We start from the raw sequence: 72,089 nt of genomic DNA, 5'->3' as shown, positions 1-72,089 counted from the left end.
CTGGTGAAGTGCTTCTCCGCCCTCCTGGGACAACAGCAAGAGAGTTAAACCTGCATTAGTATGGCATCGATGGTTGATTTCCCTATGCCAAACTCGTTCCTGACAGAGCAGTAGCTGTCCGGCATGGCGAGCTTCCAAATTGTGATGGTGTCTTGCTTCTGGAGGGAAATAGTGGGTCTCGTGGGTGTCCTATCACTGCAGAGCAGAGGTGAGTCACTCACAGAGCTCCAGGAAGATGTCCTTCCGCATGTACAAGTTCTGGAGCTGCTGCTGGTCATCCCAGCACTCCATGATGATCTGGTTCCACCAGTCAGTACAACTCTCCCGGCGCCAGAAGCTGCAGTGTACAGTATGCAGGGGATGTAGTGTATGAGGAGGAGCACCTGGGCCTGGTTGAGGAGATCCCCTATTCTGGAATGGTCATCATGCTGCTGCATCGTAAGCAGCCTGCATAATCTGCACCAGGAGTTGAAGCAGCAGATCTGAGAGTCAGTGAGTCCGGCTCCGTAGATGTGCTCTGGCATCCACAAGAGCGACCAGAGCACTCAGTGAGAGTTTACTGTCCCTCAAGGAGGTAGGCAATAGAGAAGGGTCTGAGACATGGCTGTAGAGGGGAGCCCCTTTAAGCATGAGCCTCAAGAAGCAGCTACAGGAAGAGACTGCTGTCCCAGTGCTCTGCCTGGAGTGCTTCTGGGGGGCTTTAAATTAATGTGGATATGCTATTCCGATATAGATATGCACTATTTCAATGGGGATGTGTAGTGTGGGTGTGCGATTTCAAAATAGTTATATTGAGAGTTATTTCTAAGTAACTTATTTTGAAATAGCCTGATGGTGTAGAAATAGCCTAATGTCACAGCAGTCACTCCAGTCCTGGAAGAGTCAGGTAACTTATCAGTCACCTTTTAAAATAATGCATGAATGTGGGAAGAATTAGTGATACTTACTGAGCGCTATTGATAGGCAATGATTCTTCTGCATTTTGATCATTTCCTTTTCACACTGTCCAAGATCATAGTTAATTATATATGCCATTTTTTCATGCTTTTTTTTAAACCGATGAAGCGAACTTTGGAAAAATGTACTAGTTCTCGACAGGGTACTGGATTTCATAACTCTCCTTCCTTGTAAGTGGGTCAATAAAGTACTTAGTCACAAGCTTAAAATTAAGCATATGAATAGTCTCATTAAGGTCAATAAGACTTAAGAGTATTATCCAGATCTGAGCCTTAATAAAGATCCTCCCAGTTCTTATTGGTTTATAAATCCATTTATTTGTACACTTAGTACAGTATGTGTAAAAATTCAGTGAAACAATCTGTGAGCAATGGTTTCTGCATTTTAAAAAATAACTTTAGATTCGTTTCTCTTGTCCCTTACTCATTTGAGGCTTTCCATTTAAAAGAAACAAATGGCATTCCCTTGTGCTGACACTAAAAATCGCCGACCCCTTTCTATGAGGTCTTTTCTGTAGTGTCCTAAATACCATAGGAACAATAAAGCATTTAGAGTTTGAGGCAATGCTTACAGCCCCTTTTTCATTAAAAGGCACGAGAGGGCCCTGACAATTATTCCTCATCCTGCCCCCCCCAAATGACCTAGGCCCTTCATTCATAATTTTCTCAATCTTTTTTAAATCACAGCTGCTGTGCACAGACTGAACAATGGTGAAATACTTTCCCATTTTGGATTTCATAAACACTGCTCAAAAAAAAAAAATCCAATGTGCTTTTTTAAAATTTACTTTGGGACATACACAACTTTTTAGGGAGGAGAGGTCTAGGATTAAAAATAAATTAACTGTTAAAATATTTGTTTGAGTACACTAGTACCATGACTTAATTTGTTAATTTTATTAAAAATGAGATGAATGTGCCTTTGGTCCAAACTCAAGGATTTCTCTTATTAATGAAACCTTTAACTTTTTTTGGGGAGATAAGCCCTTTTGGGGAGGGAGATAAGCCCTTCCAAGCCTGCTTCTATCTATGCTCATGTATATCAGTGATGAGACCCATTGAATATCTCATTCTTCTACAATGTGCTCAGCATCTGAATCGCCCACTGACTTCTATGGAAACTAGGACATGTTTCAGTATCAGGCCTTAAAGTAAAACTTTCCTTTATGGAAACAAAACAGTGCCTATGAAAAGGGAAATAACATCTGGCTTTCAAGTTTTAATTTTAGTTTTTCTCCTTCTAAATATAAATACTACAGATTTGAGCTCCCTATTGGCCCCTAAAGGACCTAATTCAAAACTCATAGAAGTCAATGGAAAGACTCAATGCGGTTGGATGAGGCCTTAAATGCTGCTTCAAAGACGAGCTCCTTGACATCAGTGGCTTGCCATTTCATGCAATCAAAATGATCAGTGATAGAAGTTACTTCCTGTCTTGAGTCCACTTGCTGGAAATGGATGTGGGTAAAGGAAAACATATCATCAATGTTTGTAATGTGTGTTCCTTTCTGGTGTTGGGACATGATCATGCCTGAGGTTTCTTTACCTCAGTTTCTTCCACTTTGTTACTTATTTCCCTCCTTGCTTTTGGGTGGTTGGAGGACTGTGCCCTTCAACTATAAATCATCTTAGACTAAAATAAAGGGTCCAAATGCATAATATATGTTTAGTATTTCTGGCACCCTGCCTTCATCTTGTTGATGCAGAAGTGAGTAATGCTAATAGTGACTTGCCTCTCCAGGATAAACAGTTCAATAGTCCTTCCTTCCAGGATCTGCCCTGGTCTTCCCCCTGTAGCTGCAGGAGGTTTTCACCCTCCTTTTTCTGGTAGCCTCAGGTATAAACGAGGAATGTTAGATCCTGTGTCATTAAATACGCATGTAACCACGTGAAATCTTATTGGTTACACAACTATTCAATAGTCCCCGGGGGCGGGGCCAGCAACCAGTGCACAACCAATCCCACTCCCAGGGAGCCCCATGCCACCCTGTGCTACTGCTTCTGTCTCAGAGGCAGCAGAACAGGGTGGCAGATGGGAGCCAGTTTGCAAAGGAAGCCAATTTAAAAAACAGTTCCCCATGCAGACCAGCTGCCTGCCTCCCTGCACTGCTGCCTGATACTGAGGCACCAGCATGGAGTGGCAGCAGACCCTGCCTGTGAGGGGGTCCAAGCTCCCTGTGGACAGAAGCTGGTCCACAGGGAGCTCAGACCCTCTGTGACGGGCTGTTGCCATGGATCAGCCTCTGTCTATGGTGAGCCTGGGCCACTGCAGGCAGAGGTTGCTTTGTGGCTGCCCTCTTTGCCCCTACTGCTGATAGAGGCAGCAGCGCGGGGGGAGAGGAGGCAGCACTGCGGAACTGGTGCTGTGGAGAACTAGCTTTTAAGCCAGCTACCCCCAGACTCTGTATGAGGCAGCAAGGAAGGGGGTAGGCGGGTCTGCGGAGCTGGCATTCCTGGGGAGCCTGCTTGAAAGCCAGCTCACCGTATGTATCGGCTACAGCCTGCTCCCCGCACCCTCCACGCTACTGCCTCTTGGATACAGAGGCAGCAAGGGGTGGGGTGGAGTGCATATAGTCAACAAAATTAACCAATAAACCCAGGCTTATCAATTAATCATGTAATCGACTACACCTTGACATCCCTAGTATAAGCCCTGGAACAGAAAGTGAGCAGTATTCTCATCCCAAGCTACTGTACTTCCTCTCTCCACAACTGCTTTCTCTAATTCTTCCCAGGGTCCTGCTGTATCCTGACTACTTATTGGGAAGGTAGATTATGTACAACCCCATTCCATGTCTTCTCTTCATAGAATCAGAGAACTGGAAGAGACCTCAGAAGGTCATCAAGTCCAGCGCCCTGCTCTAGGCAGGACCAATTCCTCTTACTTAAGGCCTCTCTCCAATATGGAGAAAAGCTGCTCTTTATATTCCCATGTTATATTGCCCAAACCCACAAGCTCACACTCAGCACTGCTGTCTCCTTGTCTCCTGGGGGACAAGGAGTATGTGGCTTCACAGAGAAATGCTGTGCAGTCCAATAATGATTGGTACTTATACAGTAGCATAATTTGTGCAATGGCTAATAGGACCCTACATCTTGGCAGGGATTAGACTAGATGACCTTAGCGGTTCCTTCTAACCGCTGTGGTGCTATGGTTCTATGACCTGAGCCTTCTAACTTGTATATAAATAATGAGTAACTTCATTGAAGACAATGGGCCAGATCCCCAACAGCTGTGGATTGTTATAGCACTATTGGCTTCATAATCTTTAACATACATGTTCTCAGATGCCCCTGTGAAATAGGAAGTGCTATTAGTCCCATTTCACTGGTGGAGAACACTGAGTCCCAGAGTAAGTGATGTATTCAAGGTCACATTAGGAAGTGCAGGGTAGGAGGAAGCCTGAGACAGGAATGGAGCCCAGATCATAGTTCTAGACTTGTACTTTAAACACTAGGCCAGCCATATTCGTGTTGGCAGAGTGACTATTGAGCCATGATGCCTTTACAGCTGCCCTTACACACTACTTTTACAAAACATTATGCACTAGATACTCCCCAAAGGGAGCAGCAGAAGTCAAAGCCACTTCTTTGATTTCTGCTGGAGCTTCTGCAAGGTAGCCAGGGAACACTCCAAAGCACAGCAGCTCCCAGGCTCTGCTCTCCGTCTAGCTCAATGTGCCCCTTCACTGCTCATGAAATCTACTCCCAGCAACGCCAATGTACAAGTATTCCTCAGGCTCTCTGGCGGTGGAAGCAGCTTGGAAACAACAGATAAGCAACTAGTTCTGGACCTCTCTTACCCTTTTTATGTTCCTTTGCATCCTGCTGCTTGGCTTCCAGCTCTAGCTGATCTGACATCCATTTCCACTTAAACTTGAGTGGGATTGGCAGCTAGCAGGGCAGTGGTTAGATCTTTTGCCTAGTTTCAGATGTGGCTGTCATATAAAAGCTAAAATGGCATTTTTCAAACAGCATCTCCAGACAGGCTATTATAAGACTAAGCAAACAACCAAAAAATACCCACCCTTTTTATCTAAGACTTTCAAAAGAGGTTAACAGTTTTATTCCAGATATAAATGTGCTTGATGATATGATATTTTCAGGTATGAACTACCCGTCATCGAAATAACCTGAGTTTATCCATTTTATGACACACTAGAAAGTACCCAACCTTCAAAATAAATTATTTGTTTTAAAGGTTGAACATGTCATACAGTAATAACATCTAGCCAGCAGCTAAGAAAAGTGTAAGAATCAGAGGCAATCAGAGGAAGCTGGGAAAACAGAAGATAATGATAAAGAACTGAAAGACACAAAGTTTAAATTTTTATCAGATACTAGAAGATTTACCTGGCATTGCTCAGGTCTTTAACTCAAATAAGTTTTGTTTTTCTTTATTTAAATCATAGTCCTGAGATGGTGATGGAGATGAGGGGTTCAGTATGCAGGCTGCTCTGGGAAAAGAGGAAAACCGCATCCCTTTCTCACCACAGCATATTGGGGCCAGATGAGAAGCGCCTCTCCATGACTGCTGCAGGCTCCAGTGAGGACAGCTGGGTAAGAGGTACATATTCCACCATCTGAAATATATAGTAGATATCTGTCTCTTTCTCCACGCCTGCTGCCCGAATGGGGTTATAGCTGTCCTGGTCCCCATCTCTTGCTGCTTCTTGTAGTCATTCTACAGCAGTGTTTCTCAAAGTGGGAAAGTTGCTAACAGGCTGCTCTAGTTTGTTTATTTAACTGTTCTGCAGCCACAGAGCCTCATGGCTCCTATTGGCTGAGGTTCGCCATTTGAAGTCCAGGGGAGCGGTGCCACTTCCCGCAGTTCCCCTTGGCTGCAAACTGTGGAGCTGGAGCAGTGTGTTAGCAGCTTTATCAAAGTGGGCCCGGGGCCCACTTTGAGAAACATTCTTCTACAGTATAACTGTCCCTCCTATCAGCCTCCTCCCTTTCCATTTTATGAGAAACAATCAAATTCCAAGGACATATCATTGTCCTGGTGCAACCAAACTCTGACCTTGCTTTAAGTTAGGATCAGAGGAAGCTGCATAACAAATGTGGTGGTCCTAGCTTTTACCATTTACGAGGCGTTCTTGAACAAATGGACTCACAGACAGATAGACACACAGATAGATAGATAAAGTTTCTAAAACATGTAGTAGACACTGGGAAAAGGATACGTCACCTAGACAACGCCTTTTCTTTTGACTAAATCGGTAACAAGTAATTTCACTTAGGTTATATAGTCTTGGTTATCTCAGCAAGGTTGAAATGTTGTGAGATCAGAATGAGGCACACATCATATATTTTAGGCTATGTCTACACAACCACTTATATCGATATGACTTGTATGTTGCTCACAGGTGTGAATAAGTCATCTTCCCCAGAGCGACATAAATTACACTGACCTAAGTGCCAGTGTGGACAGTGCTATGGTGTGGACAGCTACTGCTGCTCATTTGGGGTAGATAAGTTGGTGGGAGAGCTTTCTTCCCTCAACTTAGAGTGACTACACTAAAAGTTTACTGTGGTATCACTTTAACCTGTCTAGTGTAGTCATTGGCTCATGAATGATGCAAAAGACAAAGCCCCAACAGACAACACTGCTTCTTTCTGCTGCTTTTCCATCTCCTTTCCCTTTCCACCGATCCAGATCCCAGCCCCATCCCTGTGTGGTTGGAAAAAGAGAAAGCATTTTCATCTCCATGTCAACTTTGTCATTGTCGACAAATACCTTTGATGTCGACACCCGCGCATCCAGACTATCGCGCTGAGCCGACAAACAGCTGATCAGCTGTTTGTCGGCTCAGCGCGGCAGCCATGTAAATTTAAATGAAGCGGCGATTATTTAAATCGCCGCTTCATTTTACTGTGTCGGGTAGCCTAATCTACATGCCTCTGGTGACAGAGGCATGTAGTCTAGACGTACCCTAACTTATTAGCTCCCATGCCTTCATTTTACTATATATGTTACTAGTTAGCAGATACCAGGGAAAAAAATCTAAATATTACCAGGGACAGCTTTATGAATACATAAGTACCAACTGTTTGAGACCAAAAGTACTTCTCACTCGTCTTCTATTACTTGCTACTGGAAGGGCTAAATGGGGTTTGAACTCACTGCTGTGGCACTTGTTAGTCACACTGGGAATTAGCTCAGTCCTCATCAGGGCAGCTCAGTCCTCACCCCCCTTCAGGACGGTGTCTTGCCCGTCATCGCTCTGCACTCTCTCCACACACAAGCACTGGACCCACATTGCTCCCGGGACCATGGCGTCCTCTTTGGGACACTGCTCAAAGACAGTGCTCCCCACTTCACTCACTCACCCCCCCTTCCAGGTGTATCAGCAGTCCTCAGTCTCACCCTCTCCCACCATGTCCAACTGCACCCCTAGTCAAGCCCCGAACCACAGGGGCAAGCCGCAGTCTATAAAGGCTACTCTTCAGCAAACTGCCTCCTGATTGGCTTCTTACAAGCCTCTAGCTTATTGGTCAGGGCTCTGCACAGGCTCTCTCCAGCCTTCTTTAATCCCTTCCAACCAGAGTGGGGCAGCCACCCCATTACAGAGCTGAATCTGAGTATTATAAACACTCAGTAAGTCTTTTCCCCTGTCCCCAAAGCCAACCATGGATTTTTAAGTGGCCATTATGATTTAACCTTTATTAAAAATTATTAGTCTTCATTGCATAGTTCTTGCTGAATAGAGGAAAATCTGAAGAATAATACATAGCAATGACACCACTGTCCATGCTCATGTAGCCATTAACTACTGAATGGGGAAAAATTAAACCTCACATCCTACCCCTCCATGATTCCTAATAAACTCGCTGGTATAAAGAATTATGGCCTTCTGTCTTTATTCATGTGATTAGTCCCATTGGCCACTCATTTGAATAAGGTTTTCTATCTCTAGCTCTATAATTGTTGGTTTTGTATGTTTTTATGTTCATGTTAATATAGTGATCACACTATATGAACAACAGAATTTTATATTCTGAATTAGTTAACACTCACCATTTAAAAAAAAGTTTATGCTACTAGCCAACTTGAAAAATAGGGCAGTACTATTTTGACACAACTGTCTCATCAAGAAATCTAGGGATAGTAGTCTAGGGGATTTTGAGCCGGTAAGTCAACTCTTGCTTTCCTATTGTGTCAATATGACCATATTTTTCATCATCAAGTAATCAGCCAGTGTCGTCCTCCTCACTCACTGCAGCAAAGATAGTAAGGCCTGCAGTCTTGCAGGAGAGAACTTTAGTGGGCATGACATACTGTGAAGGAACATGATAGCAGGAGTCTGAGCTATGACAATGTTAGGGAAACAGAAACTAGATGTGTGAAGTTTGGGTCAGTATTATGCTGGGGAAACAGCAGTAGGTTTTGAAATAATTTTGTCTAGGACCCTAACCTGAAAGTAGTGTTAATGATGCAAGTGAAAGATGTGCATTTTAATAAGCTGAGAAGGGAGCATCTGAAGTTGAGTGAGGAAGAGGCCTTTTGTCCAGCAGCTTCATACAAAGCAGATACATGGAAGACTTACCAGTTCATATGTTTTTAGATGAAGAATATGAATTCTGCCATTCAGCTGAAGACTCTCTTTTGTGTAATTCAATAACACCCTCCTCAAGGGAGGAGGCAGTAAGTTGGCATGCAAATAATACACTGATTCACTGATGTAAGCAGGGGCTGAACTGCTGCATGCTGTCAGCCAGCTAAAAGGAGGGGTGGGTGTGCCCACTACAGGGCTACGTCTAGACTGGCCCCTTCTCCGGAAGAGGCATGCAAAGCAGGCAAGTCAGAATAGGGAAATCCGCGGGGGATTTAAATATCCCCCACAGGATTTAAATAAACACGGCTGCCGCTTTTTTTCCGGCTTGGGGAAAAGCCGGAAAAGAGCGTCTAGACTGGCACGATCCTCCGGAATAAAGCCCTTTTCCGGAGGATCTCTTATTCCTACTTGCAAATCCCCCGCGGATTTCCCTATTCTGACTTGCCTGCTTTGCATGCCTCTTCCGGAGAAGGGGCCAGTCTAGACGTAGCCCAAGTTGTTTAGCTCTGCAAGGTAATTAAGTGTTAGCTGTTGACATGTAAATACTGCTCAGGAGAGAATCTGAGGTGTGGCTATGTAAATCCCATTCAGCCAGGGCTGATGGAAGGTCAGTGTTGGAATGGAATGTGGAGAATTGTATATAATTTGGGACTGTTGTGGGGTAACTAATCATGCTACCCCTAAATGTGGGAACTGTAAAACATGCCACCAGTGCTTGCAGGAGAGACACCACCATCATAGTAAGAGGCCTCGGAAGAACAAGCCTCCCCCCTTCCAGAGCTGAGTGAACAGAACTGGGGAAAAGGGTTAAAAGGTTTGAGTCAGCCTGCTTCACACCTGCCAGGTGTGAGCTATAAGACTGGCCCAGCCTGCACCTTTCCCCCTTTGTTTTAAGGACAGACCTAAAGCAGACTCCCTGAGGAGGTTTTTCTTTTGCTAGTCCAGTGAAAGCTGGGTTCATTTGCTAGTCCAGCTGGTGGCTAAAGAGTTGAAATCACTGAGGCTACGTCTACACTGGCCTCTTTTCCGGAAGGGGCATGTAAATTTCACCTATCGTAGTAGGGAAATGCGTGGGGGATTTAAATATCCCCTGCGGCATTTAAATAAAAATGTCCGCCGCTTTTTTCCGGCTTTTAAAAAAACTTTGAAGTAGGAATAAGAGCCTCCGGAAAAGGGCACTTTTTCCGGAGGATCGGGGCCAGTGTAGACGCTCTTTTCCGGCTTTTTTAAAAGCCGGAAAAAAGCGGCGGACATTTTTATTTAAATGCCGCGGGGGATATTTAAATCCCCCGCGCATTTCCCTACTACGATAGGTGAAATTTACATGCCCCTTCCGGAAAAGGGGCCAGTGTAGACGTAGCCTGAGAGCTGAAATCACTGGTTTGGCTGAGTGCTAGACCTATTGCAGCCAGGGAAGTGGCGGCAACCAGTGGCGTGGTATGGAGTGGCAGTAGGTGAGGAGCAGCGACCAGCGGCGTGGCGTGGAGCGGCAGCAGGCGAGGGGCGGCCATCAGTGATGTGGAGCGGCGGCAGGCGAGGAGCGGCCATCAGTGGCGTGGCGTGGAGCAGTGGCAGGTGAGGAGCAGCCATCAGCGGCGTGGTGTGGAGCGGTGGCAGGTGCCCAGCGGAGTGTCCAGAGGTGTGGAACGAGACAGCTGGTGGGGCATGGCGGAGTTTCGTATAAGGTGACCCCTATCTATTCCCCCACCCCCATTTCTACCCAGGTTGGGAGGTGAAACCCTGCGGGTGAACTTTGGGACTCTGGGTGGCATGGACCAGGGACAGAGACTTTTGGGGTGTCGGACTGTTTTGGACTTCAGGAGATTCTTGGCTGGGGTGGGGGCTTGGCTCATGTTTGGGTTATGAACTGTTTGTGATGTTTTCCCCAAGTTAATGCCGTATGACTTCTCTCTCTGTTTCATTAAATGTTTCTTTCCTACACTCAGACTCAGTGCTTCCGAGTGGGGAAGCATTGCCTCTCCGAGGGGCCCAGGGGTGCGTGAATTTCCCAGATTACTGGGTGGGGGCTCGAGCCAGTTCTTTGTGAGATGGACCCCAAGATATTGAACCCAGCCCTGGTTACTGCCAGGCCTACCTGGCAGAAGGGTTACACTAAGAACTACTTATTTGTGCAAATGAAGAGCAAAACATGCTGCTGCTTTTTGCTGTGCAAAGACTGACTGGAAATAAATAAATCAGTTTGCTTTTTATATTCAGCGTGTTCAATCTTCCCTTCCTTCCATTTGCTGTGGGGCTCAGTATGTCAGTGGTCTCACAATAGGATAGGGATTCTGGTTCTTCAACTGATCCTGTGAGATACTGAGCATCTTCTGGGATGGGCACTGTGAATTCCCAGAAAGTATAAACTGTCTCCTTCTTGCTGGTCCAGGGAAGAGGCACGTTACAGGATAGTCCTCTGAGTGGGGATTCATTCTACTTTACCTATGTGTTACCTATGTGTTACCTTTAAAATTTTTGTTCATTAAATAGCTGATTTGTGGGGAGGAGGTACTATATTCCCCCCTCCCAACTATTAAAACATAGGGGAAAACTTAAAGTCAGTAGTGATAAAAATAACCACTCAGTCTACTTGTCTTGATTCATGAATAATTTATAGATTTATTTGTGTTAGTGAATAGGCTATCTTACAAAACTGGAAATCTCATAGGCTTAAGGAGAAATGGAAAGATTTGAGGCAAACTGGAGTTTTGAAGCTTCAGGGGGTAGCAGAGTTAGTTTTGAGTCAGGGTTGTGGGGTGCTGTGAAATGGTCTCCATGTGTACAAAGCATATATTTTAAAAAAAACCCAGTGATAGTGAAATCACTTGTTTGGCTAGTAACTAAGGGCACATCTAGACTACTTTTTTTCGAAAGGAGATATGCAAATTTGGCATTAATTTGCATATAATCTTCCGATCACTGTTTCAAAAGTGGGTCTTTCTAAAGTGAAAGTAGTCTGGATACGGGTTTTTTTGAAAAACCCTTTTTTGAAGAACTGTGTAAACCTCCTTTTTTTTTTTTTTAAGAAGAGCAGTTTTTCAAAAGCTTTTTTTTCCCAGAAAATGCGTCCAGACTACTTTCACGTTCGAAAGACCCGTTTTCGAAAAAGTAATTGGAAGAAGAAATGCAAATTAGTGCCAAATTTGCATATCTCCTTTCAGAAAAGAAAGTAGTCTAGAGATGGAATGAAGATTGTGGGACTGCCCTACAGGTAAGGGATTGGGTAGAGGTAGGAAATATGGAGGTCTTAATTGACATGCAACGTTTTCCTTAATCTTTTTTTTATTGATATGTAAGGAGGCAAATGTATTGTTCACCATGGCTACGTCTACATTGGCCCCTTTTCCGGAAGGGGCATGGTAATTTTTGAAATTGCAATAGGGAAATGCGCGGGGGATTTAAATATCCCCCGCGGCATTTAAATAAAAATGTGCCCCGCTTTTTTCCGGCTTTTAGAAAAGCCGGAAAAGAGCGTCTACACTGGCCCCGATCCTCCGGAAAAAAAGCCCTTTTCCGGAGGATCTTATTCCTACTTTTTTTCCGGAGGATCGGGGCCAGTGTAGACGCTCTTTTCCGGCTTTTCTAAAAGCCGGAAAAAAGCGGCGGACATTTTTATTTAAATGCCGCGGGGGATATTTAAATCCCCCGCGCATTTCCCTATTGCGATTTCAAAAATTACCATGCCCCTTCCGGAAAAGGGGCCAATGTAGACGTAGCCCATGTGTTTAATCCAAAACCCACTGAATCATACATAGTCATACAACTGGATGGGATCTCGAGAGTTCAGTTAGTCCAGCCCCCTTCCCTCACAGAAGAACTAAGTATTATCTAGACTAAGTATTATCTGGAGACAAGAAAGCCTCCACGGGCTGGATCCAGCCTGCCAACCTGGTTGATCTTGCCCACAGCCGCCCTGCCGCTCCCCTTCCCCCAGGTCTACTGAGACCTGGGGACAGAGGAGCATGCAAAGTCTCCTCCCCTTGCCAGGGGTATGCGGCACCAGAGAGAACTGCCTTATAGGGCAGAGGCAGGTGGTAAGAGACTTCATGTGCTCTCAGGCTCTCAAGCCCTGATGACTTGGGGTTGGGGGAGTGTGCAAAGTCTCCTCCCATTGCCATGGGCATGTGGCACCTAGAGGGAACTGCCAGCTGTTTTGAACAGCTGGTGGTTCTCTCTAGGCGTCGGGGGTTGGGGCAAAAATTTCACATGCTCCCCCACCCCCAGGCCAATCAGGAAGTGTCCTTGCTCTGCCCGTTCCGCCTGAGGCCCTGCCTCTTCCAGGGTGGCTTAGGGACATTACAAAAAAAATGTTGAAAAATTATTGCTCACCCTAAGCTAGAGGATCCCTGATAAATGTTTCTCTAACCTATTCAAAATTTAACAATTTCCAATCATGGAGATTCCACAATCTCCCTAGGCAATTTATTTGTTCCCTGGGAAGCTTCTCTTTTATTTCAATGACCCTTGCAGCAGACCCCATATTAACAGATAAATAAGTGATAGGAAAAATAATGGAACAAAGAAACACGTGGCACCTTATTTATTAGGTCGACCCCCACTTCTGCTAAAAAGGAGGGAAAATGGACAAAAGTGGGTTGGGAAAAAAACCCCAAAGAAGCAATAAAAGAGCAACTGAAAGTTTAGTAGATTTGCTATTTCATAGTGGGAAATAATAAGTTTTGGTTTGGACTGTTTTCCCATGCCAGGTGTCCTGGAATCCTTTTTAGAAAGTGTAGACAGAGAGGTCATGGAAGTCATAACTGCATAGAAAAAACTGGGAAAGAATAGTAAAGGAGTAATCACCACTTTTAACGGCTGGAAGGTGTGCCCTGAATCTGTCAGCAAGATTTCTGTTTCTATTTTTCAAAAGAAACAGTACAGCAAAACAGATGAAGCCTAACTTCTTTTTTGTCTGGGTCGCCATCATTCCCAAGAGGAAGTGACAAGCTCATTTTTTGTGATTTTTATTGCCATCCTCACCTGAGTTCTGTTTTACTCATTAATTGCAATTCTCACAGCTTTTGTTCCAAACTACTTACATGGTATTATCAACTCTTCAATCTAAACTTTTCTATTGGTAACCTATACTTATCACTGCCCTTTTATAATGCTTGCTTTCATAACCTTCGGATCTGTTTTAGGACCTCACTAACTGTAGTTTATACTGCACCTCCACCATAATTATTTCTTCTGTATAAAATAATTCAATTTTGTTTTTCAAGCTCATGAAGACATTTAATTTATATATAAGTGCCAACACATTCATAGAGGATGCCATAAAATAGAAAATGAGCAGTTAGTTAAGTGTTGTCAAACCTACGGTGTTTTTATATAAAACTTTATAAGGCAAGTGGACTGGGAGAGTAGAAGACTTGGCTAATATTATAAGTAAATTGTTCTTTATTTTTTTAAGTTTAAGTTACAAAAAACACAAAAGAACCCAAATAAAAGAGAAGCCTAATTAATAGCTCTGATGCCAAGAATAATAAACGTAGAAGAATGTACAGAAAGATATTAAGCAGTTAGGAGCAAGCTCATGGGGAGCCTTAAAAGAAATAAAACCATGTTCTGCCTTCAGAGGGCTAGCTCATGACCACATATTATCAGCATGTCTCTCTTTGTAGCTGGCTTGCCTCTTGGTCAAATATTACGAGTTCGGCTCTCATATTAGACTCTTTTCCATGGCTGATGTGGAAGATAGGGGATGCTACTTCATAGAGTGCCATTCTGCAGCTAAGACCAGGTTTTCTATCTGCCTATGGTGTGAATTAAAGATACCATTTCAGTTTCAGTATGAGTAGGACACCAATGTTATGCCCCAATTGACATTCCTTCTCTAGTCCTAATGTCCTAGGTGTGTGTGACTTCTTACTAAGGATAAAATGGCTACTGTTTACCTATACTATCTACATCAAACTCATCCATTGCTTTACAGAAATGCCTTCAGATGGAAGGATTTTTTTTCTACAACTTTTCAATCTCAAACTAAGACCAAAGTAGCAGCTTATCCCATTTTGGCTAATTTATGCCTCTCCCCAAAACTCTTAGCAGGCTTTTCAGGTGTTGTACTGTGATTCTGGAAAACTGGGAACTTAATGAGACTTTTATTCACCCATTGTCTTTAAGATCCTCATGTCAGTTTGGGCCAACACAATGTAATATGACAGCAGTGTGATATAGTATGCTTAGACCTTCTAGTTTTGGCTGAAGGCCTCATGACAGAGCTGCCTACACATTGACAGCAATGAATAAACAATGTTAGTGATAACTTGGTGTTTCACACTCTGGAATTCCTTTGTTCTCTATTTTCTCCTTCTTTTCCACCATATTTACCATTGATTTGGAAGGGAAACACAGCAACTGAACAAGAGCTTCTAGATATTTCAGAGAACTTCATGACTGAACTGTCATCATTAGAAGATTTTTTTGGTTGCACAGTCCAGGAGAAGAAGGCCAAAGGTGGCTTTAAGTCACTTCTTTTTCCCACCTCCAGATTCTGCCCCTAAGGCTGCCTACAGCTTGCAGTGCTGTTGTAACAAAATCCCCTCCTGTCATTTCACAGCAACCCTAAGAGTTAACGCAGACACAGTGACCTTTCATTTTGAATCCTGTCTAACAATAACTCATGGCATCCTGTATTGGTATTCAGATAAAGTCCTCCCATTTTACCTACAGAAACTTCATTTCTAGCAGATTTTAACAAGTACCTTTCTGTGGTAAAGCAAAAATGTAGGCACTTCAGAGCCTATAAACATCTGTTTAAACTTGTTAGGGGTTATCAGCACTTCTGTAACTCAGTCTTCTAGGGTTAAGATGCAAGCTAGATTGTAGTCCGAAGCAAGCATACAAATGTGGGGTAACCAAAATTGTGTGTGTGTGTGCATGTGCTTTTAGTAGCAGAATAAATATTAGTTGGATGTTAAAACATTTGCATGCATGTACTCTATATGTTCATCTAGATCTAGACTGCCATAAAACCAAAGGTGTTTATTTGGCAAAGGTTTATGGTCCTAGACCTGCAAATCAGCATAGCAACAGTATTAGAAATTTAAAACCAGCACTGGGTCAAAGTTTCAGCCAAATTATGCTGTCAGGTGTGCACACAACTCTCACTGAAGATGATGGGAGGAATGGGTGGGTATATGTGTGTACGTCTACACTACAGCATTAATTCAAGTTAACTTAATTCAAAATAGTTAATTCAAAATAGTTAATAGCATTTTGCTATTTCGAAATAACTCATCCACACTGAGTGGACCCTGAACCGAAGTTAAGGCTGGCCGGAACCAGTGCCAGCAGGGCATCAGGTTAGGAGTTAGTATGTGGGGCTGCTGCCTGAGGCTAACTGAGCTCCCTGCTTAAAGGGACCCTACCCCCACCCTGGACGACAGTTCTCAGGGTTCCCCACTTGCTTGTCTACCTCGATGAGGGACAGCAAAGCAGTCCTGTCTTGGAGTGCCCTGAGTGCCCACACTCGGGACACCACAGCACTCGGCCACATGGAGCCAGATCTGCCCCTGGGCATGCTGATGTGTCTCATGGGGTCATTGCCATCAGCCCGGCAGCGCTTGCTTCGGCTGCCATCCGGGGGATCCATCAGGGGGCTGTCAGGATTCAGGAGGCCCTGCAGGAGAGCGTCCACCCCGAAGAGCCCTCAGAGCCACTTCGGTCCTCCCTACCGGCGACTCGTGCCCCGTTCCTCCCTCACATCCTTCCATTTAGCCCTCCCTAGTCCCCCTTCCTAATGTCAAACAAAAGACACATATGTTCAAAAATAGAAACTGGGTTTATTGAACAATACTGGAGGGGATGAACCTCTGGGGAGACTGGGAAAAGGGGGTAGGAGAAGGGAAGAGAGAGGGTGGGAGAGGGGAGGGGGAAACCTGAGAGGAGGAAGCTGGAAGGGGGAAGCAAGGAGTAGAAGGGGGAGGGGAAGCTCAGGGCTCAGGGTTGGGGGTCTTGCCAGACCAACTTGATTTTCATGCTAACCTGCTCCTGGGTTCGCATGTGGCCTTTGGTGGCCAGGCTGGCAGCTATTCTACCATAGACGGCCATGTTCCTCCATCTAGTGTGGAGATCATGGACGTTGGGGGCATCCCCAGCAAACCTGAATAAGGTCCATGATCTCCACCCTGGACCAGGAGGGCACCCACCTTCTTCAGCCCCTGTCAGGCTCCTGGGAGCTGGCAGACTGCTCCTGGAGTGTGATGGAGGGCTGGCTGCCAGTGGCTTGCTGACTCATGTTTTGGGGCCACTGGGTCAGGGGCCTCAGGGGCCACTGCTGGCTCTGGGCTGGCAGGCTTAGAGCTGGCACAGGCACTGTGGCCAGGGTCTACCCCTTTAATGGCTCCAGGGCTGGGGGAGAGGAGAGTAAGTTTTCCTGGTTGTGCCCAGAGTGGCCACCAGGACTCCCTGGGAAGGGCTGGAAGCCCCCTATTTTGAATTAAGTGGCTACACAGAACTTAATTCGAAATAGCTATTTTGAATTTGGCATTACTCCTTGTAGAATGAGGTTTACCAAATTTGAAGTAAGTGCTCCGCTGTTTTGAATTAATTTCGAAATAGTGGTTTGCATGTATAGATGCTATTAAAGTTAATTCGAAATGACGGCTGTGTCTGTACCCTGTGTCTGTACAGAACACCTTAACGCTCATTATAAACACAGTGCAGAATGGCACGACTTACATAATACCAGGGGCCATATTCCCTGATGCTTGGTGTGTTCAGTAGTGGTCATCTCAACTCCAACATGATAGATGAGATGAGAATTCAAAGACAAGCAACTAGAATGATTGGGACATAGAAAAGCTCTCATAGAAAGAATGAAAAGATTGTTTACTTCAGATATGAGTGAATAGGAGAACACATGCTAAAAGTATGCAAAATAATGGATGGCATACTACATAAAAAGTGGATTGGGAACTTCTATTCTCTATCTTGTAATACGCAAAGGAACATTCAAATTCAATAAGGCAGCATAAAGGGAAATTACTTTTTCATACAATGCCTTAGATGGGGGAACTCATTGTCATTCCTTACCATGATAGACGTAAAGAGCTCAGTCTATTTAAGCCTAACAAAGAAAAGGTTAAGAGGTGATTTGATTAGTCTGCAAGTACCTACAAGGAGAACAAATATTTGATAATGGGCTCTTCAATTCAGTAGAGAAAGGTGTAACATGATCCAGGGACCTCAAAACTGAAGCTAGACTAATTCAGGCTGGAAATAGGTATACATTTTTAATAATGAAAGTTATTAAGCCTTGGAACAATTTACTAAGGGTCCTAATGAATTCACCATTACTTGCTATCTATAAGTAATTTTTTTAAAGATCTGCTCTAGGAAATTATTTGGAAGAAGTTCTATGGCCTATATTATGTAGGCGATCAGACTAGATCAGAATGTGCAATAAAATAGTGACGGTTCACCGAGGTTAGCGTCTGATGGGCTGCTGCCGCTATATTTACCTACACCTCTGCAGGTATGGGTGATCGCAGCGCCAATTGGCTGGGAATGGTGATCTGTAGCTAGTGGGAGCTGTGATCCCCTGTACCTGCAGAGGCTTAGGTAAATACATCCATGTGGGGGTAGGCAGGGCCACCAGGTGCTAACTCTGGCAGAGATGATCTCGCCTGTGGGCCAGTATTTGCTCATCCCTGGATGAGATGATCACAATAGATCCTTCTGACCTCAATTTATGATTTTTCCCAATGATTCCTTGAAGCCAAGAACTTAGCGAATTTCAAAGTAGGATTGGACATTTTATGTGATAACTAGAATATCCAGACTTATAATTGTAAACACAAAAAAATAGCTTTTAGCAAGAATAAACCCCCATGCTTCAGACTTAACCTTATCTCTAGTAGGGGACAGGGCAAAACTTCCTTGGGGGGGGCAGTTTCTTACATCTGCCTCCAGTGGGATTTTGTGCCCCCTTTTTGGGGCATTCAATTGTGAGCACTGTTGAAGCCAGGACATCCAACTAGAGAGATGTACCGTGGGTCTGATCCAGTATGACTGCTCTGATGTAAATCAGTGTCAATCCAGTGCACACTCAAGCAGGAAAGACTCAAGTTCCACTGGAGTGAATGGAATGTGAATTCACAGGGGAGTTTTACCTCAAAGGATCATTATAAACATCTAGTTTGACCACCAGTAACACAATGTCAGTTTATACCATTTGAGAATCTCTTCCTTTTTTTAGAACTAGCAAATGTACCCAGCAGTGCTTGGGCTTTTCACTGAAATTTTTTTTTGAAAATAAATGAAAAATGTTCATGATTTATTTAAATCAGTGTTTCTTAAACTGTGTTTAAGAACAGAATTCAAAATGGCCACCCTTAAAGGGGCAGGCGACCTTTTTTTTCTCAATAATTTTCTCCTGACCCTTTTTTCTCGATAACCTTTCCCCCAATCCTTTCCCCCCCAACCTTTTTTTTTCCTCAACAAAAAAATCCTTGGTGTTCCTCATTAAAAATTATTGTTTGGTGTTCTTCGGTCTGAAAAAGTTTAAGAAACACTGATTTAAATGACTGTATTTTTTGAAAATGAAGGCTGGAGTGAGGATTCAGGGGTAAGGAAAGGCAGAGGATTGGAAGGTGTGGGAAGGCTCGAGGCAGGGAATGGTAGCCTCAGACTAGGGGAAGGAGGTGGGGGGCTCAGGTGGATGAAGCTGGAGGTGGAGAAGTCAAGTCAAGGCAGGGTAGGGGTCTCAAGGATACGGGTCTTACTTGGGGCTGCCCATGATGGTGAGGGTGGCGCTGCCTACTGAATTGGAGGCGAGGCTCTGGGGGCTGCCCCTGGCCTCTAGTGGCCCCCTGAGGGCCTGCAGGGTGTGTGTGGGTAGCTGAGGTTCTGCAGTGACCGCACCTCAGCCTGCAGGCTGTCAGGGAGGTGAGGCTCCAGGGGCTGACCTGGCATGCAGTACCTCCCTCCCCCCACACACCAACCTGCAGGCTATCTGGGGAGGAGGCCAAGTTCTGGGGGTAGTCCCCATCTCCAGCTACCTCCCTCCAGTGATTGCCATGGCTGTCTGGGGGGAGGAGGGGCAGGTCCGGGGGCATTCTCTGGCCTCCTGCCCCCCTGCAAAGCTGTCTGGGGTGGAGGCAAGGCTCGGGGGAGGCTGTTCCCTCCTCCATGAGGTCCCCACCATGTTCTACAGGCTGTCTGGGGAGGGGCCAGGCTCCGGCAGCTAGTTGTTCTTTGCATCTCCCCTCCCTCCCCCCCGCCCCGAGCCTGGAGGCTGTCTGGGAGGAGGCAGGCTCTGGGGACTTTCCCTCTGCGGCTGCCCCACCTTCAGAGCCCCCCAAAACAGCCTTCAACTTGTCTGGAGGGGGGACAGGCTCCAGGGGCTGCTCCCCTCTGCATTTGCCCCATCTCCAGTGGTCTGCCTGCAGGCTGTCTGGAGAGAAGCCAGGCTCTGGGAGCTGCTCCCTCATCCAATGGCACACTCCCCACCCCTGTAATCTGCAGGCTCTCCATTTGGGGGGGGCAGACTCTGGGGGGCAGTCCCCCTGTTCCAGTGCCCCCGTGGCCTGCAGGCTCTCCATGTGAGGGGGTGAGAAGCAGGCAGGCTCCAGTTTTGGGACAGGGGAGCTCCTAACTGGTGTGCTGGCAAGCAAGATGGTGGAGCACCAACCCACCTGGCCACTCTCTAGATGCTGCAGCTGTCCCAAGGCGCCATTCTCAGTATCACATCCCTCCTGTCTGATTTAAATGACTGTGCCCCTCCCTTTCACATTCCTCCTTTCTCCGCCCCCTCCCTTTGCCTGTTATCAGAAATAGTCCCATTCCTGACGCTTCCCATTTTTCTGCAACAACCAAAGCCTGACCTCGGTTTAAGTTAGGGTAAGAGGAAGCTGCATACCAAATTTGGTGGTCCTAGCTCTTACGGTTTAGGAGGAGCTCTTGAACAAGTGACTTAGGCTGCGTCTAGACTACAAAGTTCTATTGGAAAAAGATACGGAAATTGTGAACCGTAATTTACATATCTATTTCCGCTTTTCTTCCAAAAGAGGCTTTTTCTGACAATTGGCCCATCTACACTGGGCCAATTGTCAGAGAAAAGAAGCCTCTTTTGGAACATCTCTTCTTCCTCATAGAACGAGATTTACAGACAGGGCTGGACAAAGGGATGGGCTAGCTGGGCAGCTGCCCAGGGCGCCAACCTACGGGGGGCTCCCGTCTCCCAGCGGGCTGCAGCAGCCGCCCGGGGTGGGGGCCATGTTAACCCCCGCAGCACCAGCCAGCAGCACCCTTCCCCCCGCAGCTGCAGGGCCCTACACGGACAGGCACAGCCCGCCCCGTGCGCCATCGGCAGTGGCTGGGATGATTGGGCAGCACATGCGCCGTGCGTCCGCCCACGCACCCCGGGGGCGGGCCCGCACATGCGTCGTATGCCCGGAGGTGGGGCTGCATGTCCCGGGTGCAGGCCCATGAACGCGTTGTGTGCCCGGAGGCGGGGCCGCGTGTTCTGGGGGCAGGCCCGTGCATGTGTCGTGTGCCCGGAGGCGGGGCCATGTGTCCTGGGGGTGGGCCCGCACATGTGCTGTGTGCCCGGAGGGAGGGCCGTGCACCCTGGGGGCAGCGCCGTGCGCCTGGGGCTCGGGGCGCCAAAATGGCTCAGGCCGACCCTGTTTACAGGGATGCCAAAAAAATGCATCTGCTTTTCCAAAAAATTTTTTCATGGTATCCTGGAAAAACTGCAGTCTAGACATACCCTTACAGATGCAGAGACAATTGGATTCTCAGACAGACAAACACCATATCTAATCTAATCTATCTATCAAGATATTTAATTAATAGCTAGTTTATCAATTCTTAAAGCTCTATCAATTCTTAAAAATTACAGTTTTCAACTTGCCAATCCCAGTATTCTATGGGAAAGTAGACACTGACTCTTATTGAGTATCCTCCTTTTTTGAGGCATAAGGATTTTGCGCAAAAGGATTTTTTTGTGCAAAACAGACCCATCTACACTTCTTGCTTTTGTGCAAAAACCTCTTGCACAAAAAGCATCAGCAGAGAATATGCAAATGACAGTGCAACAAATGCTAATGAGGATGAATTCAAACTGGAACAGGTACAAAGAAGGTCCACTAGGATGATCCGTCTTATGAAAAAGCGGCAAGGAATCCTGTGGCACCTTATAGACTAACTGCAGTGTAGGAGCATAAGCTTTCATGGGCAAAGACCCACTTCATCAGATGCATGTGGTGGAAATATCCAAAGGCAGGTATAAATATGCAGGCCAGAATCAGGCTGGAGATGACGAGGTGGATCCAATCAAGGAGGATGAGGCCCACTTCTAGTAGCTGATCTGGAGGTGTGAATTCCAAGAGAGCAGAAGCTGCTTTTGTAGTTAGCTAGCCATTCACAGTCTTTGTTTAATCCAGAGTTGATTGTGTCAAACTTGAAGATGAACTGTAGCTCAGCAGTTTCTTTTTGAAGTCTGGTCTTGAAGTTTTTTTGCTGCAGGATGGCTACCTTTAGATCTGCAATTGTGTGCCCAGGGAGATTGAAGTGTTCCCCTACAGGTTTTTGTATGTTGCCATTCCTAATATCAGATTTGTGTCCATTGATTCTTTTACGTAGGGACTGTCCAGTTTGGCCGATGTATATAGCAGTGGGGCATTGTTGGCACATGATGGCATATATTACGTTGGTGGATGTGCAGGAGAATGTACCAGTGACAGTATTGCTGATCTGGTTAGGTCCTGTGATGGTGTTGCTGGTGTATATATGTGGGCAGAGTTGGCACTGAGGTTTGTTGCAAGGATTGGTTCCTGAGTTCGAGTTATTATGGTGCGGTGTGTAGTTGCTGGTGAGAATATGCTTCAGGTTGGCGGGTTGTCTGTGGGCAAGGACCAGCCTACCTCCCAAGGCCTGTGAAAGTGAGGGATCATTGTCCAGGATGGGTTGTAGATCACTAATGATGTGTTGGAGAGGTTTTAGCTGGGGACTGTACGTGATGGCCAGTGGTGTTCCGTTGGTTTCTTTCTTGGGCTTGTCCCGTAGCAGGAGGTTTCTGGGTACACGTCTGGCTCTGTCAATCTGTCTCCTCACTTCCTTGTATGGGTATTGCAGTTTACAGAATGCTTGTTGAAGATCTTGTAGGTGTAGGTCTCTGTCTGAGGGTTTGGAGCATATGCGGTTGTACCTCAGTGCTTGGCTGTAAACAATGGATCGTGTGGTGTGTCCGGGATGGAAGCTGGAGGTATGCAGGTAAGTATAGCGGTCGGTAGGTTTTCGGTATAGGGTGGTATTGATGTGGCCATCACTTATTTGTACCGTGGTGTCCAGGAAATGGACCTCCCGTGTAGATTGGTCCATGCTGAGGTTGATGGTGGGGTGGAAGCTATTGAAATCATGGTGAAATTCTTCCAGAGTCTCCTTCCCATGGGTCCAGATGATGAAGATGTCATCAATGTAGCATAGGTAGAGAAGGGGTGTAAGTGGACGAGAGCTGAGGAAGCGTTGTTCCAGGTCAGCCATAAAAATGTTGGTGTATTGTGGGGTCATGCGGGTGCCCATAGCAGTGCCACTGGTCTGGAGATATATGTTGTCACCAAATCTGAAATAGTTGTGTGTGAGGATAAATTCACAGAGTTCAGCCACCAGTTGTGGTGTGGCATCATCAGGGATACTGTTCCTGACAGCTTGTACTCCATCTGTATGTGGGATGTTTGTGTAGAGAGCCTCTACATCCATGGTGGCTAGGATGGTGTTTTCTGGAAGATCACCTATGCATTGTAGTTTTCTCAGGAAATTCGTAGTGTCACGGAGGTAACTGGGAGTGCTGGTGGCGTAGGGTCTGAGCAGAGAGTCCACATAGCCAGACAGTCCTTCAGTGAGAGTGCCAATGCCCTAGATGATGGGGCGTCCGGGATTTCCAGGTTTGTGGATCTTGGGTAATAGATAGAACAACCCTGGTCGGGGCTCTAAGGGTGTGTCGATTTGTTCCTGTGCTTGTGTTGGGAGTGTCCTGAGCAGATGGTGCAGTTTCTTAGGGTACGTCTAGACTACCGCGTTTTGTCGACGGAAGTTTTGTCGACAGATACTGTCGACAAAACTTCCATCGACAAAGAGCGTCCAGATACATTGAGTTCTGTCAACAAAGCAAGCTGCTTTGTTGACAGAGCTCCGTAGTCTGGACGCAGTGTTACAGGCAATAACACCTTCTGTCGACAGAAGGTGTTATGCCTCGTAAAATGAGGTATACCAGTGTCGACAAAACTGCTGAGTTCTGTCGACGTTATGTCGACAGAACTCAGCGGTAGTGTAGACGCTGGTATAGTTTTGTCGACAAAAGTCCACTTTTGTCGACAAAACTAGGTAGTCTAGACACACCCTTAGTGTATTCCTTAGTGGGATCTGAGGAAAGAGGCCTGTAGAATTTGGTATTGGAGAGCTGTCTGTCAGCCTCCTTTAGGTAGTCAGGCCTGTTCATGATGACAACAGCACCTCCTTTGTCAGCCTCTTTGATTATAATGTCAGAGTTGTTCTGGAGGCTGTGGATGGCATTGCGTTCTGCACGACTGAGGTTACCAGGCAAGCGATGCTGTTTTTCCACAATTTCTGCCTGTGCACGTCGGTGGAAGCATTCTATGTAGAGGTCCAGACTGTCATTTTGGCCCTCAGAAGGAGTCCATGTGGAGTTCTTCTTCTTGTGCTGTTGGTGGGAAGGTATCTGTGTGTCAGTGCACTGTTCAGTGTTGTGTAGGAAGTATTCCTTGAGACGGAGACAGCGAAAGTAGGCTTCCAGATCACCGCAGAACTGTATCAGTGGGGGTGGCGGGGCAAAAAGAGCATCCCTGAGATAGAACAGATTCTTCTGCCGGGCTGAGTGTGTAGTTGGAGAGATTGACGATATTGCTGGGTGAGTTAGGGGTACCACTGTTGTGGCCCCATGTGGTAGGTAGGATTTTAGACAGCTTACAGTCCTTTTTCCTCTGTAGAGAAGTGAAGTGTGTAATGTAGATCTCCTGTCTTATTTTAGTAAAGTCCACTTGTGGTGAAGGTTGGTGTTTTATGAGAGACTCCAGATTGGAGAGCTCTTTTTTGATGTTTTCCTGTTTGTGTACAGGATGCTGATCAGGTGGTTCCTCAGTTTTTTGGATAGTATATGGCATAATCTCTCACTGTAGTAAAACAAAAATTCAGGACCAGCAGAAAAAAACTTCAGGACCAGACTTCAAAGAGAAACTCCCACCTCGGATGGGACCATGATGCTTCCTTCCATTCCCTCCTGTTACATTTCTAAAAAACATCTTTGTGCATTCTCCAGCTACTGCTTCACATGCGTGGGAAGGATCCCCCTTATATCTCCACAGAATTACTGTTTCCTCCTTTCTTAAAACACTCCTATGCCATGAAGCCTACAATAAACTTGATAACAGCTTAGCCACTGGTGTACTACAATAACTTCCTACCGTCCTGGCCAATCACTAGTTCCTTGTGCCCCTTTGTGTGTGTGCATGTTTTGTCTCATCTGCTGTCTCATGCTTTGTACTTAAGGCTGTGTCTAGACTGGCATGATTTTCCGGAAATGCTTTTAACGGAAAAGTTTTCCGTTAAAAGCATTTTCAAAAAAGAGCATCTAGATTGGCATGGACGCTTTTCCGCAAAAGCACTTTTTGAGGAAAAGCGTCCGTGCCAATATAGACGCGCTTTTCCACAAAAAAGCCCCAGTCACCATTTTCGCGATCGGGACTTTTTTGCGGAAAACAAATCTGAGCTGTCTACACTGGCCCTTTTGCGCAAAAGTTTTGCACTAAAGGACTTTTGCCTGAACGGGAGCAGCATAGTATTTCCGCAAGAAGCACTGATTTCTTACAGTAGGAAGTCAGTGCTTTTGCGGAAATTCAAGCGGCCAGTGTAGACAGCTGGCAAATTTTTCCAGAAAAGTGGCTGATTTTCCGGAAAAACTGGCCAGTCTAGACACAGCCAAAATGTAAAGATGATCTGGCACAATGGAGTCCTGATCCACCTTGAGAGCTTCTAGATGTTGTGGTAATAGTAATAATACTGTAAGCTAAAAATATTGTCAAGAAAAATGGCCTGTTCTCTTTCTCTCTTACAGCATGTTCCATTTAAGGCAGTGACAGTGAAACCTAAGGATGAATTCCAGTTGGATGGCACATGATTCATGCCTTGGAAGGAATGGCAGAGACAGAAGTGGGTTTGTTGACATGAAGGGTCATGTTCTGAGGTCACAGAGAGAAGACTGTTGTGTGGCCTGCCAAGTATTGGTAGTGGGGCACCCTTCAAAAGAGGACCCAAAGCCAAAGAGAGGGTCTAGAAAGAATGAATCCCCTTCTGTCAACAAGCATGTATTGATTCTTTTGCTTTTGTTTCAGAAGGGTGACCCCAGTAAACGGTTTAGGTGATCTTTTATCTGGCCTACTTGAGAATGTCATCCTGGAGGATTGCAACTGAGTCTGAAGTGCACATGTGCACTTTCATAATGTCTGCCTTCTGCATTGCTAAATTATCTCCAGAGAATATTTTCATAGGTTAGAGACATATATTTCCATATGTTATGGCACTGGGAGGAAGACTGTTCATAGAGAAGTGTTTGAAAATTATTGTAATGAGAGGGAGACAAATTATTCTGTGTATTTAAATTGGAATTCTAACAACAAAGGAAACTGTAAAACAAAACAGAGAAAGAATGTCTTATAATCATCAGCTATATGTCACCTTAAAGGATATATTTCAGTTGAAATATTAAAAGCATTGCCAGAAATGCTAACAGCAGATTAAGACCAAATTTATCAAAGCTTAGTCATTCAACAATTCTGAACTGTCCAGAAATTTGGCATCTGTCTCTTCTATGACTTCAGTTTTATTTATTTATTTCAAACTCCTCAGCTCCCCTGTGTTCTGATATACATGGTGGTGCTCTTCCACTTTGTAGAACAAGACTAGCCAGGCAAAGAGAAAAAGATCTTTATAGCCATCTGAATGAGTACTTATATAATTATAAAATGACTTTTCTCCCTCTATTGAAGGATTTGGAGTATAGATTGATAACGTTTGGTTAAACCGATGAATCCTTTAACTATAACAAGGATCAAATTATTTTGTATATTTACAGTATCTCTCGTGTGTCTAAAAGCACATTACAGATATTATTATGCTACAGTAGAACCTAGAGGCACCAGCTGTGAGTAGCATTATTGTGCTAAACAGTTTACAATACATAGGATGGCCCATTGAAGTCAATGGGAGTTTTGCTATTGATTTCAGTGGAACCAGGATTTCACCAATAGTGAAGAAATCCCTGTCCCACTGGATGTATTCTCTCTAAATTGATAAGACCAAAAGAGATGGACCAGAGATGAAGAGGCCCCATGGTCCCGAAGCAGCAGAGCAGCATTTGGGGAGACTGCATGCACTAGACAATCATCATGCCTCCAGAGACCCCCCAACTCAACCTCTTCCCCATGAAGCCCTGCCCATGTTCCACCCCAGCCCAGCTCCATTCCTGCCCTGAGGCCCTCCACCCCCTCCGTTCACACCTCTTCCCCCTCCCCAGCCATACGTCACTCAACAGCTGAGTCAGCCAACCGCGCACTGCTTGCACGTGTCTCTCTACCTTCTCCCATGGGGCCCCATGAAAGCAGAGTGGGGCTGGGAAGAGGCAGAGCCCTGGTGGAAAGAGGAGACAGTGAGGCCTCAGAGTGGAGTGCGAGCAGGGCCACATCCTTTAGGCAGCAGTGCACTCCAGAGGTGGCAAGTCAGCAGAGCAGGGGATTGAAACCCAGGGCCTCTGACACCAAGTCCGATGCTCTGGGCACTAGATCCGGTTGTCTTTGTGATGCTAACTAGTGAGTCCTCATCTCCTCAGGAGGGAGAGAGACACAAAGCATTTATGTTCTACAGGAGAACATGAATTAGAGAAGTAGGCAATTTGCCCACAATCACACAAGTCTGGGGTAGCGCTACAGATGCCCAGACCTTCCGGTTTTAAGTGAGCCTGCACGTCCTGCTCCCAAGGGAATAGCTATTCCTGAGACTTGTCTCTTAACATCTGATTCTTTTGGGAAACCAACCAACCAAATTTGTATTAACCAGGAACATATTTTTAACAATATTTTATTGAATTCTTAAAAATCTAGATTAAGCTCCGCAGCTGACCCCAGGTTCCACACGGAGCTGCCACTTTGCAATGCCGGGGGGAGCCTGGTGTTGGGCTCCACACCGCATTTCAAAGTGGCAGCACCACACAGAGCTCAGGATCAGCGCTGCTTTGAAACGCCGCTGTGGTATTTCAAAGCAGCAGCACCACACAGAGCTTGGGGTCAGTGTGGGAATCCCCAGCTGATCCCGGGCTTCGGTGCTTTCACCTTTGGGCTGTGTCTACATTGGCACCCTTTTCCGTAAAAGGAATGCTAATGAGACAAGTTGGAATTGCAAATGCCGCGGGGGATTTAAATATCCCCTGCGGCATTTGCATGAACATGGCTGCCACTTTTTTCCGGCTCGGGGCTTTGCCGGAGAAAAGCGCCAGTCTAGACAGGATCTTTCGGAAAATAAAGCCTTTTCCGGAAGATCCCTTATTCCTCTTAAAATCCGGAAAAGGGTGCCAATGTAGACACAGCCTTGAAGTATAGCAACAGCCCTAGGGCCATTACTACACTTCTAAGGCAGAGGCACCCTATCGACTAATCAAATAGTAGATCCAAAAATGCATAGACTATTCAATTGGTGAATTACCTGATCCTTAACATCCTTAGTCAGGGCCAGCACTGGGGAGAAGGCAGGAGGGTGGGATGCCCCCTGGGAAAAACTGGTAGATAGGCTGCGAGGCCTCCCATGCCCTGGACCAGCCCCAGGGAGAAGCCAGCAGGTGCCCCACTCCCTGCCCTGAGCCCCCACCCCACGCCTCTCAACCCCATGCATTGACTCCTACACCCTCACACCCTTCCCTTAACTCTCTTCCTCACCCCTAGCCCTGACCCCTGCAATTCCTACAAACACTCAGCGACCCTGGTCTGAGTGGCTTCTCATCCCCAACCCTGAATCCTGCACCACTTCACCTCCAGCCCTGAGCAGCCCATATCCCCAGCCCCCTGCCCTGACTCCTATCTCCCACAGTCCCCTTCTCTGAAGGACCTGAGCAACACTGGGCAAGTCTATATGTAGAAATTATTTCTTTAAAGATTGGGTTCTTTCTAGAAATAAAAAAGCAGAACAGGAAATAAAGCAGCAGACTGTAGAGTTAACACTTCTGTGATGGCCAACTATTACAGTGATGACCACCAGAGATATTCCTTATATAAATTTGTAGCACTTTCTATACAGGAATCTGTGTTTTACACTCAAAGTAAGGGGAAAACACAATGCAAGAAAGTAGTACAGCATGAGATCTAAAAATAGATTCTAAGTTCTGCCAAATGTGTCTTCACTGTCCTGAAATCTATAAATTCTTATCTCATAAGAAGCTGCTTCTGAAATTTTTATCAATTTCCTTTTCCTTAGAGTTCTCAGATTTTTATCATCTCAGACTTATTGCCTTGGCAACCAATAAACATATATTATGAGATTTTTATATTTGAGGTGTAATAAACAGACAAAATGTATGCTGGAAGAAGTGGGCCAAATTCATCTCTAATTTACTGCACTAACTTCTATCAGTGTTGATTTAGATTTTTAGAATCTCTAAGTGCTTTGGGTGCAGGCATAGGCTGTAGAAAATGATTCTATAAAGAAATTTGAGTATATGAGCTTTCAAAAACCTTCTCTTCCTCAAAATAGGTTCAATAATGACACTTCTGGGAAAGATGGGGAAGATAGAGTTGGACTATAATTTTTTTTTTCAAATTTTGTTCCTGTTATAGGAATTTATCAAAATGTTGTTTCTCTGAAAGTCTTTAAAATTCAGCATATGTTAAAGAAGTAAATTTACCACCTGCAAAATTAGCAAACTTTTGAGATACTCTTTTATTGTAATGCAATAGTAGCTGTATTATAGTTGAGGTTGTATTGCGGAATTCAATTTTAAGGGAAGGGAGATTTAAAATCTCATTGAAATAGCATCCAAAGCTTATAATCTGTGCCATTTACATTTTTTGTGGTGGTTTGATGAAAAATGAACTGATACAAAGAGAATAATGAGTTTAAAGATCACCTTTTAGCAGTTTTTCTCCTCACTGTGTTGTCTCACTTTGTGCAGGAAATCTGAAACTCTGATTCTACAACCACATTGTTGCTACTTGTGTATTAAATATACTTGTAATTTTGTCTCTAAAGTATCTGATAACTTTTTAGCTATAATGGAAAACATGTGCCAGTGGAAACACACTGAACTATAATTTAAAAACAAATCTGCCATGGTGTAAATGGAGGGACATTGCAGGGTGTCTGACCAAATTCCCCAGGAGCCTAGGGAAAAGTTCATTGAACGAGAAAAAAGAATGCCAGGAGTCTTAAATTCACCTTTCCTGAATGCTGCTTAAATTCCCACACAATTCACTACCACTTGCAGGAGTGGATGATAATTTTGCAGGGCCCAGGGCTGCGCCGCGGGGCCTGGGGAGGCACAATTTTGAGCATGCGCCTCGGCAGCAGCCGACCGGAAGTAGCGTTTTGCGCATGCACCTCGGCAGTAGCCAACCGGAAGTAGCATTTTGCGCATGTGTCTCGGCAGCAGCCGACCGGAAGTAGTGTGCGCAGGGTGCGTGCGTGGGGCCTATTGAAGTGCGGGGCCCGGATTAGCCGCCCCGCTAGCCGTGCCCTATATCCGCCGCTGACCACTTGTTATTGACTACTCCAGACATGAGACATGAACCCCAATCTAAAAGATAGACAAGAGAGAGCTGCTAAACATTCCCCTCCCCCCATCACTGCATTTTTAAAACTAAATCAGACAGGTGCAAGGTTGCTACAAGCCCAGAACAAAGCTCTCTAATAAAACATACCCCCCTGCACCACACTGCCTTTCAGAGCTACTTAACCCAATTTTGGTTACCCTATTGTAAGCCAACCTGCTCAGTCCTGGGGCTAAGGCCTATGTTTGGGCCAGCATCCACGCCGTTCCCAGTCTAAGTAAGCGCAGTCCCTGTGGCTGGGCCAGGGAAATAAACAAACACGCCGTGGCCCCTTTAAGCCCAGTACAGGGTGGGGCAGGCAAACTCAGTCCATGAGGTAGGCCCAAGCCCTGGGGCAGGATAGGCCCCCCCCCAGTAACAGTTTTAAGTCTGGGCCTTAGTGCAGGGCAGGACACACAAACACAGTTCATAGTGCAATGGGGGAGACTGACACCCAGGGATTGGTGTGGCAGAGAGGATGCAGGCCCTCCCTATTCCATTGCTTCCTGACCCAGGCATCAACGCCTGACCCAGGCGTGGAAGGGCCAACTGCCACTGGGGTCTACAGGGATCTGTCCCACAACACACACTGACTTGCTATAACAATTAAATCAATCTGACTCATAAGCTGCCCCTGAGCCTCTTCTAGACTCCCAACCTGTCCCACAGGCCCTGTGCATCTGCCGCTCCTGCTGCCACACATTCCCCTCAATCCCCTGGATATTGTGGAATGCCACTTCTGGTGGAGGGAGAGGAGCTTGGACTGGTGGGACCACATCATCCTGCAGTGGCTGCAGAACTTCCACATTCAGAAGGCCACTTACCTGGATCTCTGTGAGTGACTTGCCCCTGCCCTCAGGCCATAGGACACCCACGTGACACCTGCCATCCCCGTTCAGAAGTACGCGGCCATTGCCCTCTGGAAGCTCACCATGCTCAGTCAGAAACCAATTGGGTAAGGGGAAATCCACAGTTGGGGCCATGCTCCTGCAGGTAACCAAGGCCATCAACCATATGCTGCTATGGAGGGTCTCACTCTGGGAAAAAGGGACACCATTGTCAATGGCTTTGCCACCACGGGTGTCTCCACCTGCAGGGGAGGGGCCATAAATGGCACCCACATCCCCATCCTGGCCCCCAACCACTGTGCTTCAGAGTTTATCTAAAGGAAAGGGTACTTCTCCATGGTGCTGCAAGCCCTTGTGGATCACAAGGGATACTTCACCAACATCAATGCTGGATGATTGGGAAAGGCACACGACACCCGCATCTTTTGGAACTCCTGCCTGTTCTGAAAGATGCAGGTTGGCATTTTTCCCCCTGACCTCACCATCAGAGTCAAGGAGGTGGACATGCCAATAGTGATCCTGGGCAACACAGCTACTCCTTAAACAGGCAGCCTGGACCCCAGCAAGGAGCACTTCAATGCCAGCCTGAGTAGGTGCTGCATGGTGGTGGAGTGTGCATTCGCCAGTTCAAGGGGGAGGTTCAGGAGTCTCCTCACTCGCCTAGACCTCAGCGAGCACAGCATCCCTTTTGTGGTGGTGGCCTTCTGTGTGCTCCACAACCTATGTGAGCTCAAGGGGAAGACTTTTCTGCCAGGGTGGGGGGGGGAGGGGGGGGCTGAGGCTGAACGTCTGTCCAGGGAACTTGAGCAGCCAATACCAGTGGGCTGTGTCTAGACTGGCCAGTTTTTCTGGAAAATCAGCTGCCTTTCCGGAAAAACTTGACAGCTGTCTACACTGGCCGCTTGAATTTCCGCAAAAGCACTGACTTCCTACTGTAAGAAATCAGTGCTTTCTGTGGAAAACTTTTGCACAAAAGGGCCAGTGTAGACAGCTGAGATTTGTTTTGCGCAAAAACGCATCTAGATTGGCCACGGACACTTTTACGCAAAAAGTGCTTTTGCAGAAAAGCATCCTTGCCAATCTAGACGGTCTTTTCCGAAAATGCTTTTAATGGAAAACTTTTCTGTTAAAAGCATTTCCGGAAAATCATGCCAGTCTAGATGTAGCCGTGCTGTTCAGTGAGCACACCAAGGGGCCATGCTCATGTGAGAGGCCTGGAGGGAGTTTTGTGCAAAGTCAGTTGTGCAAAGTCAGGGACTTGTGACAGGGCAGATAAGGCCCTGCCCCAGAAAGAGCCATAGACAAGTCCTCCAAGAGAGACTTTAGAAGAACTGACCAATCAGGAGCCAGGGAGGCCTACAAAACGAGCTACAAAGCTCAGCAGCAATCAGTGTGAGGCAGAGCTCAAGACTGAGGGGAAGCCCTGGAGATGTCACTCTGAGGGGAGAAAGACTGAGGGGAAACTGAGAGATAGGCATGGAGACACCAGCCGAGGACACCAGATTGGGCCCCTGTTAGGTCTGTACCCTGGAAGGAGTTTGAATATCACACAGGAGTGTGACTCACCTGGAGGGCTGAGAAGCCAAAAAGCTTTTAAAGAGGCAGTGCAGGCAAATGCATTAGGCCAGACGAGGGGTGCTCATGGGAGGTGTGTCACCCCATTACAGGACCTTTGCGTTCCCTCTGTGTGTCTTTCCTCACCCATCCCTTCCCCTGTTCTCCCTTCCTACCTTCCCCCTTCCCCTGCAGGGCAAAATATTTGTTTGTTTGTTTAAAATATTTTTACCCTACCTATCTATTTAAAATATTCGAGGTTGCTTACAAATTTTTTTAAAACACAAATAATAAAGACATGCTTCTTGAAAAAACAGGGCTGTTTATTGGGGGAACATAGAACAGGGAAGGGACTGGGTAAAGAACCTGGAAGGGGGGAGGAATCAGAGATGGGACAGGAACTTGCACCAGCCTCCGGGTGGTCGGGAGACTTCAGCTGCTCTAGAGCCCCCACCAGCCTGTGTTCTGGGACCTGGAGAGGCTTGGAGGGGAAGCCATGGGGTGGGCAGAGAGGTGGCTGGTGGCCCACACCATGCATGACACCATGAGCTCCATCACCGAGGTGAGGGTGGAGAATATGGCATCGGTCTGGTGTGTCAGCTCATCCCAGGTGGCCTTTCTCTGCTCCCAGTCAGCCTGGAATTCCTCTCTGTGGGCCCAGTGCTCCTCCTGGTTGGCGGCTGAGTCCTGGCACTTTTCCTTGAGTCCCTGGATGAGGCACTGCGGGCACGCCATCTGCTCTCTCATGCGCTCCTCCCAGGTGCATTTAAGCCTACAGATCCCGCTGAGTCGGGTAGATTGAGTGGGAGGCGGGGGACGCGCCAAGCTTGCAGCTGTCCTAGCTGTGAAAAAAAGTAAAAAAAGCAGTCATCCCAGGAGACACTGTGCATGAAGCCTAGCCCTAATCTCTGAGCTGACACTGAAGGTCTCAGTTCAGACAATGGTGATGTGCTTCGAGCAAGGCCATTTGTTGCTTAGGCCATTTGTTGCCTAAGTCCTTAGTTCGAATTAACATTTCACTGCCGCATGTAGCCGCGTGGCAGTGAGTTCGGGTTAGTGAAATTTCAAAATGGCGACTGGACGGGAATATGCAAATAAAGCCCGGGATATTTAAATCCCGGGCTTATTTGCAACTCCGGTCGCCTCATTTGCCTACCTAACTCGCATTAACGAGCTAGTGTGGACATACCCTATCAGTGTTCTCTGCATCACTGCACTTGATCGGGAGTGGATGCTATCTGAGTGCAGGCAAGACCCTGTGCCACGTGCGGCACTGCTGTGTGTTTCCATGACCCCAGATTAATTAGTGGTTGTAGAGAATCAGCAAGTATAGTGCTTTGGCTGCGTGACAGGGCATCCCAAGGACAAAACCAAGCAAGAGTCCTGAGCCAACAATAACATCTGCCCGAGTCAACGACCTTCGAGAATGCTGTGTTGGGGCTGTGAAAAAGCACAGTTTGTGAAAAGCAGGATGTGGACTTTTGGGAAGTTGAGAGGGTATAAAGACAGTTGTAATCTTGCAATAAAATGATTTCATGCTTGCACCGGCCGGAGACCGTGCCTTCATACACCACAAGTGGTGGCTTGTCATGGGAACGTGTCCCACCACAGAGGCCGGGATAAGGCAGGCCTCTCCAGGAACCTTGTGAGAAGAATTGAGGGGTTCCTGTGTCAGAGCCTCAGGGAGCTGAGTTTTCCAGACTGGCACTCCATGTGCACACACATGAACAAGCTGTTATGTGACGCCCAGGCTGAGTAGGCCAAGAGAGGCATGTATAGCCCCTCACAGCCCATTGCGTGCCCCTGCTTGAAGATAGGGAAAGTTATAGAACTCACCTGAAGTGCCCTTCCCGGGTTTTCTCGGAAGCCTGGGAAACATCCTGGGGCTGGGGGAGTGGCTCTAAAGTGAAAAGCAGCTCCAGACTGGTGGGCATGGTCGCTTGGCTGGCCGTCTTCTCCTTATCGTCATCGTCATTCTCCTCCATGACCGCACCTCCTGCAGGCTGATGCTGGGCATGTCCTGGCCAGACTCAACGACAGAGGCGGGGGAGGTGACTGGTCCCCCTCTCAAGATGGCATCCAGCTGCTCAGAGTAGTGGCAAGTGTGCAGTGCCATCCCAGAGCGTCTGCTCTGCTCCCTGGCCTTGTGGTAGGCCTGCCCCAGCTCTTTTATTTTCATGTGGCACTGGTCAAAGGTCCTGGTGTGCCCTCTCTCGGCCAGGCTGGTCGCAATCCTGCCATAGATATTCATGTTCTTTTTCTTGTTGCTGAGATCCTGGAGGTTGGACTCTACCCCCCCCACACACACACCTTGATGAGATCCTGGGATCTCCACACCAGTCCAGGCCAGAGCTCTCCTGTGTCACTGGGTAGGGGAGGCCGTGAGAGCAGCAGAAGTTCTGGAAGCCGTCAGAGGGTGTGAGGGAGCACTGGGGTCGCTCACCTTTGCCTTGGGTCCTGGTCTCTTGCACAGGGTTTGCACATTGGGGTCTCTCGCCTTTTCTTTGTCCCAGGATTTGAGAGCTCCACAGGAAGAGAAGAGCAGTGGATGCAGTTGGTGCAGTCAGAGCTGCAGCTGCAAGAGGCCTCCAGAGGCCAATTATTTTGAAATAGCGGCACCAGCGTGTCCACACTACCAGTATTTCAAATAACTATTTCAGAATTAGCTCTATTCCTGATGAAAAGCAGAAGTACAGATTTCTAGTTGTGGCCTGTTATTTTGCAATAACGGGGTTGGTAGTGTGAACGTTCCGCTTATAAATTCAACGTTGGGGGGGTTATCTCCAAATGAAGTCCTAGTGTACATCAGGGCTAAGGGTCAAGGAGTTCAAACCCTACTGCTGATGTGTGAAGGAATGGGGATCGTAGAGGTGCATGTCATATGCATGTAAAAACGCTGCTTTAAAAAAGACTTTGTACTTCAGTTTTGCTAGGCTCTAAATTATTGTGTGAATCATCAAAATTCACATTTCACTCATTTGTCTCACATTTTGCTTTTGTCACTCACTGGTCAGGGTGTGAGTTGGCCGAGATGGCTGCTGTCACACTTATGAGTAGAGGTCACAGGAACACTCGGGGTATGTCTACACTACCCCGCTAGTTCGAACTAGCGGGGTAATGTAGGCATACTGCACTTGCAAATGAAGCCCGGTATTTGAATTTCCCGGGCTTCATTTGCATAAACTGGGCGCCGCCATTTTTAAATCCCTGCTCGTTCGAACCCCGTGCCGCACGGCTACACGCGGCACGAACTAGGTAGTTCGGGCTAGGCTTCCTAGTCCGAACTACCTAGTTCATGCCGCGTGTAGCCGCGCGGCACAGGGTTCGAACGAGCAGGGATTTAAAAATGGCGGCGCCCAGTTTATGCAAATGAAGCCCGGGAAATTCAAATCCCGGGCTTCATTTGCAAGTGCGGTATGCCTACATTACCCTGCTAGTTCGAACTAGGAGGGTAGTGTAGACATACCCATAAGGGTTACAAAGATCCCTTGGACCTGGCATCTAGCTACTAGTTTACCCAAGAATGTCATGGAAGGTTTTTACTGAAAGCCTGTAACACACTGGTCTTCATAAGAGTGAAATGTAAGTATGGTTAATATGTAAGGAGTTATGACTATATACTGAAAAGTGTTCTTAAGATCGTCCACTGAGTATTGAATGGCACCCATTTGCAGTCTGAGTGAAATGCTAACCGAGTAATTGCAAATTCTCCAGGAAAGGCCCTACATAGGGAAACACACACAACAGGGGCTGTCCTGTTTAAAAATGCAGGCAATGGATTTTTGTCTTATAACTGCAGAGTAAGACAAATTCTAGATCTTTCCATTGAGGTGGCAAGATGACAGCAAGTTCATTTCATGAACAATGTCACAGCCAAGCCTGTTTCATGGTATGTACAGAAGATTTTTGGGAGAGCTTCCATTCTTATGACATGACAATGTCTTATTAATTCTATCTAGGTTCTTGTGTGCATGCCATGATTTTATTTTTGATTAACCCATTATTTCCAATATTTCTGCTTGCGATCACTTGAATCTCTGATCTCTTACACTTGCTTTTCTCTATAAACATTGTGGCTACGTCTACACTGGCATGATTTTTTGGAAATGCTTTTAACGGAAAAGTTTTCCGTTAAAAGCATTTTCGGAAAAGCGCGTCTAGATTGGCAGGACGCTTTTCTGCAAAAGCACTTTTCCGCAAAAGCACTTAGACGCGCTTTTCCGCAAAAAAGCCCCGATTGCCATTTTCGCGATCGGGGCTTTTTGGCGGAAAACAAATCTCTGCCGTCTACACTGGCCCTTTTGTGCAAAAGTTTTTCGGAAAAAGACTTTTGCCCGAACGGGAGCAGCATAGTATTTCCGCAAAAGCACTGACAATCTTACATGAGATCGTCAGTGCTTTTGCGGAAATTCACGCGGCCAGTGTAGACAGCTGGCAAGTTTTTCCAGAAAAGCGGCTGCTTTTCCGGAAAAAGTGGCCAGTCTAGACACAGCGGCTGTGTCTACATTGGCACCCCTCTCCAGAAAAGGAATGCTAATGAGACCAGTCACAATTGCAAATGCCACGAAGGATTTAAATATCCCCCGTGGCATTTGCATGAACATGGCTGCCGCTTTTTTCCGGCTCGGGGTTTTGCCGGAGAAAAGCGCCAGTCTAGACGGGATCTTGCGAAAAATAAGCCCTTTTCTGGAAGATCCCTTATTCCTACTTGAAAGCCCTTTTCCGCAAGATCCCGTCTAGACTGGCGCTTTTCTCTGGCAAAACCCCGAGCCGGAAAAAAGCGGCAGTCATGTTCATGCAAATGCCGCGGGGGATATTTAAATCCCCCGCGGCATTTGCAATTCCGAAGTGTCTCATTAGCATCCCTTTTCCGGAAAGGGGTGCCAATGTAGACACAGCCAGCCAGTGTGACAGGGTCAGGCCAGGGAGCTGCTGCAGAGAAGGGAAAAGGAAGCCCAAAAGGGGAAAAAAAAAACCTGTGAGAAGAAGCAGAGAACTATAGCCCAATTAGATGCAGCTGGGAGGGAGCTGACTCAGGCAAATTGGGGCCAGCTGACTTCTCTACTGTCTGTCTGAGGGCCTTTAAAAGCCTCAGCAATTGGAGGCTGGAGGGGAGAGTGAGAGGATGAAAGGAAGGTGGTGGAGAGACAGAGAGGAAGAACTCGGAGAGAACAATTTTGACCAGCACTAGGTAAAGACAGTTAGGGAGGGAGCCTCAGGGCACCTGGCTGGGCTCCCTACCATTGAGACCCGCTGCAAAACCCCAAATTTGGGGGCTAAGGGGAGTAGGCCTACCCAGTGGTGGCTTGGGGAAGAGGGGTCCTTGCCACAATAGCTAAGCACAATGAGTTAAACAGAGCTGTGTGCTGTTGTATAACCGGTAATCTGGGGTGTTCTGTTCCTTTGGGAGCAGGCTCTGAGAATTCCAGGACTGTGCTGTGAATCGAGAGTAGCTTGGACTGGGACAGGGTTTGCATGCCTATTGGTAACCTGCAAAGAGAGAGAGAGAGAGAGCAAGCAAGGCCTGAAAGGCAGTACACACCCCGTCTCTGGGAGCATAAGGGTACTGACCCTAAGAAGGCACAGACAAGGCTTCCTCAGGTTCAGGACTGCTTGAGGGAAGGTGCCTCATCACCCTCTGTCTTCCAGGGAAGCGCCACAGACTACTCTTAATCCTGTTAAATGAGGATGAAGTGCTGGTGATAAAATATTTACTGAGGCACCTTTTGGTCTCTCAACTTCTTCAGAAGGGCCAGCGTAGATGAGAGCTTCTTCTGAAGCACAGTTTTTCTCTCTCTGGTTGCCAGACAGTTCAGCTTATAGGCTCATAGACTATAAGGTCAGAAGGTACCACCATTATCACCTATTGTGACCTCGTGCACAATGCAGGCCAGAAAACCTTTGCCAGCTGCCTTATCTTTGTCTCTGGGAAGCTATCCACTATATGAAACCATAGGAAGCGATAGAAATAGACAATGTGCCCCACTTTCTCAAACTTGCTCTCTAATACAAAACCTTAACAGTGACCTCAGGAGGCACAGGATGGAGGTGGAAGTAAAAGCCTTAAAGGGGAACTGAGTGTTACTGACAGCATTGTAGACAATATGCAACTGAAAAGGAATGCATAAGTCTTCCTCTTTACCTTTAAAAGTATTGAAGTAAGTTTTGTGGAGGGATGCTGTATGTTCTGATGCAGTTCTGCCTGTCACTAGACGTAGCTTTTGTTTGACAACACACCTATATCTCTATATAGGAAACTTTTTAAGTTGAGAATTTTCCCCAAATATATTAATCCGAGTGAGATCCAGCTTTTTTCTTCAATTGAAAAATCTGCATGGTACACTTTAAATAAATACTTATTGGCATTTTAAAAATAAGTTTAGTTTTTGAACTATTTAGAACTATTTTGAGCTATTTACCAACACAATATCTTTAAAGGCACAAAGAAAAAAAAACCCTTAACCCGCTTACTACCATGAAACAGGGACTTAAGTGGTAGCGGGGGCCAAAACCAGACAGTGAAGTCGATATTCACTTGATATACACTGCCATTTCTTCACTGGCTTTTGGAGGAACACAGGAAAAGCATGTAACCCTTCTGTCAGGTTGAGAGCCAGTTTTTTTTGTAATGATCATATAAAACAGAAACAGCTCAAGCCCCCACCCAGTAATCTAGGAAAACTTAAACACCACTCCTAGACACCCATAAGAGTCAATGCTCCCATATGTACCATATGAGCTTGTAACAGCGATCCCATGCACACAGGCCTCCGATGATCAGCACATATATTTGAATCTTGTAAACCCTTGCTCTGAAGGCATCATCCAGAAGCATATTTCTCCACTTTTGAGTCTGGTCATCACAGAAGAAGGAGTTCACACCTTCACCTCAGGTGGCGGGATGGCTTTACAAGGCAACCTGGAATAGTGTCGTAGTGCAGTTGCCAGGTTCTGGAATGGGGCTTGATGCTACACAAGACATGGGGTAGCATTTCACTGGTACAGCTGACCTTTACATATTGCTTGTCCTGATTTTCCATGGCAGATATTTCCCTTCAGCAAGATGAAATTGAGCTAGGCCCTGTAGATGAATCTCAAGGTAGAAAATCAGGTGAAATTGCTCCCATGAAGAAAGTGGTTGCTGGTATCTCACTTGCATGTCACCATGAAGGCCTGGCCCTGGTCCAGTTTCCACCTCAGGTTTTCCACATACTTCCATATACTCTTTCAGAATCCTCTCGAGCATCATTCGAGATCTCAGCATGATGATTGTGTGCTCTGTGTTCTTGCCCTGTGGTAGCATGACTCCCAATTCCTGACATTCCTCATGCCACGTCTATATCCTATCGAGTCCTAGAATTTGTTAATAAAAACCTCAGCTGTCTTATTAAACTAGCTCCCCAATCCCTGGAACTGCATACATTCCACAGCAAATCATAGAGTCTGACCCAGTCATCTTATTTATCTAATACTCTGAACCCACCAAAGCAAAGAGAGCTCTGTACAACACAGCAAACCAAACAGAATAATCTAAAATGGTAACAATAGCCATAGGCACACTCTGCTTAAGGAAGATGGATGAAAAGCCCTCTGCCACCAGGAAGCACTTTGCTTTGAGACAAAAGTTAATTCATACAAGTTAAACTGCTATAGAATGGCTTGATATTCTACAGGAACTGACTACTGATGAAGACTAGAGTCAGAATTCCATGCAATCATAGCTGCATGGACATATGGATTTGACTGTCTCCTTGGTTTCAGTAGAATCATGGAAAACTTCAGACACTTAAGTACTCCTGCCACCTATGGAATTAACTTTTAAAAATAACTAAAATACCGTATTACCATCTATTTTACTAAAGTACTAGTATCAAATTGTCAATATAAACAATAGCATTATGTCATATTGATCATATTGCTATTATTTATATTGACAATATGATAGCAGCACTATAGCAAAATAAATGATAATATGGTATTCTAGTTATGTATTATCCATCTTATTTATTAATCTTAACTTTACTATATAGTATTCAAGTTATTTTTAAAGTTGATATTAAGGAAATATTAATATTATGGAATGGCTCAATGTAATATCATAATATAATCTGCCTTCATTATAGTCTTGTGCAAAGGCGTTCTGTAGCACTCAGTGGAGTCTTTCTGTGAGGCCCCTTTTGTATTACACCTGTAGTTGTGTGTCATGTCATTTACAAAATGGATCTGCTGTGGCCCAGAGGACTTTAAACTTGTTGGGCAAGCTGTATAAATACATACCTAGAATATCTGGTCTTTTTATTACTATGGAACATTCCTGATTTTCAAATCTCCAGCGATTTGCTCAGCCCTATGGCTAACTTACTATCCATTTACTCCTCTAGGGCTGTGTCTACATTGGCACCCTTTTCCGGAAAAGGGATGCGAATGAGACACTTCGGAATTGCAAATGCCGCGGGGGATTTAAATATCCCCCGCGGCATTTGCATGACCATGGCTGCCACTTTTTTCCGGCTCGGGGCTTTGCCGGAGAAAAGCGCCAGTCTAGACGGGATCTTTCGGAAAATAAAGCCTTTTCCAGAAGATCCCTTATTCCTGAATTTAAGAGGAATAAGGGATCTTCCGGAAAAGGCTTTATTTTCCGAAAGATCCCATCTAGACTGGCGCTTTTCTCCAGCAAAGCCCCGAGCCTGAAAAAAGCGGCAGCCGTGTTCATGCAAATGCTGCGGGGGATATTTAAATCCCCCATGGCATTTGCAATTCCGAAGTGTCTCATTAGCATCCCTTTTCTGGAAAAGGGTGCCAATGTAGACACAGCCTAGCTGTTTCTTTCACCTTTCTAGCTGTAACCCTTCTTTCTGGTGTTGGAAGGAAAATCTAGTGCAAGGATCTGCAGCCTCTAGCTCTAGAGCCAAATATGGCTCAGTACAGAATCAAATATGGCTCTTTTGTCATCCCCAAAATACACACAACTTTTTAAATTAAAATGAAAAATTAATTCAAAATTTTAAAAACACATAATTACTCATGTCAAGATGTGGGTTTTTTGTCTATTTCACCTTTAACTGTTCATTTTAACAATCATCCATCCTCTTCATGCATTGGGGATCATGTATATTCTCCTTTGATTTGATTGGTCAAGAAAACTTTCCATCATCATATGTGATGGTGAACTCTGTTCCCCTCTAACAGTAAAAATGACGAAGAGAAAGAGAGATGATGAGTAATTAAATTTTCAAAAGGAGTGGACTTGTATGCATTTATGGACAGGATCTCCACCCTATCTCAACCATAGTGAAGGACAGTTCACAAACAAACAAACCAACCAACAAAAAATTAATTTCATGACAAAACATGCAGCATTTGCTACAAAATACCCTGAGGGTGACGCTTGAAAAAAAAAAAGCCTGCGAGGAGCTGCAGCAAAAAATGAACACTGGACAAAATAGTTTGCTGGCATGGTCAAAAAAAGGTGGGAGTTTAAATTCCAGAAGTTTTGTGGGCTCATACAGCATTATTCGAGAATTAAGGCCCTTCACTGATGGGGATTATGTTAAGAAATGCATGCTAAAAATTGGTCATGAACTATTTGATGAGTTTCACAATGAGGACAAAAACATACAGAAAATTCAAGACATGCCATTATTGGCAAAAAAAGTTCATGACAGAGCTGTGAAAATGGCCCATCAAATCAACAAGGAACAAAAGCAAAAATTGAGTACAACGACTTATTTTTCATTTGCTCTGGACAAGACAACCGGCATATGTGACATTGTGTATTCTGGAATGATATCCTTGTGGAAATGCTGTGCATGAGGAAATTATTGAGATATTACCAATGAAAAATCGAACAAGGAGATAAGAAATCCTTAAAACTGCAATGAACTTAGTAAACCAGTGAGAAATACATCTGGATCATCTTCTGTCTGTGTGTACGGATGGTGAACTTTGCATGGTTGGCAAATACAGGGGATTCCTTACTCTTGGTCAAAACAGCTGACCTACCCACTTTTGAGCTTTCATTGCATTGTGCATCAGGAGGCACTTTGTGCTCAATCTTGTGGAACCGATCTCAGAAATGTAATGGGACTGGTCGTTCAGACTGTCAGTTGGATTCTTGCCTGAACTCTTAATCACTGTTAATTTCAGTCACTGCTCAAGCAAACAGATTCCAAATACCCCAATCTACTAATGTACAATATTCACTAGTTATCTCATAGCAAAGTTTTGTCTCATTTTGCCACCAGCTTTATTGAGATTAAGTCATTTTTTTAATATGAAGGGTGTTAAGCACAACGAGCTTTCAGACTGTAACTGGTTGCTCAAGTTTTACTATCTTGTCAACATTACCAGTCATTTGAATGAGTTGAACTTTAAGCTACAAGGGCAAGGAAATACAGTCCAGACTGCAGCAGGCAGTGTTTGCATTTGAGTCAAAATTGACTGTCTTCATCAAAGATATCGAGACAGACAGACTGGCACATTTTGAAAGATTACAAATGTTTCATGATTCGTATCAGAGAGAGAATCCGAATAACAGCCTTGATTTGCAACAGTTTGCCGGGTTTGTTTCTGAGCTCCTGATAGCATTTGAGTCTCGTTTTGTTGACTTTTGCAAACATAGTGCTCTGTATACGTTTATGATTCATACACATAAAATGTCCATTGAAGAACTGGATTTGACAGTCATTCCAGGTATCTCAGTCAGAGATCTGGAAATGGAAATAGCAGATTTCAAGGAGTCGGATATATGGGTGGAAAAATTTGTCAAGCTGAATTCTGATTTAGAATGCTTTGTTCAACAACGCGCAGAATTGGCAAAACTGCACAAATGAGCTAACATGAAGAAATTGGAGCACGATGATAATCTGATTCTGCAAACTAAGAAAAAATTTCCTGTCACATAGAATACCATGCAGAATGTCAGCTTGGCCTTACTTTCAATGTTTGGCTCCACCTATGTGTGTGTAAGCAAGCTTTCTCTGATTTGAATCACATCAAAGGTAATTTGCATTCAAAGGTCCATCTAGCCCAGTAGCCTGTCTGCCAACAGTGGCCAGTGCCAGGTGCCCCAGAGGGGGCGGACCGAAGACAATGATCAAGCAATTTGTCTCGTGCCAGCCATCTCCAGCCTTTGACAAACAAAGGCCAGGGACACCATTTCTATCCCCTGGCTAATAGCCTTCTATGGACCTAACCGCCATGAAATTATCTAGCTTTTCTTTAAACTCTGTTATAGTCCTAGCCTTCACAGCCTCCTCTGGCAAGGAGTTCTACAGGATGACTATGCGCTGTGTGAAGAAGAACTTTCTTTTATTAGTTTTAAACCTGCTACCCATTAATTTCATTTGGTGTCCTCTAGTTCTTCTATTATGGGATCTAATAAATAACTTTTCTTTATTCACCCTGTCCACACCACTCATGATTTTATAGACCTTTATCATATCCCCCGTTAGTGTCCTCTTTTCCAAACTGAAAAGTCCCAGTCATTTTAGCCTCTTTTCATATGGGACCCGTTCCAAACCCCTAACAATTTTAATTGCCCTTTTCTGAATCCTTTCCACGGCCAAAATATCTTTTTTGAGGTGAGAAAACCACATCTGTACATGGTATTCAAGATGTGGGCATACCATAGTTTTATAAAGGGGCAGTAAGATATTCTGTGTCTTATTTTCTATCCCTTTCTTAATAATTCCTAACATCCTATTTGCCTTTTTGACCACCGCTGCACACTGTGTGGTAGTTTTCAGAGAACTATCCACTATAACTCCAAGATCTCTTTTCTGATTTTTAGTAGCCAAATTAGCCCCCATCATACTGTACGTATAGTTGGGGTTATTTTTTTCCAGTGTGCATTACTTTACACTTATCTGCATTTAATTTCATTTGCTATTTTGTTGCCCACTCACTCAGTTTGGTGAGATCTTTTTGAAGTTCTTCACAGTCTGCTTCTGTCTTGACTATCTTAAACAGTAAGGTACCATCTGCAAACTTTACCACCTCACTGCTTACCCCTTTCTCCAGATCATTTATGAATAAGTTGAACAGGATTGGCCCCAGGACTGACCCTTGGGGGACACCACTAGTTACCCCTCTCCATTCTGAAAATTTACCATTTATTCCTACCCTTTGTTTCCTGTCTTTTAACCAGTTCTCAGTCCATGAAAGGACCTTCCCTCTTATCTCATGACAATGTAATTTACACAAGAGCTTTTGGTGAGGGACCTTGTCAAAGGCTTTCTGAAAATCCAAGTATACTATATTTACTGGATCACCCTTGTCTGCATGTTTGTTAACCCCTTCAAAGAACTCTAAGGGTATGTCTACACTACCCCCTTAGTTCGAACTAGGGGGGTTAATGTAGTCATACGGAGTTGCAAATGAAGCCCAGGATTTGAATTTCCCGGGCTTCATTTGCATGATCCCGGCCGGCACCATTTTTAAATGCTGGCTAGTTCGGACTGCGTGCCGCGCGGCTACATGCGGCACGAACTAGCTAGTTCGGATTAGGCTTCGAACGAGAATTAGGTAGAACGAGGTGTACAGCTAGTTTGGATTAGGAAGCCTAATCTGAACTAGCTAGTTCGTGCCGTGTGTAGCCGCGCGGCACGCAGTCCGAACTAACCGGCATTTAAACATGGTGCCGGCCGGGATCATGCAAATGAAGCCCGGGAAATTCAAATCCCGGGCTTCATTTGCAATTCCATATGACTACATTAACCCCCCTAGTTCGAACTAGGGGGGTAGTGTAGATATACCCTAATAAATTAGTAAGACATGATTTCCCTTTACAGAAACCACGTTGACTTTTGTCCAACAAATTATGTTCTTCTACATGCCTGACAATTTTATTCTTTACTATTGTTTCGACTAATTTCCCCGGTACTGAACTTAGACTTACCGATCTGTAATTGCCAGGATCGCCTCTAGAGCCCTTTTTAAATATTGCTATCACGTTAGCTATCTTCCACTCATTAGGTATAGAAACCGATTTAAAGGATAGATTACAAACCACAGATAATAGTTCAGCAGTTTCCCATTTGAGTTGTTTTAGAACCTTTGGATGAATGCCATCCGGTCCCGGTGATTTGTTAATGTTAAGTTTTTCTATTTGTTCCAAAATAGAAAAACAGAAGACAGACTGAATGCATGCATGAAGCTGAATTTGACCAGTTATGATGTAAACTTCAAAGAAATGTGTGAAAAGATGAAGCAGCAGAAGTCCCATTAAATAAAGTCCTTTAGTACAATGTTTCACTTATGCTAATATTAATCATGTCAGTTATTAGTAATACTAAGTTGTATATTTACAGTCATGAAAATGGGCATTCTTATACTGGCTCTTTGTTGACCACTTGTTCTGAATTTTGGTGTAGTTTGGCTCTTGGGTCTAAAAAGGTTGCCAACCACTCATCTAGTGGATAGGGCCAGTGATTCAAGAAAGCTGGGTCCAGTTACTGGTTCAGATTCTCTTAGTAACTGGACAAGTCACTTAGTCAACTATGCCTCAGTTTCCTAAGATGGAAATGGGGGATAATCCCACTTCCCTACCTCAAAAGAATACTATGAGGATAAAATCCTTTAATGATTGTGAAGCACTGAGATAATGGGGTTGTATAAGTGTCTAGATTTGTGTTTCATCACCACTGGGGTTCACTGACATCTTTGTTGGCCTATCTCTCAGAAACACTCTCTTACCAGCAGGCACTTTATCTTTTCCATCCTTTCCTCAAAAGCTTTATTTTGGCTCTAGCAGTTTAACCCTTTAAGTGCCAAACAGTATATGAAACAAGGACTTAATAGGTTGACATTCAGTCCTACACAGAAGGTTAACAGAGGCATGGGATCCTGTACACCTCTAAAGTCTCACTTAAGCCTTCTAGAATGGTGTGATTTGAATTTAAATGTTGCTTAGGTCTTATGTGAGCTTTCTGTGCAGAACTGAATTTTATACATTATTCAAGTCAATATGGAACCCCCTGGGCTGAATATTCATAAGATATCAGTTGTCTAGACCCTAAAATAATTGAATCAAGTTATGTTTATTGATTTTAAGGAAAGCTTTATTGGTAGGATTATATCTTACTTCATGTTTCTTAACTCCTGGGTATGCCTGAATAAAAATAAGCCACTCTTCAGCTTTGATTTAACAATGACACATTAGAAATTGAAACATGTGAAACATGCCTGTGTTTTGCAAAAATAATTCTACTGGTTTTGCTCTGTGCTTATGCTGTCTTCAGTGCTATAAAATTATTTCTTCTTTTTCCATGTAAGTTATTTTCTTTTTTTCTGTGCATTTTGCACTCATTTTCATATGTTTGTCATCAGAGCATTAAAAAATCATTAAAAAAACCCTTTGTGCTATAAAAGTCTTGACAGCACAGTTTCAGCTTCCTTTATTTTTTTCCTTTCTCAGACAATTCACAGTCAATGTTTGGAAACATCAAAGTTTGTAGACTATGATTCATTTTTATCTAGATCTTTTATTTAGCATGAGTTTCTAAAAACTACCTGATAGCCAAAAAATAAACACAAAAGGTATCAAGTTCCCTTTTTCTGTTTGCAAAGAACAATAAGATGTTGACTTGTCTTCAAGGTTTCTCATAATCAGGAGATGGAAATGACTTACATCATTCTTGTACATCAGACTTGATTGATCATATAACTGCTAGTTAAAACTATATTGTGTACACAGAATAGGAAAGGAATTATACAGTGATGTGTTTTAATTGGTTAGCCAGTTTTGCTGACATTATTTGCATTATTGGCTTTTTGTATTTGTATTTGCATTACATTTAATGGCTGCAATTTACTTTCAGTAGCTCCAGAATGGTCTTGAATTCCCATTTTCAAGGTTACATTTATTAAGGTATATTTTCATGAGCCAAGTTAAGAATGGATATGCAGGTCCCCCAAATTAGTTTGCACAGATGCACCATGCAGAAGAATATTATTTCTGGGGAATTAAGTCCCTTCTTTCTCCTTCAAGTGTAATGCCGATCTCCTCAGCACCTGGACATCATGAACCTTTCCAGTATTTCCCACATTTGTATTCATGAATCTACTTTCTGTGGTCCACCTAGCCTTGCAGAATAAGTGCAAATAAACTTTACAGTTCACACACTCACATGCCTCCCTTCATGAACAAATGATTGGGATACAGGTGCCAGCACAGCCACTGCACAGTTTAGAATCCTACACTCTCAAATCTAGTTATTTCTGGAAGTTATGGGCAACTGTTACCCAGGGTTCTTTCAACCCAAACCTCTTGGTAACTTTTACCACCTCGCAGAGAGTATCAGGAGATAATTCAGGGGAGACACGGTCGTCCAACCGATAGCTGGATGGTACAAACAGGACAACACAAGAGTGCTTTCACTTAGTCTCAAGCACATACACACGTCCGCAACAGGTTAGTAAAACACGCCCACCCTCGATAATTACCGAAGTTGATTGTGGCTCTCGAGTGACACTGGGCAGGCTTCCAATGGCCAGTCTTCCGGAGGGGACGAAGATGTGTCCAGATGTGAAAAGTCCTCAAGGAGTCCTGGAGGCATCCCTCCAAGTGTTCCCCAAAATTGTCCCACTAACTCAAACTTTCCTTTCCTATTTATGCATTAGTATTACTGTAGGGGATTGACCCCTGGGGGGGGGGCTTAAGTCCGCCCCCTCAGTTACCAAAGTCGTCTGTCACGCCACGCGGCTCACTCTGTGCGTGCCCCACGGCGGTTGGGGGAAGGGGGTCCAGGCCCGCCCTCGCTCCGGACCCCAGCCCAGGGCCCTAAGGTCAGGGAAAGACTCCCCACCTAGCAGGGGGGGTCGAGCCCCCTAAACTCCCCTGCTCTCAGGGTCCACGTCCCTGCCCTGGGCCACTTCTTCCCCCGGAACCAATCGGTTCACCTGGGTGCTCCCTCTGTCCCCACCCAGGGCCTCCAACACCCGCTTATGCTCTCCGGTCCTTGCGGGGGAAGCGTCTCCTCGGCGTCCCCCCCTCTTGCCTGGCTCACGGCCGCTTTTGAATGGCCCGCCGGTCGCAGGCAGATGACGTCCGTGCCTTCATCTGCCTGCGGCCCCTCCCCGGGCCGGGCGTCATGTGACGTCACCCCGCCATCACCCCGCCCCCGGCCTCTTCCGGCGCTATCTGCCGGCCCTGGCTCGTCACCCGGCCGGGGTGCCGGCCCCCCTGTGTTAGCCCCGTGCTCGGCAGTCTGTGCCGCGCCGGGGGGTGAGCCCCCCCGCCATGCTTGCGGCGTCCCGGCGGCTCCGCTCGCCCCCGCCCGCCCCGGCTCGTTCCCCGGCCGGTGTGCCGGCTTCCCCGCGCTGAAGCCGCGGGCGGCGGGCTGTGCCGTCCCGGGGGGTGAGTCCTCCCCCCCTTCCCGCGGCGTGCCGGCGGTTTTCGGGAGGGGCGGGGCTACCCCGCCACAATTACAATAACATGTCACTCAAAAACTCGTTAGGCAAGCACTTTTTAAAGGTTTTCTTCTGATCAGCATTTTCACCAGATGCATTTTTTCTTTTTCAGAGATTCCATGCCCAGGGCCCCTGATAGATATATGTCTTAGGTCATTTAGACAAACTTCCTGTTTTTCCTAATGTATAGCTCAATGATTTCACTAGAGATATAGGCCTCAGGAAGTACGCGGGGTCAAGATGCCCTCTCTGTGGCACTCAAACACCCTTTCTGTCCCTGACTGTGGTCCAAGTCTAATTTGGGCCTGTTAGCTTGGTTGCTAAAGTTTATGCAGTAAGCAATAGTGGTTCAGGCACATTACTGGATTTGCAGAAATTGCTCTGTACACACCCACCTGTGGTTAGATCAGTGTTAATTGCCCCACAAACCTGCTTGCCACAATTCTGACAGGATTTTCCAAGCAAAAGTGGCTTGCAATTGACTTATAGCAGTCCAGTGTTGCCAACTTCCACAGGGCAATAGCAACCCACTTCTGATCTGCTTTGGTTTCCCTGGATCGAGTGTTCTGTAACTCGATGTTTGATGCTGTGATGATGTTGGATTTTAATATGAACATGCAGATCAAGGTTTATCCATTGTTGTGTGTTTGTCCCAAATTCAATAGAGGTGTCTATTGAAAGATTATTCTTTGCTGAGTCTGTTTATTCTACTTATATGTCTGTATGATTTTTGTTTGTGATATTATGACTATTGGCTCTGTACTTGTGTTTTAAATGTTTGCTTCTGAGACAGCAACAGTTGCCACCCACCTATTGTGAGGGGTGGCTACTAAGTGAATAGCAGTACTCCTCTGACAGTGGGTCTTAAGTGTTGCCAATAAACATCTGAGGAAGTCTGCTGGAAACCTGCCGACCAGCAGGCAAGCCATGGCTGTTTGCCTAAAAAGGACATGGACAGCTGAGTTACTCATGTGGCAAACTCCATTTTGGGGAGTCCCTTCTCACAGGGACAACTACAGATTTTCCTCCTCATGGGCACAATAATAAAAGAGATCCTAGGGGTTCCTCCATTGTCTTCATTCGTGCTCTTCACTTCAGAAGCATCTTTGCTATGAAAAAAGGGCCCGGAAGGATTGTTGACCCATCCTTACAAAGGATGTACTCCAGAGACTTTTAAGATAGCAGTTTGTTTCATCTCTGCAAGCCTGCACCAGGAACTTTGTGATTGGTGTATGTAATGTAATTTCTTTAACAATTCTACTCTCAACCTTTTCTTTCTTTTAATAATACACCTTTAGATTTTAGATTCTAAATGATTGGCCCAGCATGCTCCTTTGGGTAAGAACTGAGGTATAAATTGATCTGGGAAGCTGGCTCATCCTTTGGGATCAGTAGAACCTGTTCCGAGTTGGTGAGGTGCAGTGCAGTGCTGGTTGTGGCACAGGTAAAGGTGGAGAGTCTAAGGGGATTGCTTGTGTCATTTATTGCTGGCCAGAGTGGCAGCTGAAGTGTTCTTGGTGACTGGTTTGAATAGAAAACCACCCCCAGTCTTGGGCTGTAAGTAGCCCTGTTCTAAGCAGTTTGCCCTGATTTGCCTCTCAGTGGTGCCCCCAGGCCACTGTTATATTACAGGTGCAAGCTCCTCATGCAGCTACAATGTTCCATTTCCTCACTCTGAAGCCACTGCTTAAGAGCTAAGGCTTCCAAAAAGTTGAGATCTTACCACATTGTTGTGGTTATTCTGTACCAGAAGAGATGGTCTACCCATGGGCATACCACAGCAACATCAGCATTGACCATATCTGTATCCTATGATCTGAATGAGTTGTAATTGATGTTCAGGATCAGCGATGTTTGTTTGTCAGAAAATTCTGCCAAAGTTCCATCCAGCATCTTGTTGATAGTTATCCAATGAAATAAGCAATCTGCTCATGCAATCGGGAGACAGAGCAAAACCAGATCCTCATCCCATTGCTCCATGTCTGCAGCCCAGTTTGTGAGAAGCAGTGTGATCAGGAACTGCCACTGGCAAACATGTGAAGATGAGGACAATACCAATCATGCACAGAAAAGAGTACCAGAATGCCACCCTGTTTATGCAGAACCTTGAGTTACTATCTCTGAAATGGTAGTACAGGTTGAACCTCCCAAATCCAGGACTCTTTGGTCCGGCAACATCTGGGCCATGGATGTTGCTGGACCAAACAACCCCAGAGGTAACATCAGGAGCCAACTGAGGGTATGTCTACACAGCACAGTCATTTTGACATAACAGCTGTTATTTCAAAATAAGTTTCCTAGCACAGCCAAACTACTATTTCGAAATAAATTCAAAATACCGGAGCGCTTATTTTGAATTTGGTAAACCTCATTCTATAAGGAATAACACCAAATTCAAAATAGCTAATTTGAAATAAGTGCTGTGTAGATGCTTATTTTGAAATCGGGGGCCTCCAGTCCTTCCCAGTGTGCCCTGGTAGCCTCTCTGGGCCAAACCGGGAACACTCCTCTCCTCTTCCCCCAGCCCCTGGCCAAGGAACGCCTAGTATCAGCTGGGCCAGGTGGCCAGGGAATCCTGGCCCAACTGGGGACACCCCACCCTTGTGGCAGCAGGGCCAGCTGTGGCCGGGTGGCCCCAGCTTGGAACCCCCAGGATACCCCTGATGGCTGTGGAACTGTATTGGGCAGACTTAGCTGCAGGACCTGCAGCTGAAGCAGGGCTGGCAGAGGTGGGTGGCCCCAGCTGGAGAACCCCAGGGAGTTTACAGTGGGCCAGCCCTAGCAGCAATGCAGTGTGGCCAGGCGATTCCAGGCATGGAACCCCGAGTGAGGGTGGGAAATACCAAGTGGCAGAGTGGCCGGCAGGGGCCAGGCTGTCCTGGCTGGGAACTCTGGGAGACCTTGGAGCAGTGTGCGGGTATCAGGATGGGTAGCCTGTGCCAGGCCAGCATTAGTGGGGCCAATGGCAGGGCAGGAAGTCAAAGGGAGAGGAGCCCGGGAGTGGAGCAGCCAACAAGGGAGCACTGACGTCCCCATGTCTGGCAAATTCCGTTTCGGGAAAGCTCAGGTCCTGAGGGTGCTGGGCCAGGGAGGTCCAATCTGTACTAATTTCAAATAACAGCACCAGTGTAGATATGGTACTTGCTAATACATAGCATTGTGCTCATGTTCTGCACAGCATGATATGGACACTCTGTGCAAGTGTGTGGAGCATGCACATAGTCCAATATTTGAGTACATGTATCAGTGAAGACATTCTTATAGAATATGCCCTTATCAAAGAAGTAGAATATTTATTAAACCCTGTTCATTGGGAAGCACGTTATGCTCGTCTGCAGTGTTACAGTATCCTGTAGTTATAATGGAGCACATAACAATAATACATTTTGTCTCCCCCCCCCCACGCCATAGCTTTGGGGTGTTTGATATCTAGTTCTGAACTTTGTGACGTAAGCCAACAAGGCTTATGACAAAAAAATTGTACCATGTGTCAGTAAAGTAACTTTTTAGGCTCAGAGAATAGATGAGAAATGCACTCACAAAAGTCCCTCGCAACTTCCATTTGTCTTCCATTATATTGCTAGGCATTACATCCCAGTTGTATGACATTTTGTCATCTGTAATTTATTATGGGCCAGATTTTGGATTGGACTGCATGCTGCTACAAGAGGATAATCACTCAAGAATTCTCATAGCCCTGCATAGCCTTCTTCTACCTTGAGTCGGGCAAGCAAAGAAGCACCCGCATCCCACCAATCAGGTGGGTAGGGAGAACATGAAACCATGACCTCCCTCCCAAAGAAAACAGGGAGGCCAGCATACACTGCATTTTACTGTTGATATGACCCAAGAACAACTTACTAGCCCCCTTGAGCAAGCAGGGTAGGGAAAGAATGTTACTGGCATATGTAGAATTTCATGATGGCATTCACTAAATGTTCCTAGTGACATCTAAAAGACAATGGTGACTCCCATGACAACCCTCCATTTGCCTTGGAACTGTTCCCATTAGGATCAAGGTAGCATCCGCTGGACGATATTATTCCCCAGACCTATAAGTCTTCCTAATGTAGCGTTGTTTGATGTGAATTGTGTGTTGGTAATGTTAATTATGCAGTGTTTTTGGAAAAATGTTTTCACTGTATGGTGGAAATGTCAGTCTCATTAACCATCATTATTTCTTGTCGGTAAATTGGAGAAACTGTGAATGAATGCTAATTTTTGCTCATAATCATGGAGAGGTATACATATGTTTCATAAATGTTTTGTTTGTAGTTTCTGAAGCACTAGAATGATCTTTCTTTTTCCTTTCCAAATTTTATTATCCTGGATCCAATCCACAAAAATAAAGATTGATGCTCTTATTGAGTGCCTTAAGTGGGTATAATGAAGCAGCATTCACCTCTCACAAGTGCTCCCTCTGGCTGAGTGTGTGTGCTCATACTCTCTGTAAGTCAGCTGAAAGCCTCTTTGGCAGCTCAGCCCTCCAACCGAATCAGAGCCTGTTGTCCTCTGCTAATGTTCCTCAGTCTGTTCTCTCAGTCTGTTCCCCACTCTGATGGAGAGTGGTGCCTGCAGGGCTTGCCTTCTTGGTGACAGTTTCCTCGCCCTTACCTTTAACTCAATATAGTCCAAAACAGCTCTCCTCATGGAGCTGTCCACAGTGCTGCTGTTTCCTCAGTCAGCCAGTCACCTGGTCTTCACCCAGTCTTCACAAATTGAGGGCTCAAGAAGAAATGCCTCTTGTCTGGTTACTCAGTTCCTTTTATCAACCTTCCTGGCCCCTGATTGACTGCTTCCCTTGCAGCCATCCTAGCCTGTCTGGAGGACCTCTCTATGGTTCTTTTCTGGGGTGGGGTGTGATAAGGCCACAAGCCTCCAGCAAGGGGCTTCAGGGCCTGCTCCATCCCATCACAGTTTGTTAAATGGATTCTCTACTTCCCACAAAATTGAATTATGTAAAAACTAGTCTATCAGCTGATTAATCTATGTCACAGAAAAGGAATCTTAAGGAAAATTAATACAGATATGCAAAGCTGCCTCAAGTGCATGCTACTGATGCTAGTCCTCAATTTCACCGATCAAAGTCCATCCGCAGGCCCTTATACCAGGGTTAATACAGCCCTGTGGCCAGAGTTTATCCCTCAGTCCCCTCTCACTAGAGGTCTTATGGCCCAAAGGCTCAAAGTCCATCTGCGGGGCCTTATGTCAGGGTTAATGCGGCCATGAGGCCTTGTTCACAGTGTGTAGGCCCCTCAAGCCAGCTACGGACGGGGTAGGGGGACACGGGCTCTCCCACTCCACTGGGTACCAGCCCAGGGCCCTGCAGGCAGTGGCTAAGGCCGCCACCAGGCTCAACAGGGAATCCTGCCACAACATGCTGAGTGCTCTGGGGTGACTCCCCAGCCTGGGCTACTTCCTTCCGGGGTCCCGGCGGATGTCTCCCCCGTCACCTCCCCACAATCCACTGGCCCTGCAGGTAGTATCTCTAGGCCTGACTGCTTCTGGAAGCTCTGGTCGCTCTTCCACTCTGGGGGTTATCCCAGCAACTCCTTCCCCATCAATGGTCCTTCCCGACTGAGCTGCCCTGGGGCTTTTTATAGTCCGGTTTCACCAGAAGCATTCCCAGCAGGGCTGTGGGGGAGGGGCTCTTTCAAGCAGTTGGGCAGAGCTCACCCCCTGCTTTCCACTGCGGGGTTGATATACCACGTCACATTCTTATAAAAAGGGAAACAGTAAGAGGTAATTTTTACTTCTACATATGGCACTGGTTAAACTGATGTTTGATACTGCACCCAGTTCTGGGATCCATATTTTAAGAATGCTGAAAAAGTAGAGAGGGTGCAGAGAAGAGCCAAAACAATACCTTACAGTAAAACAAAGAGCTCAGTCTGTTTGGGTTTGTTACACAGATTGGGCAACACAACCAATATTGTGCTGACAGCCTGTTCCTATCAGCTTGGCAGTGTTACTAATGAATGGGTGACTGGCCTTGGTTCAAGTAGCCAGGGCTGTATTCAAAACTCTGTCATTGACCTGTTGGATAGTGTTGGACCAGTCACTTCTAACCTCTGTGCCTCTTTTTTATTTTAGTGCAAAATAGGAATATTAACCTCCTTTGTAGCCATAAATGTTGTATTGTGCTAAAAAGTGCTCATGTGTGTATCATCAGCTGTGCAAACAAATACAGTCTGCTTTGCTCTAAGGCACTATAAGGGTACATCTACACAGCAACATTTTTTCAAAATAACTAGCATTATTTCAAAATAACTTAGTCTGCATCTACACATCAGGCAGTTATTTTGAAATAATGTCGAAATACTGTCAAGCTGGAGGACTTCTTACTCTGACTCCTGTAACCCTCATTGTACGAGGAGTTAGGGATGTCGGAGGAAGAGAGCTCTATTTTGCAATAAGTGCTGTGTAGATACTCCCTATTTCAAAATAAGCTATGAAATTGATGTAGCTCAATTTGCATAGTTTGTCAAGTTAAGCCCTGCTGTGTAGCCACCCTTAGAAGGCAGCTTCAAAACAGACAAATTGATCATAGCACCCCTCCCAACACCAGACCAAGAGCCCCTACTGCCTCTTCCCAGAAGCCTTTTCTCAGAGAATCCCCCTGCTGCTACTTACTCCTTCCTGCTGGCAAGTCTTTTCCATCACATGCCCTGGAACCATTGAGGGAGCCTCTGCTTCTCCCACCCTGATTCGTACTTTACCTTCCCTGCTGACAAGTCTTGTCCTCAGGGGATGGGTGCATCTTGCTGCTTGGCAAATCCCTGGCACTGACAGGAGCCACTGTAGTTTCTGGAGCCTGTAGATGAGGGCCTAGCATGCTGCACACATTCGGAGCAGGACCCCAATGCTGGCCAGGCCATGACATGCTCTCAGCCATAACATGGGTGACGCGTGGTTAAGATTGCATTGTGTGGCCACATGCACACAGGAGAACTCTTCGATAAAATACATCTCTTGACTGTCAAACTGCCCAACTGGTCAAAGACCAAATGGGTGGCAACTGTATGACTTTTTTCACAAACTGTATCCCAAAAATCTGTACACAGTTAACTGATACACTTACAGTTCTCCATGACATGCATCTAACGAAGTGGGTCTTTCCCACGAAAGCTTATGCTCCAATACATCTGTTAGTCCAGTGGTCCCCAACCTTTCGCGGCTGCCGGGTGTCCGGGGGCGGGGCCGCTCACGTGCCAGGCGTCCGGGGGTGGGGCCGCTCATGCGCTGCACGTCTGGGGTGGGGCCACTCATGCGCCGTGCACCCGGGGGTGGGGACTGCCCACGCACCCTGAGCCCAGGGCTGGCACCGTGCATGTGCCGCGTACCCGGGGCAGGGGCCACCCACGCACCCTGGGCCCAGGGCCAGCACCACACACGTGCTGCGCGCCGGGGGCGGGGCCAGCCCAGATGTTTCTGTGGGCGCACATAAATGCCCCAGCGGGTGCCATGGCGCCCATGGGCACCACGTTGGGGACCACTGTGTTAGTCTATAAGGTGCCACAGGACTCCTTATCGCTTTTACAGTTCTCCAGTCATTCCTGTGAAGAAAAATCAACATGCCCTGTACTGCCACTAGGCTAAGTACTAAAAAAAAAAAAAATTTAACTAAGCCGTGTTGGCTGGTGAGACCGCCATATCTAGTAATGACTTTAAAACCGAAACATTCCCAATTAATACCTTATGGGTATTTTTAAAATGTAAGCACTTCTAAAATACTAAGGACATGTATAACTGTAACAGAAAAAAATAAAATAAAAGATGTGTTCCTGTGAACCACTAGCAGGAAATGTGAGGAACAGTTGGGGGAGCCAAACTAACCTTCTTTTTCTGTATCCTGATCAAACTGGAAATTCTATAAAAGGTTTGGATTTAATCAAAGCCTCCTGATGAGCGTCTTTATCAGCAACAGTCAGAACCTTGCCAGACATCAGAGATCCCTAACACAGAAAAATTCTTACCTCTTCATTTCTCTCATAGGGAGCACTCCTCAAAGATGAGTAAGCTGCAAACTGAAAATGAAGCTGATCCTCCCACTCTATTAATGATGCCCTTGAGTCGTCTGTCCACGTTAACTATGCCAAAGTTTGAGAATGGAAAATGCAGGAATCTTCACTATAACATAACACCTAAATAAAACATCAAAAAGCATAACTTCAATTCTGAGCAGGAATAAAGACACAATAAAGCTACTATAAGTCAGTTTGGCCATAAATAGATAATGGGTGGAAATTAAATTTTAAAAAATTCTCACAACAAAATTATATATTTCTGTGGGTAACATCAGACTGCCAGCAATGCTTTCGTCTAAGAAAAAAAAAATAAACAAAGAGAGTTTCTTTTTTTCCTGAGTTCATGGTTGGGAGTCCTCACGGATTAGAAATGATGGTATAGGTCAGATCCTCAGCTGAGGTAAATAGCATTGATTCACAGACGTTACTGGAACTACGCCATTCACGTCAGCCGAAGATCCAGCCACATGGGTTTAGGACATATATTTTATATTGTAGTGAGGGAGCGAGAAATTTGAGAACTTTTAAAAACATTATGTAACTGTGTTAGGTCTCTGTGAAATCACTTGGAATCACTGGTTACAGGACAGCAACACACTTGAACAGTAGTGTCATTAGTAAACACCAGGAGATATTCCATGTATCTGCGTATATTTCATTCTGCATATTGTGTATAATTAAAATGAATTTTCACCAGGCAAAAGGCAAATAAGTGGACCTAGGAATATGAAAGAATTAACACACACTTGTTTGTTTTGGTTACTGTGGTGCAAGAGTCCCATTAATTTAAGGGATTAAGGACACCAGCGCAGGAAACAGTTGGGTTCACAATCACAGAATAGTTTAGTTACACTGTCTCCTGTGAAGAATTGCCTGTGAGAGTGTAATAGTTTGTGGGGTAAAACTCACAAAGAGAAACCCATCTTAAGGAAACTTGTTTTTCTGTAATCTGAAGGGGAGTCAGAAGGAGATTTTCTCAGACTGAAAGCTGAAAAAATGAGGATATTTGGATGTAAAGTAATAAAAGTATTTGAGAAGATTTTTGATCTTGTTAATTCCTCTCTAATGATGGCAACATAATGTAAGCTAAATGATGCATTTTTGGAATTTAAATGGCAGTTATACAGACATTTAATATCAAAATGTATTTTACATATATTTTGTGAATTATAAAAATAATCAAGGCACTTAATTTTGAACAAAACTACAATTTAGAAGGTAATTAACAAAATTGCAAATATAATAGTATTATGCTACATTCAGTCTGTGATTAGAATAATTTAAAGAGGATGATTCTTTATCTTACCCAATCAATGTATCATTGTATGATGTATCACATAGACTATACTGTACTAGCAGACTTACCCGTCTTTTCCCGGGGCCTTCAGGGCAGGGGGCTGATAGTGTGGAGTGTACAGGAGTCAGGGCAGGGCCTTGGGGATGTGTGTGTGGGGGGAAGGGGGTAGTGCAGGAATCAGGAGCAAAGGGAGGTGAGAGAGTGTGGGTTGGGAGATGAGGAGGTGCTCAGGGTGGGGGATCCCATCTGCACAGGCCTTTTCTTTTCCCCCATTTTCCCCGGCCACTAGAGGCATTTTCTTTCCCTCTAGCTGCCTCCCCAGCCACCAGTGTTGCTCCCCTTTCAGTCCCTCCAGCTCTTGCATCCAGCACTGTGGCCAAGGGCCAGGAGGCAGGGAAAGGATTTGGGGCAGGGGGCTACTTACTCCGTGTGCTGGCAGGCAAGATGGCAGAGCCCCAGCCCAGCTGGCCACTCACTTGGTGGTACCACTGCCCCCAGTGGACACTGAAGGATAGCTCTCCCCTGCAGGCTCACTGCTCCTATTGGTCGCTTTCAGTATCTCATCCCTCCAAACAGCAGCCCCTTTCTTTCCATGTTATGGAAAAGAGTCCCATTTTCCAGGGGCTTCTGGTTGTCCTGGCACAACCAACCTCTGACTTGGCTTTAAGTTAGGAGAAGAAGAAGGTGCATAGAAAATTTGGTGGCCCTATCTCCTACTGTTTAGGTTTAGGAGGAGTTCCTGAACAAATGGACTCGCAGACAAACTCACACACAGATTGCTGCACTTAGATAGATAAACAGATTATTGTTCTCTCTTCTTACTGCATGCTTCACAAAGCTAAGTTAACAGTATATCCACTTTTCCATTATTAAAATGCTCTTAAGTTGTTTTTTTCTACCTGGCTATAATTATAGATATTCTACCCACACTTTTAAATATCTTTACAATCTTGTTGAATAGAGCAGTGGTTCCCAATCTTTTTGATACTGGGGACCAGTAAACTCATTCACAAGCTTTTGGAGGACTGGTAACATTTATTTGCATATTTGCATATGCATTAAGCAAATGATGAATATGCAAATAAATTGTTTCTGGTCTTCCCAAAGCCCCCAGTGCCAACAGGAGCGGGCCCAGTCGACTGCCCTGGGCAGTTTCCTGACCCCAACCCCGAGGTATCTACTTCACCCCCATTTGGGACTGGATCTGGGCCTATGTGCATGTCACTATACTTAAGAAAGTATCTTGGTTCAGTTTACCTTAGTTTCCTATACCTGATAGAAAATAGCTAACATATATGGCTACATTGTCATTGTACTACAGGTATTCCATAAAGTATACTGTAACATGCTGGAGTTTTGAATTCACATTTTTACTGGCTTTCTGCAATAAAATTGATAACAGTATGAGGCTTGGTGAGCTCAAGTTTCTAAACAAGGCATCCTACTATCCCCAGATCTTAGAGTCAGGTTGTCATTTTGGTGCCTAAAGTAAATAATTAGATTCCTTGGGTAGCCAAGTTTTAAAATTGAGCCCACAGTATGTAACTCTATCAGAGATATATGTATCAAACACCATAACATAAAGTAATACAAGCTTATATTTTCACAGTTCATAATGATGATAATGTGACCAGATTATGAGAATTATATAGTTGTCTCGTAAGAAGGTCTTCAAAAAAGGACTTTCAGGAAACTGGAATAAGATGTATTCAAAGGTTTCTCTAACAGAGACTCCTCACCTGTGTAAAGTTACTCTTGTATATTAGTGGTTGAAGGATTGGGGTCTGCAGTTCTTGGCAGATCAACAGATACAATCATTGCAATGTCTCAAATATGAAATAGAAGACAAAGATCCAGTTTAACAAGTTGTTTCTAACCAATACAATAAAAAATAATAAAATATGTAGATGCTAACATTTTTCGGTAGCATAAAATCTCAATAAAATCATATACATTTCAAATATGAAAATGATTGACTGATGACAGATATCTCCTAAATGTCAAGTAAACAGATGCATGCTGCCTGCCACTAAACAATATGATAGGTAACCACAGGAGAATAACAATTAGAACAGCAGGTGGCATTGTGTTGAAGAAAATTAAAACATTGGGGGTGAAATCCTGGCCCTGTATAAGTCAGTGGCAAAATTTCCCCATTAAATTCAGCTGGTCCAAGATTGGTATTTGGGGTTATTTTAGATTAGTCCTGGACTATGATCACAGGGATTATATTATGGGAGATAAAAACTGAGAAGGGTATCTGACAAATATAACATGTGACCTTTTAATATTTGGGTAGCAAACTGATTATGGTTGTATGGGCCCATATTGCTCACATGCTTAAAATTAGGTAAAAGTACTTTCTTGAACTGGGGCCAAAGTCTTTCTAGCGACAGAACTAGATGTGTGTGCTGAAGTCTGTTTTTACCAAAGTAGCTCCAGATTTATAATGAGAACAGATGTTTGTCCCCCAGGATTACTTACAACTTTCATTGTCTAGGATTTTAAGGACTTCATTTTATTTATAAAGGTGCACCATTTTTTAGTTGTATCTACTCATTGAAGGGTGTAAGTAAATCTGGGGTTGCCACTTATTGGCCGTCCCTGAAGTAAATGCACAAGGTCAAGAAAATTTCACTTGCAGAGCTAAGAGCCTGCTTTTTAGTAATTTTTTGTCAAAAATTACTACACAACAAAATTATACAGTTTGTCTTTTGAAGTTTTCCCTGATTAAAAAGAGTTGTGACCATAACTTGAAAGAAACCATAAACACTTTCCTTACTTTGGCCTTTTAACTAACCAATATAGGAAGGCTGTTCTCTTTTATAAGACAATAATGTGATTCTTACAGTAGGCTGATTGCCACCTACTGTTTTCATGGGTGCTTATTTTCATGGGTGCACTCCAGAAAATTGCTGAATCAAATATCTTTTAAAGTTTGTTTCTCAGGAACTTTTTATACACTGGGAGAAGTATAAAGTGGGTGGCCGAAGAAAACCAAGCACTGAAAGTTTAAGGACAAGCTGCGCAACTATAAAAAATCCATCTCCCATTCTTATTGATGTACATGCAACATCTCTGACCAGGCTCTGTTCTGTATGCATTGTAGACTCTGTCTTTAATGCCACAGCACTGGATGTGGGTTGTGTTTAGATGTATTGCTGCGGAAGAAACACCCAGAAAAATTGTACTTTTGAGAGGCAAAATTTCTGCTGGGGCTTCTTTCTGATCATGGAGTGAGGTACTACACCAGTCAAAGGAGGGATTGCTGTTGTCAGCACTTACCCAAATGAGAGGGGTGTTTTCTGCTTGCTTTTCTTGGTCAGTTGTGCAGGACCTGCTCACATGCTAGGCCATAATCTTACTCTCTCTCTATATATATATACAAAAAATTCCTATGGGATGACAAAGTGATGTCATCATGTCACTCTGCATCCCACCGCCTGCCTCCACCCTCAGCTGCACAGCCTCCTCCCTTCCTTCCCCCTTCCCAGTGCTTCATGGTGTGGGAGCCAGGGCTTCCACTCTGTAGCTTCTGCCTTCCCCAGCAGCTGAGGGAAGAGCCAGGTCTGCTACAGCCTTGGCTCAGCCCTCCCTGATGGCCGCAGGGCTTGGAGCTGGGGCTGCCACACCACAGCCTCGTCCTTCCCCAGTGGCTGGGAGGGACAGTCATGGCTGCCATGGCCCAGCCCTCCCCAGTGGCTGGGAGGAGAGACAGGACTATGGTGGCCTTGGCACAGCCTCAGCTCGGCCCTTCCTGGCATCCAGGAAAGAGCTGGGTCTGCCTACCCCCAGAGAGAGGGGGGTTGGCAAGCATAGTAAGCAGGGGGTGCAGCCCTGGAGTATATTTTAGAAATGTCTGTCTGTCTGTCCATCTGTGAATCCATTTGTTCAGGAATTCCTCCTAAAGAGTAAGAGCTAGGGCCACCAAATTTGGTATGCAGTTTCCTCTTATTATAACTTAAAGCAAAGTCAGGGTTTGGTTGTGCCAGGGCAATGGGATGTGCCTGAAATGTGATTGTTTCTCATAAGATGGAAATAGAGGTATCTGGTAGAAGGGAGTTATATTGTAGAATGACCACAGGAGGGCAGCAAGGGGCCAGAGATGGGGACAGGGACACCTATAACCACATTGGGGCAGCAGGTAGAAGGGGTGGAGAAAGGAACAGCTATCTACTATATATTTGAGAGAGTTTGTCTGTTTGAATGTCTGTTTGTGTATCTATGGGTACATCTACACAGCAAGGCTAAAGCTGAAATAAGCTATGCAACTTGAGCTACATCAATTGTGTAGCTTAAGTTGAAATAGCTTGTTTCAGCTTTTGGCGCTGTCTACGCCGCAGGAAGTCTGAGGAAGAGCACTCTTTCTTGGATTTCCTTTACTCCTTGTACATTGAGGGTTACAGGAGTCAGCATTAGACATCCTCCAGCTCGACATTATTTTGACATTGTGTAGAATAACTGCTTGTAGTGTAGATGCAGACTATGTTCTTTTGGAATAATATCAGCTATTCAGAAATAACACTGCTGCGTAGACACAGCCTCTCTGTCCTTCAGGTGGGGGACATGCACCCCTCCTCTGGCTGTGCCTGCTGCAGCCATAGACAGGTGCTTCTCACATCATCCCATGCTGCTGTGGTGACAGAGGGCTGAGGTTGCCTACTTTCCCTGGGGCAGCATGCATACTGAACCCCTCTTCCCCAGCCCCATCACAGAACAATGATTTGATTGAAGAAAAATAAAACTTATTTGACTTAAGGACCCAAGCAACACTTCTAGTGCAGTGTTTCTTAAACTTTTTGAGACCACGGAACACTAAACAATAATCTTTTTTTTATGCAGAACACCTATGAAAATTTTCTTTAAAAAAATTATCAGACAAAAAAAGACAAAAACAAAGAAGAAGTCATGGCGCAACCTGCGAGTTGTTCATGGAACACCAGTGTTCTGCGGAACATAGTTTAAGAAACACTGTTCTACTGTATACAGTATTTTAAATACACTCAACCAAGCTGCCACAATCAAAGTGCAAAAATGTGTTTTGTTTTGTTTTTTATTGAGGAAAAAATAGAATTTTAAGGTGCAGTTCCCAGAGTGTTTTAAGAGCTGGAAGACTTCAGAGGAAGTAAACCTAACATCACAGGATTGGTAGCATTGTGTGAACGTTCAGAAAGTTACCCAAGGTTATGGTCTATATAGACTGGAAATCTAATATCAGATTCATTGCAAATCAATTATTTTATATAAATGTTGTATTTTCTAGAATTAGGAGTATCTATTAAAAATAATGAGGTTTTGTAGGTACTCATCTTCCAGAGTTATTCCCAAGAGATACCAAGGATTTAGTAAATTTGACTTCAGAAATATTGCTGTAGGCAATAAAATCTACAAAAGCTAACAAAGCCCAGAAGGTAGGTTGCCTTCTGGCAGACTATTAGAAAACATTTTTTTTCAGCAACTTAATATATTCTTGAAAATAGTAATTATTTTGATTGGAGCTGTTTGTGTTTTTAAAAATGTCTCAGGGCCCACTTGTGCAAACATGTCCACAGAAAAGTAACTTCACCTGTGTGAGTCATCCCACTGAATTTGACTAGAGCTACTCATACGTAAACATTAGGGGTGCATCTACACAGCAGGGCTTAACTAGAAATAAGCCATTCAAATTGAACTGCATCAAATGCGTAGCTTATTTCAAAATAGCTTTTTTCAAAATTGGGAGCATCTACACAGCACTTATTTTGAAATACAGCACTCTTCCTCCGACTTCCCTTACTCCTTGTACAATGAGGCTACGTCTAGACTGGCATGATTTTCCACAAATGCTTTTAACAGAAAAGTTTTTCCGTTAAAAGCATTTGCGGAAAAGAGCGTCTAGATTGGCACGGACGCTTTTCCACAAAAGCACTTTTTGCGGAAAAGCATCCATGCCAGTCTAGATGTGGTTTTGCGCAAGAAAGCCCCGATCGCCATTTTTGCGATCAGGGTTTTTTTGCACAAAACAATACCGCGTTTACACTGGCCCTCTTGCGCAAAAGCATTTGCACAAGAGGGCTTTTGCCCCAACGGGAGCAGCACAGTATTTCCACAAGAACACTGACAATCTTACATGAGATCGTCAGTGTTCTTGCGGAAATTCAAGCAGCCAGCGTAGACAGCTGGCAAGTTTTTCCACAAAAGCAGCTGCTTTTGCGGAAAAACTTGCCAGTCTAGACGCAACCTGAGGGTTACAGGAGTTGGAGTAAGAAGTCCTCCAACTTGACAGAATTTTGACATTATTTTGAAATAACTGCCTGCTGTGTAGATGATAAGTTATTTTGAAGTAATGCTAGTTATTGTGAAATAATGCTGCTGTGTAGTCGTACCCTAGCAGAATTGGGATTTTTAACAGATGGATTATGCATATACCTGTGCTTTGCAAGAAAAGTTCTTCGGATGAGCTGTGGGAGAGTTGCTTACAGTTCCCTGGCTCTCCACTACCTAGACTCAATATAAATTTAAGCTCCAAGGAGATGGTTTTAGCTTATACTACTGACAAAAAATCTCTTGAAGAGCTTATAGAAGTAGAGAATAGGGTGTAGCAGAATTGTTCTCCAGCAGTTCCCTCCCCTGCTATGGCCCCAAATTCAGGGCTGGACAAACTTTTGGACTGAGGGCAATATCCAGGCATGGCTCTTGAGGGTGGAGCCATGGGAGACCGGGAGAGGTTTGGGCATGCTGCTCCGTGTGTGTGTGCTGCATAGAGGAAGAGTTTTGATCTTGGAAAGAGCACAGTGAAGTCGCACCTGTACAGACTGGCTCTGATGCTTGGCAGAAGATACAGGAGGCCCCCGACTTGCAATGCAATTAGTTCCAGGGGTAGTGTCGCAAGTTGGAGGCATCATAACTCGAACCCACATTTACGGGAGGCGCTGTGTGCCGTCGTAAATGTGGGCTGAGGACATAAGTCAGGGGTTTCAACCATTACAAAAATGGTTGAAAGTGAAGGGGGTTGGAACTCAGGTGGTTGCAATTTGGGGGCCTCCTGTAATGGAATTGTGAGTTGGGGGTTGGGGAGCGCTGAACAAACAGAGGGGGGCAAGCCCCCTACTGCACTCTGTAGTGGGAGCTTGAGAACTTAAAATATTGTACAGGGCCAGAGTCTGTAGTTTGCCCATCCTTGCCCCAGAATATGATTAACACAGCTCACCCCTTTCCTCTGAAGGAGAAAGTTCCACTACAGGAAACATCATAGCTAATTCATGAAGTAGTGGAGCTGTCCTTGCCAACTTTGTGCTGCCAAAGAGTCTCTGAACAAAGAGGGGATGTTCTAGTAATCTGCTTAACTTAGGGTCACTTTGTACACCAGATAATGTGGCGCTGGAGGCTAATCCAGCAGAGAACATCTGCAAATAAGGAGTACAATGTTCAAAAGTGATTTATCACTTAAAAGCCTAAGGGTCATTACCATTCAATGAGACTTAGGACCCTAAGTTCTTCAGGCATTTTTGAAAAACATATCTTATATGTATCTCAGTTCATTCCCTCCATCCCCATCTAATAGCTGCTCACTCTGTAGGAGGACAGTTTGCTGGATGACCCTGATATTTAAGGAATTTCACTGGCGCTCAGGAGTTAGGAGGTTGTCTTTCAAATCCTAGGGTAGATAACGTGGCTTATTACTGAGGGTGAGAAAAGAAGAAACATGGATATAAATGTGCTGCTGCATCACAATCATTTCTCAGCTTAACATGAAAGAAAGGGGAAACCTAAACTAATTTGCTCAGAAGAGATGATAAAATATGGACCAGTGACAACCTCTTGAGAAATGAACACTAAATGTGCTCTTAGGAAAGACCTAGTTGGTGAGCGGGATGCTCTATTTACTGCCTGCAGAGGCATCTGGGAAAGGCATTGGCAAGAGGCTAGCAGTAGTGTGCTAATGGGGCAGCTGCACTGAATTCTGACTGGCTAGCTGCAAGCCTTCTGGAAATCTCTAAGGTGTAAGTGCCAGTTAATTGCAGGCTAAAGGAAGGAGCTACTAGACTTCGTGCTCTGAATTGTTAGATCTGTGGAACTACAATCTTGACTCTAGTGAAAGCCCTGCTTGAAAAGCTACTAAAACTGGGCTCTCAAACTCCCGGCATATGGGACATTTACAGCTTGAGCCGTTCCACAATCTGCCCTGCATGCGACTGCTGGCATGTGAGTTCCTGTGGCCCTGAGGGTGCATGGGCCATATCCTTCCCCGAAGACCAGGCCCAGCTCTGCTCCTGACTTGCTCCTTCCTGTCCCTGCTCCACTCTCCAAACCATCCTCTACCCTGTACCCCTTCCTTCAAACCACCTCCCCCGAGGGATGCAGCCTCAGGGATGACTGGGGAGCCTGGCCCCCTCACATTCATCATGGCTGTGGGAGCTGAGGGGAATGGAGTGATGCAGCAGCCTCTGCTCCACTCCACCTCCATCTCCCAGGCCAGCCCAGATGCTCTGCTTCACTGTGGCAGCTGGAAGTGGAATGCCCCAGCCATCGCCTGTGTCAAGGATGGCAGCGGAGAGGAACAGAGGTTGCTATGTCACTCCACTTCCCCATGATTCTCCCTCCCCCATACTGTAGAGAGTAGGGGGACTTCACCCCAGCCTGCCCAGGGAGCCATGGGCCAACCTGAGGATGAGGGACCGTCCCATCCATAGGATGATTGGGGCAACCACTGCTGGGCCTCCCAAAGCCCAGGGCCTGGCCACTGTCCCGAACCATCCTATGAAAGGGATGGCTCTGCACACACATCCTCTGGGCCACAGGGACATGCAGGCAGCAGTGTGCAGCTAGCAGCCAGAAGTCGTTCTAGTCCGCTGCATTTTGTGTGGTGGTGGCGGGGTCCCCAGGGGTTTTTTAATCACCTGGGGCCAGCAGGAGGGGCTGGGAGACATGCAAGGGGAGGGCAGAGATCCCCCCGAACCCCTCCCAGAGGAAGGGTGCCCACTGGCCTGCTAGGAGGATTTGAGGACTGGTAAATTGAATTTGAGACCCATGTACTAAAAGAAGTTTGTGATAATGACTTCAAGTTGACTTGTACAAAGATTCTATGTGATTTGTACCTGTGTTGTTTGTCTTTATTGCATCAATAAACCATCTTAGTTTGTGAACTGAACATCTGATCTTTTGGACTCTATTCTTTTCCACCCTTTCTCCCCAGACCCACACAAGAACTATGAGCCTATCACTATCCAACTGCCTATTTCCAACATTCAAGAGACAGAACAAAGTGAAGAATATGTATCTGACAAGAAGCATAGAAGATGTACAGGCAAAATTAGGGTTTGCTCATGTATATTAAGAAATAGAATAAGGCAGGGAGCTTAACAGTACTTATATGCAATCGTACTAAGAAATTAGTTGGCATACTGTTAACTTCAGCCATTAAAATAACTATTTGACGTGATAGAAATTTATAACAATTATATCAAACACTAGATTAATCACAACTTTTTCACTTATAAATTTTGAAGAATAAAATAGAGAAATTTCTGAACTTGGAACACATCAGATAACTGCCGAAATTCAATTAAACCAGATATTTTTGTTACCTTTAGAGGGTTGATCACTGCAAGCATTTTTTATATCAGTTGTAAATGTAAAGTATTTTGAAGAACCTTTCATACTCTGGTCCTGCATTTCTTGGGTACCTAAACGGCTCCATAGAGAATGCAAAAACTTCAGGAGTGGCCTGTGGGTGGGTAGCCCTTTTATATGTCTACTTTGTAATAGCTTGTATAAAAAAATCAGTATTCTTTTAAATACAATGCCCTGTAAGCCTTATTTTTGAGGAAATTTTGTATTAAATAGCCAAAGTGCTGCACAGCATTTGAAACTATTGGAATTTGGCACTGAATCTTGTAGATCAGATATCTCTATGAAGTAATAATAAAAGAGTATACTGAAACTATGAATAACATCTCAGATATGAGACAAGCACTGCCTATTTATTTTAACTTCTGAACAAAGACCACAAAAACTGATAAATGATTTTCTAAGCCATGAAGTTTTGTGCATAGATGACATTTTGCTAATATCTCTCTATTCAATTTGCATTCATACTTTTCTGCTTTTTTTTTAGGACACATTCCACCAAAAATAAATAATTAAACCACAGATGAACTGTCAAAAGGGAACATTCATATTTTAACGCAACATTAACATTTTGGTAATTAACATGGAAGTTAATGCTTTTAGCAGATGTAACAACATTAGACTTGTAAATTTTAATTAAAGTTAATGGTTCACGATAGCTGTAGGGATCAGGCATCCTCTCTGGATTCTGAATACATGTCTAATGTGATTAGAAATACTAATTGAAGAAAAAAGGTCTGCAATAGTAATTATTATTTCTTTATAATCTTGCTAAATCACTACAAACTGCCTGCATACAGTTCTCAATGTATTTTATAGGAGGAGAGTTTCCTTGAAGAAATTAAAGGGGGTCAACAGAACACTCAAGAGGCTTTCAATAAATTGAAAGGAGAAACATTAATTTGTATAACCCTTTCCTTCCTTATCAAAATCCCAAGAAATTCTATGAAGCTATTTGGTTACATTTCATATCACTTTTGGATTTAATTGGGAACTAATGTGTTAGCTTTAATTCCCTCAGAGGCTCTGAATTCAAATGGCAGGAAAGATGACTGGCACTGAGAACTATGACTCAAATGGATATTTCTAAGCTTCCACATAAGTTAAGAGATCAGTGGTGAGTTGTTTGGGGAGGCTGTTGGCACATGAAACATTTTTTAACAAGCATGGGGAAAAGATTGTTTTTGCTAACTGTGGCTGCATATTGTTAGCCATCTATAAAAAACACTCTAATTATGTTAGGAAATGTGCATAGTATTTTTTCACATATTGTTACTGTACGATAATCTCTTGCAGGGCTGTATCCAGAGCCCATTGAAGTCAATGGAAAGATTGCCTATTCTTATTCAGACAAAACTGCCACTGAAATTTATATACTTCCACTAATATCAGGGTTGGAATCTTATTTTAGTTTTAGGAGGGTAACAGTTATTTTACTATGAGCACAATGGAAAATGACTAAGTACGGTGGAAAGGGATCTAAGGGTATGTCTATACTACCCCGCTAGTTTGAACTAGCGGGGGTAATGTAGTCATCCGCAGTTGCAAATGAAGCCCGGGATTTGAATTTCCCAGGCTTCATTTGCATGAAGCCGGCCAGCGCCATTTTTAAATGCTAGCTAGTTCGAACCCCGTGCTGCGCGGCTACACGCGGCACGGAGTAGCTAGTTCGGATTAGGCCTCGTGGAACGAGGAGTACAGCTAGTTCGGATTAGGAAGCCTAATCCGAACTAGCTACTCCGTGCCGCATGTAGCCGCGCAGCACGGGGTTCGAACTAGCTGGTATTTAAAAATGGCGCCGGCTGGCTTCATGCAAATGAAGCCCGGGAAATTCAAATCCCGGGCTTCATTTGCAACTGCGGATGACTACATTACCCCCGCTAGTTCGAACTAGCGGGGTAGTGTAGACATACCCGAAGGGTCAGAGTGGACCACAAGCTAAATATGAGTCAGTGTGACACCATTGCAAAAAAAGCAAACATCATTCTGGGATATATTAACAGGAGTGTTTTTAAGCAAGACACAAGAAGTAATTCTTTTGCTCTACTCTGCACTGATTAGGCCTCAACTGGAGTATTATGTCCAGTTCTAATGCCACATTTCAGAAAAGATGTGGACAAATTGGAAAAAGTCTAGGGAAGAGCAACAAAAATGATGAAAGATCTAGAAAACATGACCTATAAGGGAAGACTGAAAGGACTGGGTTTGTTTAGTCTGGAAAAGAGAAGACTCAGGGGGGATATGATAGCAGCTTTCAAGTATTTAAAATGTTTTTAGAAGGAGGAGGGAGAAAAATATTCTCCTTAACCTCTGAGGATAGGACAAGAAGCAATGGACTTAAATTACAGTAAGAGAGGTTTAGGTTGAACATTTGGAAAGATATCCTGTCAGAGTGGTTAAACGCTGGAATAAATTGCCTAGAGAGGCTTTGGAATCTCCATAATTGGAGATTTTTAAGAGCCAGGTAGACAAACACCTGCCAGGAATGGTCTGTATCGGCGGTTCCCAACCTTTTCCAGATGGGGACTCATTCTGACAATTCAGGAAGACTTGGTGACCCAAAGCAATTCAAAAATGGGGGGAGGAGGGGAGGCAGAGCCACCTGGGGAGACACTTAGCGACCCTTTTGAAATGTAATGGCGACCCATAGGTTGGGAAACCCTGGTCTAGATGGTGCTTGGTCTTGTGAGTGCAGGTAACTAGAACTGATGACCTCTCAAGGTTCCTTCCAATTCTAAGATTCTGTGATTTGCCATCTCCTTCCTAAGATCATAATGACTTCTTAATTATTTGTATTACAGGAGGAGTTGGGCCTTCCTTATGGTAGGTACAGAAACATAGCAGGAGACAAGTTTCAGAGAGTAAGCCGTGTTAGACTTTTTCAGCCAATACAATGGTCCTGTGGCACCTTAAAGAGTACCAGTGGGTTTGAACCCACTGTGTCAAATGCATGAAGTGGAAACTTCAATTTGGCAGGTATATAGATAGAATCATAGAATCATAGAACCATAGAACTGGAAGAGACCTCAGAAGGTCATCAAGTCCAGCCCCCTGCTCTAGGCAGGACCACTCCAAACTAAATCAACCCGGCCAGGGCTTTGTCAAGCCGAGACTTAAACACCTCTAGGGATGGAGACTCCACTACTTTCCTAGGTAACCCATTCCAGTGCTTCACCACCCTCCTAGTGAAATAGTTTTTCCTAATATCCAACCTGGACCTCTCCCACGAAAACTTGAGACCATTGCTCTTTGTTCTGCCATCTGTCACTACTGAGAACAGCCTCTCTCCATCCTCTTTGGAACCTCCTTTCAGGAAGTTGAAGGCTGCTATCAAATCCCCCCTTACTCTTCGCTTCTGCAGACTAAACAGACCCAACTCCCTCAGCCTCTCCTCATAAGTCATATGCTCCAGCCCCCTAATCATTTTGGTTGCCCTCCGCTGGACCCTCTCCAATGCATCCACATCCTTTTTGTAGTGAGGGGCCCAGAACTGGACACAATACTCAAGATGTGGCCTCACCAAAGCCGAAAAAAGGGGAATAATGACATCTCTGGATCTGCTGGCAATGCTCCTCTTAATGCAACCTAATATGCCATTAGCTTTCTTGGCTACAAGGGCACACTGTTGACTCATATCCAGCTTCTCATCCACTGTAACCCCCAGGTCCCTTTCTTCAGAACTACTACTTAACTGGTTGGTCCCCAGCTTGTAACTATGCTTCGGATTCTTCCGTCCCAAGTGCAGGACTCTACACTTGTCCTTGTTGAACCTCATCGGATTTCTTGTGGCCCAATCCTCCAATTTGTCTAAGTCATTCTGGACCCTCCCCTTAAGCATATCTACCTCTCCCCCCAGCTTAGTGTCCTCCGCAAACTTGCTGAGGGTGCAATCCATCCCCTCATCCAGGTCATTAATAAAGATATTGAACAAAACCGGTCCTAGAACTGAACCTTGGGGCACTCCACTAGAAACCGAGTGCCATCCTGACATCGAGCCGTTGATCACTACCCGCTGGG

At 45.0% G+C, this 72,089-nt stretch overlaps 1 long non-coding RNA gene across 1 annotated transcript; it reads right to left on the bottom strand.

The window, feature by feature from the left end:
* Positions 1 to 33,066: 33,066 nt before the first annotated feature.
* LOC112544212 (uncharacterized) lies at positions 33,067 to 60,337 on the bottom strand. Its single transcript, XR_012905986.2, has 3 exons — positions 60,203 to 60,337; positions 57,116 to 57,283; positions 33,067 to 33,571 (listed from the first exon to the last, which is right to left on the bottom strand). It is a non-coding gene; the product is annotated as an uncharacterized LOC112544212 (long non-coding RNA).
* Between the last annotated feature and the right edge of the window lie 11,752 nt (positions 60,338 to 72,089).

The sequence above is a fragment of the Pelodiscus sinensis genome, chromosome 9 (assembly GCF_052426305.1).
Source record: "Pelodiscus sinensis isolate ZL-2025 chromosome 9, ASM5242630v1, whole genome shotgun sequence".
NCBI classification, from domain to species: domain Eukaryota; kingdom Metazoa; phylum Chordata; order Testudines; family Trionychidae; genus Pelodiscus; species Pelodiscus sinensis.
The sequence above is the reverse complement of the archived record's forward strand: the minus strand, read 5'-3'. Positions and strand labels throughout refer to the sequence as shown.